This window comes from Pristiophorus japonicus, unplaced genomic scaffold (assembly GCF_044704955.1).
Source record: "Pristiophorus japonicus isolate sPriJap1 unplaced genomic scaffold, sPriJap1.hap1 HAP1_SCAFFOLD_438, whole genome shotgun sequence".
Lineage (NCBI taxonomy): Eukaryota > Metazoa > Chordata > Chondrichthyes > Pristiophoridae > Pristiophorus > Pristiophorus japonicus.
In genome coordinates, this window is record NW_027254290.1 from 171034 (window position 1) to 243122 (window position 72089).

At 47.5% G+C, this 72089-nt stretch overlaps 1 long non-coding RNA gene and 1 other non-coding gene across 3 annotated transcripts; one reads left to right on the forward strand and one right to left on the reverse strand.

Moving 5' to 3' along the window:
- Window positions 1-7642: 7642 nt before the first annotated feature.
- On the forward strand, window positions 7643-31191 carry LOC139251745 (uncharacterized). 2 transcript variants are annotated; one of them, XR_011591417.1, is made up of 6 exons: window positions 7643-7727; window positions 8504-8590; window positions 14742-14856; window positions 22120-22322; window positions 23172-23260; window positions 30124-31191. It is a non-coding gene; the product is annotated as an uncharacterized lncRNA (long non-coding RNA). The 2 variants fall into 2 exon arrangements; XR_011591416.1 differs by lacking the exon at window positions 22120-22322.
- Window positions 31192-47954: 16763 nt separating this feature from the next.
- Window positions 47955-48068, reverse strand: LOC139251751 (U5 spliceosomal RNA). Its single transcript, XR_011591425.1, has one exon. It is a non-coding gene; the product is annotated as a U5 spliceosomal RNA (small nuclear RNA).
- Between the last annotated feature and the right edge of the window lie 24021 nt (window positions 48069-72089).

Consider the following 72089-nt stretch of genomic DNA (forward strand, 5'->3'; position numbering starts at 1 on the left):
TTGAAGGCAGCAATTTGGATTTAAACCCGTTTCATTGCTGCACTGATCGCGCTCTCTCACCCGATCGCGGACATTTTTTCTGTTTTTTGATTGAAATTTGAAATCAAATCAAACTTGACGTTTAATTCCCACTTTAGACCTGAGCAGGGGAGCAGGGCGATCCTGTGACAGGGAAATCTTTGAATTTTACACAAGAGGGACTCTGGAATCCGGCGATGAGACGGACACACAAACACAGTGATATTAGTCTCACCGGGCCGCCCCTTTAACACACTCTCGCTCACACAATGTTCACATCTGCACATTCACAACACAAACTGTCCCAGATTTACAGCTCCCAGCACAGGGTTTCCTCTCCGCTCGGCCTGTGCTGCCGATTCTCGGGGTTAGTTGTAGTTTCCCAGCTCACTAAGTGTTAAACACTCCGAGGCCGGCGCTTCTCACAATATCTGTTCCCCAGATTCAGGAGCAGGAGCCAATCACAGCAGTGGCTGGCTTAACCCATATCTGCTGTTAAGTTGTTATATTGTTCGAATGCAGAAACATGTTTGATTAACATGAAAATATAAATTATATGTTCACCGTCCCTCCAGCATTTCTTTGTCTCTCTCACCTCCTAAGCTGAGGGACATTTAACAGTCACTAGTGTCCTATCCATCCCATGCTCATCACCCAGAGACGTGTCTCCATATTACGCTCAATATTAGTGTCAGACATTCATGTACCGCACTACGAAAGATAGAGAGAGACACACACACACTTTATCAGTCTTACACTTGGTATCAGTGTTCCCATATTACGCTCAATACTAGTGTCAGACATCCATGTACAGCACCAGAGAGAGAAACAGAAACAGTATCAGGATTGTACTTCCAATAGTGTTTCCACATCATGCTCAATAGCGTTATCCCGCCTTCACAGACAGTACAAGAGAAAGAGGATTGTAACAGAGTCAGAGATAGGGGGAAGAGTGCTGAGCGAGAGACAGCAAAGATCGAGGTCGGGCGGTGAGACACAGAAACATGCACAGTATCAGTTCCAGACTGACCTGTGAGGTCCGGTTTTATCCTGAAAGTCCCCATTGGGGAGATAGAGATGCAGTCCCCTCTCTCACTGATATTGTACCACAGAGGGAGACATTATTAATTCCACACTGTGGGACAGTGTCAGAGAGTGAGAGAAACAATGCCCCACATTTAACCCTCGCTTCCCTGTTGTAGTCTCTGTAATTTTGCAGCTCAGGGCTGTTCGGTATTATTCTCAGTGACCGAGTGTTTCACTCCAATTAAATTAACCTGGGACTTTTACTGTCAGATATTAACTCCTGCACAGTCCCAGCAAACACTCCTGCTCCCTCGCCCCTCCGATGTTTCTGCAGGATTGCTTTGTGAAGACGGGCTCACGAAGAGAAAAACACCCTGCATGGCATGATCCAAAATTGAGCATCTCAAAGGGACAAGGTCCCCAGCTTTAAACATTCTCTGTCCTCCAGGCCTCCATAACCAGTGCCTGCCAAGAGATACTTGGTCACTCAATCAGAAAACACCAGGACTGGTTTGATGAGAATGATCAGGAGATCCAAGAACTAATAGATCGCAAGCACAGAGCATTTCTGAGCCTCAAGCAAAAACACAACTCGGGAGCAGCAAAGCAACATTACAGGTGGCTCAAGTCTGAGGTCCAACAAAAAACCTGGGACCTAACAAACAGCTGGTGGATGGAGAAAGCACAGGAGTTACAACAACTAGCCAACAGCCATGATGTGCTAGGATTCTTCATCGCAGTCAAGGCCACCTATGGTCCAAACACCCAAGGCCCCACCCCACTGCTGGCCAAGAACGGGGAAACCGTCAAGGACACCAAGGCTGTCAGGGCCTGCTGGAAAAGGACTTCAAAGATCTCCTCAATCAAGACTCTGCCTTTGAGTCGAGTGTTCTCAATTCCATCCCGCAGCTTGCGACCCACCACCACCTCAGCGAAACCCCAATGGTGCATGAGGTTGGAAAAACCATAAGACAGCTCAAGAACAACAAGGCTATGGGAGCGGATGGAATCCCTGCTGAGACACTAAAGTATGGTGGAGAGGCACTGTTGACGCAGATACATGACCTCATCTTTCTCATCTGGAGTGAGGAGAGCATGCCGGGAGATCTCAGAGATGCAGTGATCATGACCAGCATTAAAAAAGGGGACAAGTCCACTGCGGCAATTACAGGGGAATCTCCCTGCTATCAACCACTGGGAAGGTTGCTGCTAGAGTCCTCCTCAACCATCTTCACCCTGTGGCCGAGGAGATCCTCCCAAAGTCACAGTGCGGATTTCGTCCCCTATGGTGCATAGAAACATCGGAACATAGAAAATAGGTGCAGGAGTAGGCCCTACGAGCCTGCACCACCATTCAGTAATATCATGCCTGATCATTCAACTCAGTACCCCTTTCCTGCTTTCTCTCCATAACTCTAGATCCCTTTAGCCGTAAGGTCCATATCTAACTCCCTCTTGAATATATCCAATCAACTGGCATCAACAACTCTCTGCAGTAGGGAATTCCACAGGTTAACAACTCTATGAGTGAAGAGGTTTTTTCTCATATCGGTCCTAAATGGCTTACCCCTTATCCTTAGACTGTGACCCCTGGTTCTGGACTTCCCCAACATCAGGAACATTCTTCCTGCATCTAACCTGTCCAGTCTCGTCAGAATTTAAAATGTTTCTATGAGATCCTCTCTCATCCTTCTAAACCCCAGTGAATAAAAGCCCAGTCAATCCAGTCTCTCCTCATATGTCAGTCCAGCCATCCCCGGAATCAGTCTGGTGAACCTTCGCTGCACTCCCTCAATAGCAAGAACGTCCTTCCTCAGATTAGGAGACCAAAACTGAACACAATATTCCAGGTGAGGCCTCACCAAGGCCCTGTCGAACTGTAGTAAGACTTCCCTGCTCCTATACTCAAATCCCCTAGCTATGAAGGCCAACATACTATTTGCCTTCTTCACCACCTGCTGTACCTGAATGCAAACTTTCAATGACTGATGTACCATGACACCCAGGTCTCATTGCACCCCCGCCCCCCCTCCCCATTACCTAATCTGCCGCCATTCAGATAATATTCTGCCTTTGTGTTTTTGCCCCCAAAGTGGATAACCTCACATTCATCCACATTATACTGCATCTGCCATGCATTTGCCCACTCACCTAACCTGTCCAGGTCACCCTGCAGCCTCTTAGCTTTCTCCTCACAGCTCACACCACCACCCAGTTTAGTGTCATCTGGAAACTTGGAGATATTACACTCAATTCCCTCATCCAAATCATTAATGTATATTGTAAATAGCTGGGGTCCCAGCACTGAGCCCTGTAGCACCCCACTAGTCACTGCCTGCCATTCTGAAAAGGACCCGTTAATCCCGACTCTCTGCTTCCTGTCTGCCAACCAGTTCTCTATCCACGTCAGTACATTACCCCCAATAACATGTGCTTTAATTTTGCACACCAATCTCTTGTGTAGGACCTTGTCAAAAGGCCAAATACACCAGCTCCACTGGTTCTCCCCTGTCCACTCTACTAGTTACATCCTGAAAAAATTCCAGAAGATTAGTCAAGCATGATTTCCCTTTCATGTTGACTTTGACCGATCCTGTCACTGCTTTCCAAATGCGCTGTTATTTCATTTTTAATAATTGATTCCAACATTTTCCCCACTACTGATGTTAGGCTAACTTGTCTATAATTATCCATTTTCTCTCTCCCTCATTTTTTAAAAAGTGGTGTTACATTAGCTACCCTCCAATTCATAGGAACTGATCCAGAGTCGATAGAATGTTGGAAAATGACCACCAATGCATCCACTATTTCTAGGGCCACTTCCTTACATACTCTGGGATGCAGACTATCATGCCCCGGAGATTTATCGGCCTTCAATCCCATCAAATTCCCTAACACAATTTCCGGCCTAATAAGGATATCCTTCAGTTCCTCCTTCTCACTAGACCCTCGGTCCACTAGTACTCCCAGAAGAGTATTTGTGTCTTCCTTCATGAATACAGAAGCAAAGTATTTGTTCAATTAGTCTGCCATTTCTTTGTTCCCCATTATAAATTCACCTGAATCTGACTGCAAGGGACCTATGTTTGTCTTTACTAATCTTTTTCTCTTCACATATCAATAAAAGCTTTTGCAGTCAGTTTTTATGTACTCGGAAAGCTTCCTCTCATACTCTATTTTCCCCCTCCTAATTAAACCCTTTGTCCTCCTCTGCTGAATTCTAAATTTCTCCCAGTCCTCAGTTTTCTGCTTTTTCTGGCCAATTTATATGACGCTTCCTTGGATTTAACACTATCCTTAATTTCCTTTGTTAGCCACGGTTGAGCCACCTTCCCCATTTTATTTTTACTCCAGACAGGTATGTACAATTGTTGAAGTTCATCCATGTGATCCTTAAATGCTTGCCATTGCCTATCCACCATCAACCCTTTAAGGATCAGTTGCCAGTCTATTCTAGCCAATTCACATCTCATACCATCGAAGTTACCTTTCCTCAAGTTCAGGATCCTAGTCTCTGAAGTAACTGTGGCACTATCCATCTTAATAAAGAATTTTACCATATTATGGTCACTCTTCCTCAAGGGGCCTCGATCAACAAGATTGCTAATTAGTCCTTTCTCATTACACATCACCCAATCTAGGATGCCCCCCCACCCCCTCTAGTTGGTTCATCGACATATTGGTCGACAAAACCATCCCTAACACACTCCAGGAAATCCTCCTCCACTGTATTGCTACTAGTTTGGTCAGCCCAATCTATATGTAGATTAAAGTCACCCATGATAACTGCTGTACCTTTATTGCACACATCCCTTATTTCTTGTTTGATGCTGTCCCCAACCTCACTACTACTGTTGAGTGGTCTGTACACAACTCCCACTAGCGTTTTCCACCCTTTGGCAACATACCACCCTGCAGTCTTGATTGTGGCCACAGAAACGTCTATCTATTCCCCTTACAATAGAATCCCCTACCACTATAGCTCTCCCACTCTTTTTCCTGCCCTCCTGTGCAGCAGAGCCACGGTGCCATGGACTTGGCTGCTGTTGTCCTGCCCTGATGAGTCATCCCCCCCAACAATACCCAAAGTGGTGTATCTGTTTTGGAGGGGGATGACCACAGGGAAATCTGCACCACCTTCCTTCCACTGCTCTTCCTGTTGGTCATCCATTCCCTATCTGTCGTGTAACCCTGACCTGTGGTAAGACCAACTCACTAAACGTGCTATTCATGGCATCCTCAGCATCGTGCATGCTCCAGAGAGAATCCACCCGCAGATCCTGTGCCACAATGCAGTCTGTCAGGAGCTGCAGCAGAGTACACTTCCTGCTAATGTAGCCATCAGGGACACTGGAAACATCCCTGCATTCCCACATAGCATAGGAGGAGCATGACACCTGTCCGAGCTCTCCTGCCAAGGCTTAACCCTTAGATCAACTTAATTTTGAAACAACAATGATAAAGGTTACCTACTGATAGGGAAAAGAAAAAGAAAAACTACTCACCAATCACCAGCCAATCACTTACCCCCTTGGCTGTGACGTCACCTTGCGATTTATTCTACTTCTTTGTTTACCTTCTGCAGCTGCACCTGCACCAGCTGGCCTCTCCGACTGTTGGGCCTTTTATAGGCCTCTCCGATGCTGCCCCAGACTCCCGCTGCTCGAACACCCGCCTCTCCGACTGTTGGGCCTTTTATAGGCCTCTCCGATGCTGCCCCAGACTCCCACTGCTCGAACGCCCGCCTCTCCGACTGTTGGGCCTTTTATAGGCCTCTCCGATGCTGCCCCAGACTCCCGCTGCTCGAACTCCCGCCTCTCCGACTGTTGGGCCTTTTATAGGCCTCTCCTATGCTGTTCCAGACTCCCACTGCTCGAACGCCCGCCTCTCCAATGCCGAGCCTTTTATAGGCCTCTCCGACACTGCTCCAAACTCCCGCTGCTCGAATTCCCACCTCTCCAATGCCAAGCCTTTTATAGGCCTCTCTGACGCTGCACCGGGGCACAATGGACATGATATTTTCAGCGCGACAGCTGCAGAAAAAATGCAGGGAGCAGCGCCAGCCCTTATACATGGCCTTTTTCAACCTTACAAAGGCCTTTGTCAATGTCAACCACGAGGGTCTATGGAACTTCCTCCTCCATTTCGGATGCTCCCAAAAGTTTGTCAACATCCTTCAGCTGCTCCAAAGGACATGCAGGCCATGATCCTTACCAATGGATCCATTACAGACCCAATCCACGTCCGGACCGGGGTCACATATGGCTGTGTCATTGCTCCAACCCTCTTCTCAATCGTCCTTGCTGCCATGCTCCACCTCACAGTCAACAAGCTCCCCATTGCAGTGGAACTAAATTACAGAACCAGTGGGAAGTTGTTTAAACTTTGCCGCCTCTAGGCCAGGTCCACGATCACCCCAACCTCTGTCGTTGAGCTACAGCACGCAGATGACACCTGCGTCTGCACACATTCTGAAGTTGAACTCCAGGATATAGTCGATGTAGTTACTGAGGCATTCAAGAGCATGGGCCTTACGCTAAACATCTGAAAGACAAAGGTCCTCCATCAGCCTGTCCTTGATCCACGGTGCAGCCCTCGACAACATGGATCATTTCCCATACCTCGGGAGACTTGTATCAACAAAAGCAGACATTGATGACGAGATTCAACACCCCCTGCAGTGTGTAAGTGCAGCCTTCGGCCACCTGAGGAAAAGAGTGTTCGAAGACCAGGCCCTCAGGTCTACCACCAAGCTCGTGTTCTACAGGACTGTGGTAATACCTGCCCTCCTGTATGGCTCAGAGGCATGGACCATGTACAGCAGACACCTCAAGTTTCTGGAGAAATATCACCAATGATATCTCCGCAAGATCGTACAAATCCCCTGGGAGGGCAGGTGCACCAATATCAGCGTCCTTGTCCAGGCTAACATTCCCAGCATTGAAGCACTGACCACACTCGATCAGCACCGCTGGGCAGGCCACATAGTTCACATGCCAGACACGAGACTCCCAAAGCAAGTGCTCTATGCGGAGCTCCTTCATGGCAAATGAGCCAAAGGTGGGCAAGGGAAACATTACAAGGACACCCTCAAAGCCTCCCTGATAAAGTGCGACATCCCCACTGACACCTGGAAGTCCCTGGCCAAAGACAGCCCTAAGTGGAGGAAGTGCATCCGAGAGGGCGCTGAGCACTTCAAGTCTCATCGCTGAGAGCATGCAGAAACCAAGCGCAGGCAGCGGAAAGAGCGTGTGGCAAACCAGTCCCACGCACCCCTTCCCTCAACGACTGTCTGTCCCACCTGCGACACAGTCTGTGGCTCTCGTATTGGACTGTTCAGCCAACAAAGAACTCACTTCAGGAGTGGAAGCAAGTCTTCCTCGATTCCGAGGGACTGCCTATGATGATGATAATGATAAACATTCTCTGTCCTTGCCCCCCAGGCCCAGTTCCTTTGCTCAGATTCTGCTAAAAGTAAATTGGGAAAAGTTCACTTTGATTTTTAAAGGCTGAATTATTGCAGAGAGCTGCGCATGCGTGGATAAGCCCCGCCCCCTGTGTCGATTTCCAGTGAGCAGAAGAGCGCGTGCGCCCTCCCCTCCCCCAGCCTGTGAGCGCCATTCACTCAGTGAGCGGAAGCAGATGGTTTAAACAGCCGGGAATGGAGACACCGAGGTCCCGCGGTAAGGCAGCGAGCAGCAGCCTCCTTACAGCAGCACATCGCTTTGGGAGCGTGTCCGCAGATGGGCTCAGAGATCGGCACTGAGTCCGGGGGAAGTTCAGGGGGAGTCGGGGTCTGTGTGTAACAGGCGAGTGGAGCAAGAACTGGTCTGAGTGAAGTGAGTGAGGGAAGGGAGAGGCCATTCTCGGGCTGTGTGTGGACAGCGTGTGTCCCGGGTAAGGGAGACAGAATGGGAAAGATCTGCTGTTTACAATCATTGCTGCTTTCTCCCTGCAAACCAGTAGTGAACGTTCCTGCTTTAGTTCCAATCTCACCGTGTTTGTTGTCATTGGACAGCGAGCAGTGGAAGCAGAGCCGGACACTGAGGATTTATACAAGGAGCATCTATTGCAGGCACCGGGTGAGAAATGTGAAGGACACGTTTTAAACAGCGGCTCTTTGTTTCTGGTTGAACGGTTAGTGCCCTGGGAGAGGGGAGCAGCAATCTGAGCTGTGTAAAAGTCCGTGCTCCATCGGGTAGTCCCATTCCTGAAGCAGGGCAGGGGTTGGGTTGTGTCTGGATGTCAGTAAATTGCTGTAAATCTGCCCAACAGACTTGGTATGCAGAAGCCGAGTGCTGCAGTACTGCAGTGGAGTCAGACACTGACACTGTTTGTATCGCTGGCTTCCCTTTGTGAATGTTCATAATGAATATTAAGTGAACGATTACATTCATCACTTTAGTCTTTTCTACCTCTCCTGTTCTTGAATGATCAGAGATACATTTTCTTCTTACAGGCAAGGAATTGAAGGAACCGGAAATGTGAAGTTTCTTCCACCTGAGACATTTGGAACAGTGTAACCAGCTGCTTGTAAACACAGTAGGTACGGTACCGATCACAGTGTCATCATCACAGCAGTCCCTTGAACGAGGGTAACTTGCTTCCACATGAGTTCACAGATGTTTCAATGAAGGACCCGATATTCCAGTCCTGAACTCCAATTGAAGGGTGGAAGATGCCTGTGCCTGGTTTGTTTTAACGTGTGGTGACCGTTGCAAATCAACCACCACACGGGCTTGACAGAGCTCGGCCTTTATCCAGTGGCAAGGGTTAACCAAGATGACTGGAGACCTGCTCTGCTGCACGGATCTAATGCGCGCACATATCACAGTGTGGGCTGGCCCATTCTGCCCTGGGCTTCTAGTGTGCAGGTACACAGACAGGTTATCCGAATTAAACATGTCTGTGGTGCTGAATGGCCTCCTCCTATTCCTGTGTAACAGGCCCGAGGGGGTTAATAGTCACCTCCTGTTCCTAATTTAACAGACTGGAGATACTGAGTGGTCTTCTCATGTTCCTAATGTAATAAACACGAGGGACATAATGGCTTCCTCCTGTTCATATGTAACAAGGTCTAGGGGCAGAATGGCCTCCCCCTGTACCTTTGTATCAGGCTAGAATGGGATGAATGGTCTCCTTTAGTTCTTATGTAACAGGTTCCAGGGGCTGAATAGCCACTTCTATTCCTGTGTCACAGACTCCAGGGGCTAAATAGTCTCCTCCAGTTCCTATGTAACAAGCTCGAGGGGCTGAATGCCCTCCTCCTGTTCCCCTGAAACAGTCCCACGGGGATGAATGCTCTTGTCCTATTCCTAATGTAACAGACCCGAGGGGCAGAATTGCTTCCTCCTACTGCTTTCTAACTCCAATTGCTGAATAGCCCTCTCCAGTTCCTAATGTAATCAGCTCGAGTTGCTGTATGGCCTCCTCCAGTCCCTATATGATATCCTCGAAGGGTTGAACGGCCTTCTCCTGTTCCCATGTCACAGGGTCAAAGGGCTGAATGGCCTGCTTGTGATCCTAATTTAACATGCTTGAGGGGCTGAATATCCTCCCCCAGTTCCTATATAACATGTGCGAGGGGCTGAAAGACCTCTTCCAATTCCTTTAACAGGCTGGAGGTGCTGAATGAGCACCTCCTGTTCCTGGTTAACAGTTCCGAGGGGTGGAATTGACCTACTCCTGTTCCGATGTAACAGACCCAAGGGACTGAGGGTCTTCTCCTGTTCCTAATGTAAGAAGCACGAGGGGATGAAAAACTTCCTGCTGTTCCCATGTCACAGAATCAAAGGCTGAGTGGTCTGCTTGTGTTTCTAATGTTAGAGAGGCTGAATTTCCTCTTCCCATATAACAGAATGGAAGGGCTGAATGGCATCCTCCTGATCCAATGTAACAGGCTCGAGGGGAAGAATAGCCTCATCCTGCTCCTGTCTAACAACATTCAGTGCTGAACAGCCACCTCCTGTTCCTGTGTAATAAGTTAAATGGGATGAGTGGCCTCCTCCAGTTGCAATATAACATGTACGACTGGCTTATTGGCCTCTTCTAGTTCCTATAACATTGTCGGTGGGCTGAATGGCCTACTCCAGTTCCTACATAACATGCTTGAGAGTCTGAATGGCCTACTCCAGTTCAGATGTGAAAGGCTCCAGAGGATGGATGGCCTCCTCTATTCCTGTGTAACAGTATCCAGTCGATGCATCGCCTCCACCAATTCCTTTATAGCAAGGCTGTGGTTCTGAATGCCCACCTCCTGTTTCTATGCAACAAACTTGAGGGTCTGAATGGCTGCCTATTCATTTGTAACAGGTTTGAGGGGCTGAATGGTGTCCATCTATTCCTGTAAAGCAAACTCCAGGGCTAAAAGGCCCACTCCAGTTCCTAATGTAACAGAGTCGAAGGGCAGAATGGCTTACTGTTCCTGTGTAACAGGATCCAAGGACTGAATGGGCCTCCTCCACTTCTAATGAATGGCCTCCCCCTGTTCCAAATGTAACAGACACGAGGGACTGAATGGGCCTCCTCCAGTTCCTTATGTAACAGACTCGAGGGACTGAATTGCCTCCTCCTGTTCCAATGTAACAGACTCGAGGGACTCAATGGCCTCCTCCTGTTCCAATGTAACAGACTCGAGAGACTGAATGGCCTCCCCCTATTCCTTATATAACAGGCTCATAAGAACATAAGAATTAGGAACAGGAGTAGGCCATCTAGACCCTTGAGCCTGCTCCGCCACTCAACAAGATCATGGCTGATCTGGCCGTGGACTCGGCTCCACTTACCCGCCCGCTCCCCGTAACCCTTAATTCCCTTATTGGTTAAAAATCTATCTATCTGTAATTTGAATACATTCAATGAGCTAGCCTCAACTGTTTCCCTGGGCAGAGAATTCCACAGATTCACAACCCTCTGGGAGAAGAAATTCCTTCTCAACTCGGTTTTAAATTAGCTCCCCTGTATTTTGAGGCTATGCCCCCAAGTTCTAGTCTCCCCGACCAGTGGAAACAACCTCTCTGCCTCTATTTTGTCTATCCCTTTCATTATTTTAAATCTTTCTATAAGATCACCACTCATCCTTCTGAACTCCGAGTAAAGACTCAGTCTACTCAATCTATCATCATAAGGTAACCCCCTCATCTCCGGAATCAGCCTAGTGAATCGTCTCTGTACCCCCTCCAAAGCTAGTATATCCTTCCTTAAGTAAGGTGACCAAAAGTGCATGCAGTACTCCAGGTGCGGCCTCACCAATACCCTATACAGTTGCAGCAAGACCTCCCTGCTTTTGTACTCCATCCCTCTCGCAATGAAGGCCAACATTCCATTCGCCTTCCTGATTACCTGCTGCATCTGCAAACTAACTTTTTGGGATTCATGCACAAGGACCCCCAGGTCCCTCTGCATCGCAGCATGTTGTAATTTCTCCCTATGCAAATAATATTCCCTTTTGCTGTTTTTTTTCCAAGGTGGATGACCTCACATTTTCCGACATTGTATTCCATCTGCCAAACCTTAGCCCATTCGCTTAACCTATCTAAATCTCTTTGCAGCCTCTCTGTGTCCTCTACACAACCCGCTTTCCCACTAATCTTTGTGTCATCTGCAAATTTTGTTACACTACACTCTGTCCCCTCTTCCAGGTCATCTATGTATATTGTAAACAGTTGTGGTCCCAGCACCGATCCCTGTGGCACACCACTAACCACCGATTTCCAACCCAAAAAGGACCCATTTATCCCGACTCTCTGCTTTCTGTTAGCCAGCCAATTCTCGATCCATGCTAATACATTTCCTCTGACTCCGCATACCTTTATCTTCTGCAGTAACCTTTTGTGTGGCACCTTATCGAATACCTTTTGGAAATCTAAATACACGACATCCATTGGTACACCTCTATCCACCATGCTCTTTATATCCTCAAAGAATTCCAGTAAATTAGTTAAACATGATTTCCCCTTCATGAATCCATGTTGCGTCTGCTTGATTGCACTATTTCTATCTAGATGTCCCACTATTTCTTCCTTAATGATAGCTTCAAGCATTTTCCTCAAGACAGATGTTAAACTAACCAGCCTATAGTTACCTGCCTTTTGTCTGCCCTCTTTTTTTTAAACAAAGGCGTTACATTAGCTGCTTTCCAATCTGCTGGTACCTCCCCAGAGTCCAGAGAATTTTGGTAGATTATAATGAATGAATCTGCTATAACTTCCATCTCTTTTAATACCCTGGGATGCATTTCATCAGGACCAGGGGACTTGTCTACCTTGAGATCCATTAGCCTGTCCAGCACTACCCCCCTAGTGATAGTGATTATCTCAAGGTCCTCCCTTCCCACATTCCTGTGACCAGCAATTTTTGGCATGGTTTTTGTGTCTTCCACTGTGAAGACCGAAGCAAAATAATTGTTTAAGGTCTCAGCCATTTCCACATTTCCCATTATTAAATCCCCTTTCTCATCTTCTAAGGGACCAACATTTACTTTAGTCACTCTTTTCCGGTTTATCTATCGGTAAAAGCTTTTACTATCTGTTTTTATGTTTTGCGCAAGTTTACTTTCGTAATCTATCTTTCCTTTCTTTATTGCTTTCTTAGTCATTCTTTGCTGTCGTTTAAAATTTTCTCAATCTTCTAGTTTCCCACTAACCTTGGCCACCTTATACGCATTGGTTTTTAACTTGATACTCTCCTTTATTTCCTTAGTTATCCACGGCTGGTTATCCCTTCTCTTACCGCCCTTCTTTTTCACTGGAATATATTTTTGTTGAGCACTGTGAAAGTACTCCTTAAAAGTCCTCCACTGTTCCTCAATTGTGCCACCGTTTAGTCTTTGTTTCCAGTCTACTTTAGCCAACTCTGCCCTCATCCCACTGTATTCCCCTTTTTTAAGCATAGTATGCTCGTTTGAGACACTACTTCCTCACCCTCAATCTGTATTACAAATTCAACCATACTGTGATCACTCAATCCGAGAGGATCTTTGACTAGGAGATCGTTTATTATTCCTATCTCATTACACAGGACCAGATCTAAGATAGCTTTCTCCCTTGTAGGTTCTGTAACATACTGTACGAAGAAACAATCCCGTATGCATTCTATGAATTCCTCCTCAAGGCTACCCTGTGCGATTTGATTTGACCAATCGATATGTAGGTTAAAATCGCTCATGATTACTGCTGTTCCTTTTTCACATGCCTCCATTATTCCCTTGATTATTGTCTGCCCCACCGTGAAGTTATTATTTGGGGTCCTATAAACTACGCCCACCAGTGACTTTTTCCCCTTACTATCTCTAATCTCCACCCACAATGATTCAACATTTTGTTCATTAGAGCCAATATCGTCTCTCACAACTGCCCTGATATCATCCTTGATTAACAGAGCTACCCCACCTCCTTTCCCTTCTTGTCTATCTTTCTGAATTGTCAGATACCCCTGTATGTTTAACTCCCAGTCTTGGCCACCCTGCAACCATGTTTCTGTGATGGCCACCAAATCATACCCATTTGTAATGATTTGTGCCATCAACTCATTTACTTTGTTTCGAATGCTGCGTGTGTTTAGGTAAAGTGTTTTAATACTCGTTTTTAAACCATGATTTTTAGTTCTGACCCCTCCTGCAGCCCCTTTATATTCATACATATTGTCCCTTCCTATCACCAGGTTCGAGGGACTGAATGGCCTCCTCCTGTTCCAATGTAACAGGCTCGAAGGACTGAATGGCCTCCCCCTGTTCCTAATGTAACAGGCTCGAAGGACTGAATGGCCTCCTCCTGTTCATTATGTATGAGGTTCGAGGGACTGAATGGCCTCCTCCTGTTCCTAATGTAACAGGCTCGAAGGACTGAATGGCCTCCTCCTGTTCATTATGTATGAGGTTCGAGGGACTGAATGGCCTCCTCCTGTTCCTTATGTAACAGGCTCGAGATACTGAATGGCCTCCTCCTGTTCCTTATGTAACAGACTCGAAGGACTGAATGGATTCCTCCTGTTCCAATATAACAGACTCGAGGGACTGAATGGCCTCCCCCTGTTCCTTATGTAACAGACTCAAGGGATTGAATGGCCTCCCCTGTTCCAGTGTAACAGACTCGAGGGACTGAATGGCCTCCTCCTGTTCCTTATGTAACAGGCTCGAGGGACTGAATGGCCTCCTCCTGTTCCTTATGTAACAGGCTCGAGATACTGAATGGCCTCCTCCTGTTCCTTATGTAACGGACTCGAAGGACTGAATGGCTTCCTCCTGTTCCAATATAACAGACTCGAGGAACTGACTGGCCTCCCCCTGTTCCAGTGTAACAGGCTCAAGGGACTGAATGGCCTCCTCCTGTTCCTTATGTAACAGACTCGAGGGACTGAATGGTCTCCTCCTGTTCCTTATGCAACAGGCTCGAGGGACTGAATGGTCTCCTCCTGTTCCTTATGTAACAGGCTCGAGGGACTGAATGGCCTCCTCCTGTTCCTTTATGTAAAGGCTCGAAGGGATGATTTTCCTCCAGGTTCCATGTGCTGAAAGGCCTCCTCAAGTTCCAAGATCCAGGGACTGTTCTTCCCCGTTGTTTTGGAAATAGCATCGGGCAGTAAACAGGAGCTCAATGCTTCTTGCCCGCCAGCTCTCTGATCGGGCTCCTCGCACTGATTATGTTTTATCATCTCGCTCAAACGTTCCCAAATGTTGCTTTCTTTTCCATCACCTCTAGGGTTATTAGCCAAGTTTGCATCGAGCAAATCGTGATCTCACCAGTAACAGCACTTTCCCGATGGTTATCCACGAGGCTGCTTCTGACATTTTCTTCTGTGTAAATGTTAACCACCGTAAGTAACTGAAAAGTTTCATTTCTACAGCAACAACAAACACTTGCATTTATGACAGATACCGAATAAATCCCACACTCACTCCCTGTACCCCTGACTGATAGATACAGAGCGAATCCCACACTCACTCCCTGTACCCCTGACTGATAGATACAGAATGAATCCCACACTCACTCCCTGTACCCCTGACTGACACATACAGAGTGAATCCCACACTCACTCACTGTACCACAGACTCAGATACAGAGTGAATCCCACACTCACTCACTGTACCACAGACTCAGATACAGAGTGAATCCCACACTCACTCACTGTACCACAGACTCAGATACAGAGTGAATCCCACACTCACTCCCTGTACCCCTGACTGTCAGATATAGAATGAATTGCACACTCACTCACGGTACCCCTGACAGCTATGGTTTATATCATGTACTAATAGCTCGTCTCTACTCCAAATATTTCTGAATCTCATTCATCCAATATAATGCGAAAAACTATTGTCTGTTGGGGTAGTCTCTGATCTGTAAATTTCACAGATGTAGGATAAAACAACTCGCATACCAGGAACTGACAGGTACAGAGGAAACACCCACTCACTTACCCCAGAATGAGAGATACAGAATAAAACCCACACTCACATACCAGAAACTGACAGATACAGAATAAAACCCACACTCACATACCAGAAACTGACAGATACAGAATAATACCCACACTCACATACCACAAACTGACAGATACAGAATAAAACCCACACTCATATACCGGAAACTAACAGGTACAGAGGAAACACACACTCGCTTACCCCAGATTGAGAGATACAGAATAAATCCACATTCACATTGCACAAACTGATATATAAAGGTAAAAATCCACACTCAGATACCAGAAACTGACACCCCGCACATCTACCACAAACTGACAGGTACAAAAAAAACACAATCACATCCCAGAAACTGACAGGTACATATTAATTCCTACACTCACACAGCAGAAACTGACAGGTACAGAATGCAATCCACACTTAGATATCAGAAAGTGACCAGTGCAGATTAAAACCAAAGTCACATATCAGAAACTGACAGGTACCAATTAAATCCGAAACTCCCATGCCAGAATCTGATAGGTACAGAATGCAATCCACACTCTGATCCAAAAAACTGACAGATACTGGTCAATATCCACATTCACATGCCAGAAGCTGACGATATAGGTTAACGTACACACTCATCTACCAGAAACTGACCAGTACATGATAAAACACACACTGACATAACAGAAACTGACAGATACAGATAAAGACCACACTCAGATACCAGAAACTGACAGATACAGAATAAAACCCACACACACATACCAGAAACTGACCGACTGACAGAAATGAAGGACAGTATCCAACTAAAAACAAGGGCGTACAAAGTGGCCAAAACTAGTGGGAGGACAGAAGACTGGGAAGCTTTTAAAAGCCAGCGAAGAATGACTAAAAAAATTATTAAGAAAGGGAAGATAGACTATGAAAGTAAACTAGCACAAAATATAAAAACAGACAGCAAGAGTTTCTATAGGTATATAAAAAGGAAAAGAGTGGTTAAGGTAAATGTTGGTCCCTTAGAGGACGAGACCGGGGAATTAGTAATGGGGCACATGGAGATGGCAGAAACTCTGAACAAATATTTTGTATCAGTCTTTATGGTAGAGGGCACTAACAATATTCCAACAGTGTATAGTCAAGTGGCTATAGTGGGGAGGAGATGGTACTCCGTAAGGTAATGGGATTAAAGGCAGATAAATCCCCTGGACCTGATGTCTTGCATCCGAGGGTCTGAAGAGAAGTAGCGGCAGGGATAATGGATGCATTGGTTGTAATTTACCATAATTCCCTGGATTCTGCGGAGGTCCCAGCAGATTGGAAAACTGAAAATGTAACGCCCCTATTTCAAAAAGGAAGCAGACAAAAAGCAAGAAACAATGAACCAGTTAGCCTAACATCTGTGGTTGGGGAAAATGTTGGAGTCCATTATTAAAGAAGCAGTAGCAGGACATTTGGATAAGTGAAATTCGGTCAGGCAGAGTCAGCATGGAATAATGAAGGGGAAGTCATAGAAACATAGAAAATAGGTGCAGGAGTAGGCCATTCGGCCCTTCGAGCCTGCACCACCATTCAATAAGATCATGGCTGATCATTCACCTCAGTACCGCTTTCCTGCTTTCTCTCTATACCCCTTGATCCCTTTAGCCGTAAGGGCCTTATCTAACTCTCCCTTGAATATATCCAATGAACTGGCATCAACAACTCTCTGCGGTAGGGAATTCCACACCTTAACAACTCTCTGAGTGAAGAAGTTTCTGCTCCTTTCAGTCCTAAATAGCTTAGCCCTTCTCCTTAGACTATGTCCCCTGGTTCTGGACTTCCCCAACATCGGGAACATTCTTCCTGTGTCCAACCTGTCCAGTCCCGTCAGAATTTAAAATGTTCGAGATCCCCTCTCATCCTTCTAAATTCCAGTGAATACAGTCCGAGTCGATCCAGTCCCTCGTCATATGTCAGTCCTGCCATCCCGGGAAGCAGTCTGGTGAATCGTCGCTGCACTTCCTCAATAGCAAAAACGTCCTTCCTCAGATTAGGAGACCAAAACTGAACACAATATTCCAGGTGAGGCCTCACTAAGGCTCTGTAGAACTGCAGTAAGACCTCCCTGCTCCTATACTCAAATCCCCTAGCTATGAAGGCCAACATACCATTTGCCTTCTTCACCACCTGCTGTACCTGCATGCCAAATTTCAATGACTGATGTACCATGACACCCAGGTCTCGCTGCACCTCCCTTTTTCCTAATCTGCTGCCATTCAGATAATATTCTGCCTTTGTGTTTTTGCCACCAAAGTGGATAACCTCACATTTATCCACATTATACTGCATCTGCCTCGCCTTTGCCCACTCACCTAACCTGTCCAAGTCAACCTGCAGCCTTTTAGCGTCCTCCTCACAGCTCACACTGCCACCCAGCTTAGTGTTATCTGCAAACTTGGCGATATTACACTCAATTCCCTCATCCAAATCATTAATGTATATTGTAAATAGCTGGGGTCCCAGCACTGAGCCCTGCGGTATCCCACTAGTCACTGCCTGCCATTCTGAAAAGGACCCGTTTATTCCGACTCTCTGCTTCCTGTCTGCCAACCAGTTCTCTATCCACGTCAGTACATTACCCCCAATACCATGTGCTTTAATTTTGCACACCAATCTCTTGTGTGGGACCTTGTCAAAAGCCTTTTGAAAGTCCAAATACACCACATCCACTGGTTCTCCCTTGTCCACTCTACCAGTTACATCCTAAAAAAATTCTAGAAGATTTGTCAAGCATGATTTCCCTTTCATAAATCCCTGCTGACTTGGGCTGATCCCAACACTGCTTTCCAAATGTGCTGTTATTTCATCTTTAATAATTTATTCCAACATTTTCCCCACTTCTGATGTCAGGCTAACCAATCTATAATTATCCATTTTCTCTCTCCCTCCTTTTTTAAAAAGTGGTGTTACATTAGCTACCCTCCAGTTCAAAGGAACTTATCCAGAGTCGATAGACTGTTGGAAAATGATCACCAATGCATCCACTATTTCTAGGGCTACTTCCTTAAGTACTCTGGGATGAAGACTATCAGGGCCCAGGGATTTATCGGCCTTCAATCCCATCAATTTCCCTAACACGATTTCCCGCCTAATAAGGATTTCCTTCAGTTCCTCCTTCTCACTAGACCCTCGGTCCCCTAGTATTTCCGGAAGGTTATTTGTGTCTTCCTTCGTGAAGACAGAACCAAAGTACTTGTTTAACTCGTCCGCCATTTCTTTGTTCTCCATTATAAATTGACCCGAATCTGACTACAAGGGACCTACGTTTGTTTTCACTAATCTTTTTCTTTTCACATATCTATAGAAGCTTTTGCGGTCAGTTTTCACGTTCCCAGCAAGCTTCCTCTCATACTCTTTTTCCCATCCTAATTAAACCCTTTGTCCTCCTCTGCTGTATTACAAAATTCTCCCAGTCCTCAGTTTGCTGCTTTTTCTGGCCAATTTATATGCCTCTTTCTTGGATTCAACACTATCCTTAATTTACCTTGTTAGCCAGTGTTGAGCCACCTTCCCTGTTTTATTTTTACTCCAGACAGGGATGTTGAAGTTCATCCATGTGATCTTTAAATGTTTGCCATTGCCTATCCACCGTCAACCCTTTAAGTATTACTCGCCAGTCTATTCTAGCCAATTCATGTCTCATACCATCAAAGTTACCTTTCCTTAAGTTCAGGACCCTAATCTCTGAATTAACTGTGTCACTCTCCATCTTAATGAAGAATTCTACCATATTATAGTCACTCTTCCCCAAAGGGCCTCGCACAACAAGATTGTTAATTAGCCCTTTCTCATTACACATCACCCAGTCTATGATGGCCAGCCCTCTAGTTGATTTCTCGACATTGGTCTAGAAAACCATCCCCAATACACTCCAGGACATACTCCTCCACCGCATTGCTACCAGTTTGGTTAGCCCAATCAATATGTAGATTAAAGTCGCCCATGATAACTGCTGTATCTTTATTGCACGCATCCATAATTTCTTGTTTGATGCTGTCCCCAATCTCACTACTACTGTTTGGTGGTCTGTACACAACTCACAACTAGTGTTTTCTGCCCATTGGTATTCCGCAACTCCACCCATACCGATGCCACATCATCCAGGCTAATGTCCTTCCTTACTATTGCATTAATTTCCTCTTTAACCAGCACTGCCACCCCACCTCCTTTTTCTTTCTGTCTATTCTTCCTAAATGTTGAATACCCTTGGATGTTGAGTTCCCAGCCTTGGTCACCCTGGAGCCATGTCTCCGTGATGCCAATTACATCATATCCGTTAATTGCTATCTGCGCAGTTAATTCGTCCACCTTATTCCGAATACTCCTCGCATTGAGGCACAGAGCCTTCAGGCTTGTCTTTTTAACACTCTTTGTCCCTTTAGAATTTTGCTGTAATTTGGCCCTTTTTGCTTTTTGCCTTGGGTTTCTCTGCCCTCCACTTTTACTTTTCTTCTTTCTATCTTTTGCTTCTGTCCCCATTCTACTTCCCTCCATCTCTCTGCATAGGTTCCCATCCTGCTGCCATATTAGTTTAACTCCTCCCCAACAGCACTAGCAAGCACGCCCCCTAGGACATTGGTTCAGATCCTGCCCAGGTGCAGACCATCCGGTTTGTACTGGTTCCACCTCCCCCAGAACCGGTTTCAAAGTCCCAGGAATTTGAATCCCTCCCTTCTGCACCACTCCTCAAGCCACATATTCATCTGAGCTATCCTGCGATTCCTACTTTGACTTGCACGTGGCACTGGTAGCAATCCTGAGATGAATACTTTTGAGGTCCTACTTTTAATTTAGCTCCGAGCTCCCTAAATTCGTCTTGTAGGACCTCATCCCGTTTTTTGACAAATTTGCTGGATTTCTTTGAGGATGTAACGAACAGGGTGGATAAAGGGGAAGCAGTGGATGTGGTGTATTTGGACTCTCAGAAGGCATTTGACAAGGTGCCACATAAAAGGTTACTGCACAAAATAAAAGTTCATGGGGTTGGGGGTAATATATTAGCATGGATAGAGGATTGGCTAACTAACAGAGAACAGAGAATCGGGATAAATGGTTCATTCTCTGGTTGGCAACCATTAACTAGTGGGATGCCACAGGGATCAGTGCTGGGACTCCAACTATTTACAATCTATACTAATGACTTGGAAGAAGGGACTGAGTGTAACATAGCCAAGTTTGCTGATGATACAAAGATGGGAGGAAAAGCAATGTGTGAGGAGGACACACAAAATCTGCAAAAAGACATAGACATGCTAAGTGAGTGGGAAAAAATTTGGCAGATGGAGTATAATGTTGGAAAGTGTGAGGTTATACACTTTGGCAGAAAAAAATCAAAGAGAAAGTTATTATTTAAATGGAGAAAGATTGCAAAGTGCCACAGTACAGCGGGACCTGGGGGTACTTGTGCATGAAACACAAAAGGATAGTATGCAGGTGCAGCAAGTGATCAGGAAGGCCAATGGTATCTTGGCCTTTATTACAAAGGGGATGGAGTATCAAAGCAGGGAAGTCTTGCTACAGCTATACAAGGTTTTGGTGAGGCCACACCTGGAATACTGCATGCAGTTTTGGTTTCCATATTTACAAAAGGATATACTTGCTTTAGAGGCAGTTCAGAGAAGGCTCGCTAAGTTGATTCCAGGGATAAGAGGGTTGACTTATGAGGAAAGGTTGAGTAGGTTGGGCCTCTACTCATTGGAGTTCAGAAGAATGAGAGGTGATCTTATCGAAACGTATAAGATTATGAGGGGGCTTGACAAGGTGGATGCAGAGAGGATGTTTCAACTGATGGGGGAGACTCGAGCTAGAGGGCATGATCTTACAATAAGGGCCACCCATTTAAAACTGAGATGAGGAGAATTTCTTCTCTCAGGGTTGTAAATCTGAGGAATTCGCTGCCTCAGAGAGCTGTGGAAGCTGGGACATTGAATAAGTTTAAGACAGAAATAGACAGTTTCTTCAATGATGAGGGGTTATGGGGAGCGGGCGGGATAGTGGAGCTGAGTCCATGATCAGATCAGCCATGATCTTATTGAATGGCGGAGCAGGCGCGAGGGGCCATATCGCCTACTCTTGTTTCTATTTCTTATGTTGTTATCATACAGAATAAAACCCATACTCACATGTCAAAACTTGACAGGTACACAATAAGTCCCAACTTACGTAGCAGAGATTGACAGGTGCAGAATAAATCTCACAATCACTTCACAAAAACTGACAGGTACAGAATAAAACACACACTCAAATACCAGAAACAGAGAGTTACAGAATAAATCCCACATTCACATAGCAGAAACTGACAGGTACAGTATGAAACCCACATCCATGTATCTGAACAATAATATGCAAGTAAAACCCATACCTGCCTATTAGAAACTGACAGCGAAACACTCACACACCAGAGACTGATGGAATGAGTAAAACAGTTTAGGCACTCTTACCCCAGTGTCAGGCTCACACAATCGTTTTTTCAGTAATTCGGATGATAACTAACATGTTCTCAATGTGGCCCATTTAATTAGTGATAAAAGCAACTTGTAAAACAATCCCATTTTTGCTAATTTAATTTGAGACAAAAAGATGGTCTGAGCATGTGCTAAATATATGCTGCTCCTCCCCTCCCCACACAGTGCTTAAACCGACGGGAAGGGCCTATGCGAGCTCCCCTCCCCCAGCTCTGTCAGCAGCTGCCGTTTCCTCTGTGCTCGGCTGATGATCGTTGAACACATCAGGGAGCGGAGATACCCCGGGCCCGAGTAAGGGAGCAAACAGCAGCCTCCTTACAGCAGCTCATCACATTGGGACTGTGTCCACAGATGGGCTTTGAGTCGGGGTAAGTTCAGCTTTAGTCGGGGGCTGTCTGTAAGAGGCAGAGTGGAGCAGGAACTAGTTCTGGAACATGGAGTGAATGGGGGAAGGGAGAGGCCTTTTTCGGGCTGTGTGTGGACAGTGTAAGGTAACAGTGAAAGTAAATCACCTCGCTCTTTCAAATCATTGCTACTTTCTTTCTCCAAATCAGTAATAAATGTTCCTGATTCAGTTCCAATCTCAGTGTCTGTTGTTCTTGGACAGTGAACAGTGAAAACACAGCCTGAGAGTGAGGATGTGAGGAGTTTCACAAGTGCATCTATTGCAGGCATCAGGAGAGGAGTGTGACAGGAGACACTTCAAAAATGGGTTATTTTGTTTTGGTGCATTGAATTCTCAGAACAGTGTTGCTGATGATCGAGAGATACATTGTCGCTCCCTCCGATACATCGGGTAACTGGGACATTCTGTTAATGACACAGGTCCGCAACTCGGTTCCAATAGACTGAGAACAATTGTTGTACAGCCCAGGTACCTGTGGTTATATTCCAGGAAGCAATTCAGAATTTTACAGGTAGTTCCATGGGAGTGGGAGATATAAACCTGGACAGTGCCAATCGGGTGTTCCCATTCATGGACCAGTGCTGGGTTTTGGTTGTGTCTGGATGCTGATAACTTACTATAGAACCATCCTACACACCTGGTGTGGTGAATCTGAGTGCCACTGTACTGCAGTGAGGTCAGATGACACAGATTCCTCTCTCCAGATACTTTACTTTATTATAAACAAACACATTAATTATAAATCTTTTTATATTCTCTCCATCACCTGTCCATATCATAACTAATAGTGTTCTCCTATTATTATTCTCAGAGCAAAATACTTCACCAAGCCGGAATAAATTTGATCTTTCCTCAACCCGGAACACAAGGATCAGTGCAGGCAGCTCCTTCTCACACACAGTAAGTACATTATCACTCACAGAGCGCAGAGACACAGAACTGACCTCAATCATATTGTCACAGGCAGCAGAAGCTGTCAGTCCCACAGTGATCCGAATTTGCAGAGTTACATTATGAACCCCACAGTCACTTGGAGCAGTACAATAATATGTTATTTCAAAGTCCAATCATATCGCATTGAAAGGCAGATCCAATTTCACTCCCTTACTCATGCACACAAACAGATAGACACTGACACAGTGTCAATCCACACTGGTGTCTGTACACTGACTCTCAAACCCAACAGCTAACATACAAAAGCAGAGAAATGGAGGTAATGGACTGAACCAAACCTTCTCCTGAGACAGTCATCGATAATCGCAAGCTATCATCCGCCTTCAGCAGGTGGAGAAGGAACCAAATCCAACAGTAACACAGAGCAAGAATAGCTCAGTACAAGAGACTGTCAATTATATAATGAATCTCACACTCGCACATCACCAGTCTAACAGATACATAATCAATCCCACACTCTCACACATCACCAGTCTAACAGATACATAATCAATCCCACACTCTCACACATCACCAGTCTAACAGATACATAATCAATCTCACACACGCACATCACCAGTCTAAAAGATAAATAATCAATCCCACACTCACACACATCACCAGTCTAACAGATACATAATCAATCCCACACTCACACATCACCAATCTAACAGATACATAATCAATCCCACACTCTCACACATCACCAGTCTAACAGATACATAATCAATCCCACACTCTCACACATCACCAGTCTAACAGATACATAATCAATCCCACACTCTCACATCACCAGTCTAACAGATACATAATCAATCCCACACTCTCACATCACCAGTCTAACAGATACATAATCAATCCCACACTCTCACATCACCAGTCTAACAGATACATAATCAATCTCACACACGCACATCACCAGTCTAACAGATAAATAATCAATCCCACACTCACACACATCACCAGTCTAACAGATACATAATCAATCCCACACTCACACATCACCAGTCTAACAGATAAATAATCAATCCCACACTCACACACATCACCAGTCTAACAGATACATAATCAATCCCACACTCACACATCACCAGTCTAACAGATACATAATCAATCCCACACTCACAAACAGTACCAGAGACTGAGAGAAACATAATGATTCATACACTCAGACACATTGAATGACAGATTGAGAGAGAATCATAATCACTTCCAGTACCTGAGATTGACTGACCGTGAAACTCACACTCCCAAACCAGGCCCTTACAGCTACAGCCAAATACTCACATTCGCATACCAGAGACAGATAGTTGGAGAGTGAACTCCAGTCACTCACCAGAAACTGACAAGTACGGAAAAAAAACACTTTTGCATTCCAGAGACCGATAGATACAGAGTAATACCCACACTTACATTCCAGAGACTGATAGATACAGAGTAATACCCACACTCGCATTCCAGAGACTGATAGTTACAGAGTAATACCCACACTCACATTCCAGAGACCGATAGATCCAGAGTAATACCCACACTCACGTTCCAGAGACTGATAGATACAGACTGAAAATAACACTCATAACAAAAAACTTACAGGTTCTGATTAAAACCCTTACTCAAATATCAGAAACACAGATACAGAATAAAACCCACACTCACTTCCCAGAGACGGACAGATACAGAATAAAACACATACCAGAGAGTGACAGATAGAGAGTAAAATCAGCACTCACCTGAAAGTGACTGTCTGATTCAATGTCAAACCCACAATACCACATCTGTACCAGACACTTAAAGGCACAGAATGAAATCAACATTCATATAATAGCAACTGATAGGTACAGAAAACATACACACATTCACATACCAGTGACAGACAGGTAGACTGCACACTCACATAACAGAAACTGTGATATAGAGAATATAACCCCACTCATAACAGAAACAGACAGGTACAGCTAAAAAGTGCCACACTCACACACAAGAGACTGACAGTGAAATCCACATTCATACTTGAATAAAACCCACATGCACATCCCAGAGACTGACATTCACAGATTAATACCCACACTCACATACCATAGACTGATTGATACAGAGTAAAACCCACACTCACATACCATAGATTGATGGATACAGAATAAAACCCACACTCTCATACCATAGACTAACAGATACAGAGTACAACCCACACTCTCATACCATAGACTGACAGATACAGAGTGAATCCCACACTCGCATACCATAGACTGACAGATACAGAGTGAATCCCACACTCGCATACCATAGACTAACAGATACAGAGTAAAACCCACACTCTCATACCATAGACTAACAGATACAGAGTACAACCCACACTCTCATACCATAGACTGACAGATACAGAGTAAAACCCACACTCACATACCATAGACTGATGGATACAGAATAAAACCCACGCTCTCATACCATAGACTGACAGATAAAGAGTAAAACCCACACTCACATACCATAGACTGACAGATACAGAGTGAATCCCACACTCGCATACCATAGACTAACAGATACAGAGTAAAACCCATACTCACATACCATAGACTGACAGATACAGAGTAAAACCTACACTCACACCAAAGACTAATAGATACAGAGTGAAGATCACACTCACATCCCAGAGAATGACAGCTGTAGAGTAAAATCCACACACACATAAAAGTGAGTGACAGATAAAGAATAAAACGCACACTAACATCCCAGAGAGTGAAAGATACAGACAAAAATACACATTCATGTTACCGAGATTGACACATACAGATAATACCCAAACCCATATACCAGAAACTGACAGATACACAGAAATACCCATACTCAAATCCCAGAGACTGACAGATAAAGAATAAAACTCACACATACATCCTCGAGAGTGATAGATACAGACTGAAATATGCACTCCCTTACCAGAAACTGGGAGGTATTGTATTGATTAAAACACTTACTCATATAACACAAGCTGACAGGTACAGAGTAAAATCCACACTCACACAAGAGATACTGAAAGGTGCAGAATGAAACAACAATATCAACTTATAGTTTCTAGCATATAAATATCAGGTACAGGACAAAACCCACACTCGCATACCAGAAACTGGGAAACACAGAATAAAACCCACACTCACATACCAGAAGCTGACAGGTACAGAGTAAAACCCACACTCGCATCAGGGAAACTGAAAGGTGCAGAATGAAGCTCCACTCAAATACCAGAAACAGAGAGGTACAGACAAAAGCCCATATTACCTGAAACTGACCAAGAGTAAAACCCACACTCACCTACCAGAGATTGAAATTTACAGATACAATCCACACATATACCAGAGACTGAAAGGTAGAGTGTGAAAATCTCACACACACACCAGTAACTGACAGATACAGATTAGAACCCACACTCACATATCAAACACTGAAAAACAAAGAGTAAAACCGCACTCACAAAGGAAATCAACACTCAAATACCAAAAGTTGACAGTGCTGGAGGAAAACCCACAATGACAGAGTAGAAACAGTCATGGACAGAGTAAAATGCACACTCACATTTCAGAAACTGATAGGTACAGAATACAGCTCGCATTCACATAACAGAAACTGACTGGGATAGAGACATCGCAAATTCATCATCATAGGCAGTCCCTCGAAATGAGGATGACTTGCTTCCACGCCAAAAAGGGATGAGTTCACAGTTTTTTCAGTGAAGGACCTAATATTCCAGATCCCAATCTACATCTTGAAGGGTGGAAGATGCCTGTGCGTGGATTTTTTTAACATGTGGTGACCGTTGCACACCAGCCACCACATGGACTTGACCGAGCTAGGTCTTGGTCCAGTGGCAAAGAGGAATCGCAAACTAACATACCAGAGACTGACAAGTATAGAGTAAAATCCACACTCACAACAAAAACTGATATATACAGAGTAAAATTCACACTCACATACCATAGACTGAGAGATAGAGTAATACCCACACACAAATATCAGAAACAGACAGGCACAGGTAAAACCCACACTCACATATCAGAAAATGACAGGGACTGTGTAAATCCAACACTCACATACCAGAGAATTTCAGATACAGAATGAAACCCACACTCACTTACCAGTAATTGACATGTACAGAGTGAAAACCTCTCTTCCATACCATAAACTTACAGGTATAAAGGAAAAGCCACACTTGCTAACCAAAGACTGACCGATACAAAATAAATACTACACTCACTGGTAGGCATAGTCTATAGGCCCCCTAACAGTAACTACACTGTTGGATGGAGTATAAATCAAGAAATAATGGAGGCTTGTAAAAAATAAATGGGAATAATCATGGGCAATTTTAATCCTCATATTAATTGAACAAACCAAATAGGCCATGGTAGCCTTGAGCATAGCGTGTATCTGGGATAGTTTCCATAAACGGTACATTGTGGAACCGACCAGGGAGCAGGCTATCTTAGATCTGGTACAGTGTAATGAGAACATAAGAACATAAGAAATAGGAGCAGGAGCATGCCATTTGGCCCCTCAAGCCTGCTCCGTTATTTAATAAGAACATGGCTGGTCTGATCATGGACTCATCTCCACTTCCTTGCCCGCCCTTCATAACCCTTTATTCCCTTATCACTCAAAATACTGTCTATCTCTGCCTTAAATATATTTAATGACCCAGCCACCACAACTCTCTGGACAGAGAATTCCACAGATTTACAACCCCTCACCTCAGTTTTAGATGGGCAACCCCTTATTCTGAAACTATGTCACCTAGTTCTAGATTCACCCTATGAGTGGAAATATCCTCATTGCATCCACCTTGTCAAGCCCCCTCATTATCTTATGTTTCAATAAGATCAGCTCTCATTCTTCTGAACTCCAATGAGTATAGGCCCTTCATAATCATAATCAACCCCCTCATCTCCGGAATCAACCTAGTGAACCTTCTCTGAACAGCCTCCAATGCAAGTATATCCTTTCTTAAATAAGGAGACTAAAACTGTATGCAGTACTCTAGGTTTGGCATCACCAATACCCTGTCCAGTTGTAGCAGGACTTCTCTGCTTTTATACTCTATCCCCCTTGCAATAAAGGCCAACATTCCATTTGCCTTCCTGATTACTTGCTGTACCTGCGTACTAACTTTTTGTGTTTCATGCACAAGGATGTCCAGGTCCCTCGGTACTGCAGTACTTTGCAATTTTTCTCCATTTAAATAAAAATTTGCTTTTTTATTTTTTCTGCCAAATTGGACAACCTCACATTTTCCCACATTATACTCCATCTGCCAAATTCCTGCCCACTTACTTAGCCTTTCTATATCCTTTTTCAGATTTTGTGTGTCCTCACAACTTGCTTTCCCACCCATCTTTTAATCATCAGCAAACTTGGTTACATTACACTCCGTCCCTTCATCCAAATCATTAGTATAGATTGTAAATAGTTGAGGCCCCAGCACCAATCCCTGTGGCACTAGTTAATGTTTGTCAACTGGAAATTGATCTATTTATCCCGACTCTCTGTTTTCTATTAGTTAACCAATCCTCTATCCATGGTAATATAATATCCTCAACCCGTGAACTTTCAACTTGTGCAGTAACCTTTTATGCGGCACCTTATCGAATGCCATCCAGAAATCCAAATACACCACATTCACTGGTTCCCCCCTTTCCCACCCTGCCCATCACATCCTCAAAGAACTCCAGCAAATTAGTCAAACATGATTTCCCTTTCATAAAACCATGCTGACTCTGCTTGACTGAATTATGCTTTTCCAAATGTCCTGCAACAGATGTTGGGCTAATTCGTCTTGTAACACTGTTGTGAAGCACCTTGGGACATTGTACTAAATTAAAGGTGCTATATAAATAAAATATATTATTAATAAAGGAAAGCTACAGGTTTGTGCGCTGCCATCGAGATTCATGGAGCTTTAGCACCCATGTGTGGCCATCTTTGCAAAAGAGCAATGTGTGGGCAGGGCTTCAGGGTCCCAGTGAACCCAGCCAGAGTCAGCACCTTCAGGGGAGGAGAGCGAGGGGCACCAATGAGTGTAGAACTGAACCCAGCCAGAGTCAGCACCTTCAGGGGAGGAGAGGGAGGGGCACCAATGAGTGTAGAACTGAACCCAGCCAGAGTCAGCACCTTCAGCGGAGGAGAGGGAGGGGAACCAGTGAGTGTAGAACTGAACCCAGACAGAATCAGCACTTTCGGGGGAGGGAGAGGGAGAGGGAGAGGGAGAGGGAGAGGGAGAGGGAGAGGGAGAGGGAGAGGGAGAGGGAGAGGGAGAGGGAGAGGGAGAGGGAGAGGGAGAGGGAGAGGGAGAGGGAGAGGGAGAGGCACCAGTGAGTGTAGAACTGAACCCAGCCAGAGTCAGCACCTTCAGGGGAGGAGAAGGAGGGGCACCAGTGAGTGTGGAACTGAACCCAGCCAGAGTCAGCACCTTCAGGGGAGGAGAAGGAGGGGCACCAGTGAGTGTGGAACTGAACCCAGCCAAAGTCAGCACCTTCAGGGAAGGAGAGAGAGGGGCACCAGTGAGTGTAGAACTGAACCCAGCCAGAGTCAGCACCTTCAGGGGAGGGGAGGGGAGGAGAGAGAGGGGAACCAGTGAGTGTAGAACTGAACCCAGCCAGAGTTGGTGGTGAAAACTGGGTGCGGAGGATAAGCTGTCTTCAGACATTCGATGTGTTTGAATTTCAGGACAGGGAGGATGGAGAGTGTATGGGATGGGGATTTAGAGCTTTGGAGGAACACGGGAGGCAAGAATGTTCCATGAAATCTAGAATTGTTTGTTCTTAATTTCTGTCCTGTACTTACAGTAATGATTTTTGTAAACTCCTTTTCCGGGGTATCAGAAGGGCAGGATTTGCAAACGGGAAACTCAAACCAAACATCAGATCAAGATCTGACAGAGTCACTCGATTCCTCAGGACCTGAATATCATCGGCCTTTGAATGTGGAAGGAGAAATGTTTGTGGGAACAGATTTCAAACATCAGTGTGAGTGGAAAAGCACGGAGACACACTCACCCGAGGGGGAGTGTTCCAGTGCACTGCCTGTGGAAAGAGCTTTAACCAGTTACACAGCCTGAAAAAACATCTCACCTTTCACAGTGGGGAGAAACCATATACGTGTTCTGTGTGTGGACGAGGCTTCAACTGATCAACCTGGAGCGACACAAGGACAACCACACCATGAAGAAACCGGGGAATGTGGGGACTGTGGGAAGAGATTCAGATCCCCATCTGAACTGGGAAAAAAGTCACACTGCGAAGAGGCTGTTCATCTGCTCCATGTGTGGGGATCGATTCACTTGGTCAAGCGACATGTTGACACACCAGCGAATTCACACCGGGTTGAGACCGTACACTTGCCCCGTGTGTGGGGAGGGATTCACTTGTTATTCCAACCTTCTAACTCACCAGCGAATTCACTCTGGGAAGAGCCCGATCACCTGCTCCGTGTGTGGGGAGGGATTCGCTCGGTCATCCCATCTAATGGTACACCAGTGAGTTCACACTAGGGAGAAGCTGTTCACCTGCTCCGTGTGTGGGAAAGAATACGTTCGGTCATCCTACCTGCTAAGACACCAGCGAGTTCACAAGTGATTGCAGGGTTTGGATTCTGCTGTTATCCCAAACTGAATCATGTCCATTCTGACAGTTGTGGTTTCTTTCTGCTGATATTGATGACCCCGAACTGGGCTGGAGTTTAATATTCTGGATATTTGACCATTTAATAAACGGGAAAAGGGTCAGATAAAAATAATGCTGATTGTGTTTGCATCCATACTTAACTCTTTTTAAAGAGATTCCTTCAAATACTGGAAGTTGCAACAAATGGAGCTAAACTTTGTTAACAATTGATAATAAAATGAATTGAATCTGCGGGTTGGTTTTGGTTTTCTCTGGGATGGAGCCAGACATGATGTTCCTTGAAATACCGCCGGTGTCCAGTAGATGATGCTGTTTCTCCAACTAACTCCGACTGTGCGGAGAGTGACTGCCCCCTAGAGCATGAGGAATGTGGGCAACTCAGGGTCAGACACTGAACTCACTCATCCCACAGGGACCTGACACACTGCCCCCTCCCTGGGGCAGCCGCAGGTCAGACACTGAACATACTGCATCCCACAAGGACATCACTCACTACTTCCTCGCTGGGGCAGCCCAGGGTCAGACACTGAACATACTGCACCCCACAGGGACATCACACGCTGCCCCCTCCCTGGGGCAGCCGCAGGTCAGACACTGAACATACTGCATCCCACAAGGACATCACACACTGCCCCCTCCCTGGGGCAGCTCAGGGTCAGACACTGAACATACTGCACCCCACAGGGACATCACACACTGCCCCCTCCCTGGGGCAGCTCAGGGTCAGACACTGAACATATTGCATCCCACAAGGACATCACTCACTACTTCCTCGCTGGGGCAGCTCAGGGTCAGACACTGAACATACTGCACCCCACAGGGACATCACACACTGCCCCCTCCCTGGGGCAGCTCAGGGTCAGATACTGAACATACTGCCCCCCACAGGGACATCACACACTGCCCCCCTCCCTGGGGCAGCTCAGGTCAGACACTGAACATACTGCCCCCCACAGGGACAGCACACTCTGTCCCCTCCCTGGGACAGATCGGGGTCAGAACTTGGAATGGGAAGGGGAGGATCCAGTTGTTGTCGACCATGTAGGAACCAACGACGTAGGTAGGACTAGGAATGAGTTTCTGCTGAAAGAGATGGAGGAGTTGGGGTCCAAATGAAAAAGCTGAACCTCAAAGGTAATAATCTCTGGATTGTTACCTGAGCCCCACACCAATTGTTACAGGGATAAGCAGATTAGAATGTTAAATGTGTGGCTCAAATGGTTATGTGGGAGGCAGGTGTTTTGCTTTACGCACACTGGAACCAGCACTGGGCAAAGAGGGAGCTCTTTCCTTGTGATGGGCTCCACTTGAACTGGGCAGGAACCAGTGTCCTGGCGAATCGAATAACTAGGGCAGTAAACAGGGCTTTAAAATAATTAAGGCAGGGTGGGGAGATCCAGGAAAGTACAGCACGGTTTCGATACAGAGAAAAAGCAACAAGAGAAGAGACATGTCAAGGCTCTAGAGCAGAGCAGAATTTTGGGTAAAAATAAGCAGAATGGGTCAGGAAGGGACAGAGAGAGTAACAAAGGTAATAGGGCATTACTGACTGAGGAGACATCAAGGAAAAATAGAAGAAAGTCGAAGCTAAAGGCACTATATCTGAATGCATGAAATATTCACAATAAAATAGATGAATTAATAGCACAGATAGAAATTAATAGGTTTGATCTAATAGCCATTATGGAGACATGGTTGCAACGTGACCATGTTTGGGAACTAAATATTCCAGAATACCGAACTTTTAGTAGAAATGGCAAAATGAAAAAGGAGAGGGCGCAACCCTGATAATAAAGGATGGGCTAAAGACAGCAGAGGGAAAGGATCTGAGCTCGGAAAATCAAGAAGTAGGATCAGTTTGGGTGGAGCTAAGAAACAGCAAGGGGCAGAAAACATTGGGAGGGGGGGGATGTTTATAGTGGTAATGTAGGGCACAGTATAAATCAGGAAATTAATGGTGCTTGTAACAAAGGTAATACAGTAATCATGGGGACTTTCATCTGCATATAGACTGGGAAAACCAAACTTGCAGTAATAGTGTGGAGGATGAATTCATGGAAGGTATACAAGATGGTTTTCTAGATCAATATTTTGAGGAACCAACTAGGGAACAGGCTATTTTAGATCTAGTATTATTCAATAAGAAAGGGTTAATTAATAATCTTGTAGGAAAGTGGCCCTTGGGGAAGAGTGGCCATAACATGATAGAATTTTGCATTAAGTTTGAAAGTGATTTACTTAAATCCAAACTATGATCTTAAATCTAAACAAAGGAAACTATGTAGGTATGAGGGGAGAGTTGGCTAAGGTAGATTGAGAAACTACATTAAAAGGTATAATGGTAGAAAAGGAATGGCTAGCATTTAAAAAATTAATTCATAATTTACAACAAACATACATTCATTTAAGGCACAAAAAACCCCACAGGTATAGTGGTCCAATCGTGGCCAACAAGAGAAGCTAAAGATAGTATTAGATGAAAGGAAGATGCTTATAATGTTGCCAAAAAGAGCAGTAAGCATAGGAAGATTTTAGAATTCAGCAAAGGAGGACCAGGAAATTGAGGAAAAAAAAGGCAACTAGAATAAGAGAGTAAACTATTGAGGGACAACATAAGAGACTGCAAAAGCTTCTATAGGTATGTAAAAAGGAAAAGATTAGCAAAAATAAATGTGGGTCCTCTACAGGCTGAGACAGGAGAAATTATAATGGGGAACAAGGAAATGGCAGAGAAATTAACCGCATACTTTGTGTCTGTCTTCATGGAAGAAGGAGCAAAAAAATTGGAGAACCCAGGTCTAGTGAGAATGAGGAACTAATAGAAATTAGTATTAGTAAAAAAATGGTATTGGCGAAAATAATCGGACTGAAAACCGATAAATCATTTGGATCTGATGCCCTACATCCTAGAGTATTGAAAAGGGTAGCTATAGAAATAGTGGATGCATTGGTTGTCATGTTCCAAAATTCCATAGATTCTAGAACGGTTCACATGGTTTGGAAGGTGGCAAATGTAACTGGGCTATTTAAGAAAGGAGGGAGAGAGAAAATGGGGAACTGCAGACCAGTTAGCCTGACATCAGTAGTAGGGAAAATGCTGAATTCTATTATTAAGGATGTGGTAACAGGCACTTAGCGAATATTATTAGGCAGAATCAACACGGCTTTATGAAAAGGAAATTATGTTTGAGAAATCTGTTAAGAGTTTTTTGAGGTTGTAACTAGCAGAACAGATACGGAGGAACCAGTGGATGCGCGTATTTAGATTTTCAGAAGGCATACGATAAGGTGCCATATGAGGTTATTGAACAAAATTAGGGCTCAAGGGATTGAGGGCAATATACTAGCATAGATTGAGGATTGGTTAATGGACAGAAAACAGAGAGTAGAAATAAAGGGTTCATTTTCAGATTAGCAGGCTGCAACTGGTGGTGTACCACAAGGATTGGTGCTTGGGTCTCAGCTATTCACAATATATATCAATGGATGAGAGGACCAAATGTTAAACAGTTGGACGTCTCTGGCCCAGCATCCTTGGGACCTGACTAGTGCCGGACCATAGCATTTTCCGGACCACGGGAGGTCAGCTGCTGACAGCAACCCGGACGTGTTCTGTCATGCATGGGGAGAGAAGGGACGGGATGGGAGAGAAGCGGCGGGGCGAGAAGCAGCAGAAGCGTTTGGGCGGGGGGAGAGAGAGCTAAGCCGCCGACCCTCGCGCTGAGCCACGACAGCGGCAGGGGGAGAGCGGGCGGCGGCAGGGTGTTGTAATGGTTCACATTAAGGACACACATAATATAATAACAAGGCATTGTTGTGTGTAATGTACCACATTATAATGCCAGAGACCCGGAGAATTTGAAGGGAACTTGATGAATGGTCTGAGAATAATTGTGTTATGGGCAGGAGGGTAAGACTGACCACTGGCTGTGCTCCTAGAAGTGCAAATACACCCCGCTCTTACAGCTGTGCGGGACAGAGGAAACAGACAGAAGGGCGGATATCGAATGACAGACTTTCCAACCTGCTGTCCATTCCATTATAACCAAGTACCGCGACCTCTGCCGCAGACCCGGGGATCACAGGATGGGGTAAATAACAACCATTGCAATGAAATGAAGAGACACCTGATCAGTGAACTCCTGGTAAACTAGGGAAGTGAGTCGGAGCTGGAAATCCAAATAGAGAAATACTAATGATTAAAAAGGGTTAGATTCCAGAACTTCCTGTTCATAGAGTTAAACCCGTGGGGCTAAGGACGCGGGAGTAAAACTGTGAGTGAGGCCTTGATGGCTGTGACGGCTCCCGTGAGACTCCGCATTAGATCCCAGCAGAGAATCCGGCTGTAGATCCCCACAGACCATATAGGGAGTGCAAGGTACTGAAGGATGCTATCACGGCTCTTTAAAGAGAGGAAACATTCCCGATAAACCATTACACACAAAGAGATAGTCCCAGAGATTAGGAACACATGGGAACAGCTCTTGGAGTTTGTCCACAGCTGAATGGGATCTTGAGATCCGGTGTCGATTGTGGAAATTCAGCGCCAGGATCAATTGCTCTGAGACTCTCTTCGCCGAATTCGCTGATCTCCGGCCACTCTGAGCAAAGCCGAGCCTCTCCGCGGCATGGCCAATGATTCCGGCAGGGGATGGTTTGTAAAGTTAGCTCATACTTCACCTGGGAGTGCGTGATCCTTAATGTACAGAGATTTCTGTCCTGTATTCATACCATGCTGTACATTGTGTGATTCATTGGATGGTGTCAGAGGAGCGGCAGGTTGCTTCGGCCTCATGCTGTATCTGAGTTCGATGAACGACTATACAGTGAGATTTACTCTGTATCTAACCCTGTCTAGCTGCCCTGGAAGTTTTTGATGTAACTGGGTCGAGCGAACTTTACCCTGTATCTGAAACGTATCTAACACGTACTGTACCTGACTTGGGAGTGTTTGCTGGGTAGTTTACATATGGTTTACTCTGTATGTAAGCCAAGCTGTACGTGACTTGGGAGTGTTTGATGGGACAGTGTAGGGCAGTGGTGGGCAAAATACAGCCCGTGGACCATATCCGGCCCGCCATGTCATTCTATCCGGCCCGCTGGATGGGTCAGAAATAGAACGTGAGCCGGAGCTCGAGCTGCACATTCGTCTATCCACTTTCACTTCGCATGGGTCAGAGACAGTCCCGAACTGCAGCCAAGGAAAAACCATAGTATTACTTCATTCAAATTAATAATTCGCAAAATCGATTCTCCCTGGACCGATTAAAAGGATCTGTTCCGTGAGTCTGGGCACCAATGGCGGACGTACGTACCCAGAATGCACTGCGTACTAGAATATGCCCCATCCATTTTAGAGTCATGGCTGCTCATCTCCACAGATGTTTTACCGAAGAAAGTGACTGGCGCTGCATCTTTCCTCTCCCTGTATCCAGAGTATGACGGCAGGGGAGTTCTCATCTGTCACCAATTGGGCCGGCATTAGTAATCTTTGCAGAGGGACATAAGGATGAGTGAAGTGGGGAATTGAAGCTGATATAGGCTCTAAAGAGGCTACAGTTCTATTTCACAGCACTGATTTACAGAGACCAGAAGATACCACAACATTTTCAACTTTTATCTTTGATTCATTTCTAGGCCGTATCGAATTCATGTTGTGTATGTACGATAGCATCTGACTACTATCTGATTTATGTTTATGCAATGTTCATGTTGATCAAATGTTCCCTCTAATTTTTTTCCGCACACTGTCCCTTTAAATTTGCTGCTCGAATACTAGGCTGCCGCACATGCGCAGTGTCTCTTCCAGCGACAGGTGGGGAGTGGCCTGCGCGGGACCGCGCGATTGTTGCTGACCGTGCGGCCACGCGCCTCAGGACCAACATTGGTGGGCAACCCTTAACAGCTCAACAAAACTTGTTAATTGGCTCTTCAGCCCATATAATTGCCCAGCCCAGGTCTAGGTGATGGAAGCCATGGCAAGTTACTGCATCTTGTAGATGGTACACACTGCAGCCACGGTGTACCAGTGCAATGTTAACAAATATAAACAGCAATCCCAGCCGCCCAGATCAGGTATAACTGCCGTCTATTCTGGGTTGTAACGGTCCACATTAAGGACACACATGAGATAATAACAAGGCATTGTTGTGTGTATTGTACCACATTGTAATGCCAGAGTCCCGGAGAGTTTGGAGAGAACTTGATGAATGGTCTGAGAATAATTGTGTTATGGGCAGGAGGGTAACACTGACCAACGGCTGTGCCCCTGGAAGTGCAAATACGCCCCGCTCTTACAGCTGTGTGAGGCAGAGGAAACAGACAGAAAGGCGGATATAGAATGACAGACTTTCTAATCTTGTGTCTGTTCCTTAATAACCATGTAGCGTGACTCTGCTGCAGACCCGGGATCGCAGGATGGGAAAATAACAACCTTTGCAAAGAAATGAAGGGACACCTGAGTAGTGAACTCCTGATAAACTAGGGGAGTGAGTCGGAGCTGAAACTCCAAATGGAGAAATACCACTGATGAAAAAGGATTAGATTCCAGAACTTACTGATCATAGAGTTAAAGCTGTGGGGCTGAGGACACAGGAGTAAAACTGTGAGTGATGCCATGCTGGTGTGACTGCTCCCGTGAGACAACAAACTGGATCCCAGCAGAGGATCCATCTGCAGATCCCCACAGACCATGTAGGGAGTGCAAGGCACTGAAGGATTCTATCACGGCTCTTTAAAGAGAGGAAACATTCCCGACAGACCATTATACACAAAGGGATAGTCCCAGAGAGTCAGAGCACATGAGAACAGCTCTTGGAGTCTGTCCACAGTTGAATGGGACCTTGAGGTCCGGTGTCGCTTGGTGGAAATTCAGCACCAGGATCAATTACTCTGAGACTCTCTTCGCCGAATTCACTGATCTCCGGCCACTCTGAGCAAAGCCGAGCCTCTCCCCACCATGGCCGGTGATTCCAGCAGGGAATGTTCATTTTTACAGCAAAGGGCTTTCACCCACTGGTGGGCTTTCTGAGTTTACTGGCTCTAGTTATATTCTGCAACAATCTGAATCTACCCAGCATCTCCCGGGGTGTAATTTTCAAACTCTAACACTGTGCTGGGATGGCATTGTAGTATCGGCCAAAGGCAGTACAATGGCCTCAGACACAGACTCAGAGAGCCTCCCAATACACCATGGTTTCACTCCCCACACCAGCCCCATTGTAGTATCGGCCAAAGGTAGCACATGGGCCTTAGACACAGACTCAGAGAGCCTTCCAGTACAACATGGTTTCATGCCCCACACCAGCCCCATTGTGGTCTCTCTCAGGAGGATTTAGTGCCCCATTTGCAGGGTCAGGAGTATTTTCCGTGGTGTGAGCCGATAATATAAAGAACTGACGCTGAATTTATGAGATAATAAAGCAAGAGGGATGGAGCTTACCAATCCCAGCACAACATGTCCCCTCTGTACAGTGCGGGGAGACACGGGGCAGTCCCTCGGACTTCCTTCATGTGGACCGTGGCCACAACTGATGTAACCGGTGAGACAATGGGTTCTGTTTGATTCTAAAATATGGGACGGTGGCAGCTCCGGAGTGTCTGAGGATAGAGCAGGCCACTCCTTCACAGAATGGGAAACACAACCTGTCAGCTCAAATTTAATTCACATCTTTGGCGTTTGCTTAATGGAAGGATGTTTGTGTGAAAGATTATAACATTCCTTATTCCCGACTCTCAATGATGTATTACTGGAGAAGATGAAATTGGAATTAGGATTAAAATGTTCCTTGATAAAGATTTCAGATCTTTGTCGCTGGCAGTTCTGCACTAATGGAGAGGGAAGATGATTCGAGCCAGGCCTGGTCCAGATTTAATTTCACAGCAGGACTTCAGACTGGTTACAGGAACACTTCCTGCTCCCAGTCTCTGAGACACTGGCTCCTCACACTGGGACACTGTGTGTCCACAGTCTCACCCAGTCTCTGAGACACTGGCTCCTCACACTGGGACAGAGCGTGTCCACAGTCTCATTCAGTCTCTAAGACACTGGCTCCTCACACTGGGACAGAGCGTGTCCATAGTCTCATTCAGTCTCTGAGACACTGGCTCCTCACACTGGGACACTGTGTGTCCACAGTATCACCCAGTCTCTGAGACACTGGCTCCTCACACTGGGACAGAGTTAGTTCACAGTCTCTGAGTCACTGGCTCCTCACAGTGGGAGCACAATTGTTATTCGCTGTCCCTATTTATACTCCTCTATCCCTCGCTCCTGGGGTTCTCTCACCACTCGGAAGGTTGCTGCTTGCGAGGAGATTTGCCTCCGGAGGTTTAGAGGGATGTCTGCTCGGTCCTGGCCATTTTCTGGACAGCTCGTTATCTGCAAAACACTGGGGAGACCTCCAGGCACTGGAGGCAGTGCGGGGAAGTGGCAAAGGCTGATGCTGGTATCAAAGGACTGAGGTTTGAGATAGACTGGGGAAACATGGGCTTCACAAACTGAAAAGGAGAAGCTGGAAGGAGCTGGGAAAAAAATTGTTATGCGGGTGGAAAAGCGGGACTTCGAAACATCACTTTAAGTTAAATTGTGAGAGAAGGACTCTGGGACACGGGGTAACACTGGGAGATAATAAACTTAGGACCAATCTCAGGAATTCTTCTCCACCCAGAGAGTGAGCAACATTTGGAGCGGACTTCGTGTGGAGCTGGAGGTGACACTCACTGCCAAGGACAACCACCTCCCACTGGGGCCTGGGCTGTTCTTTCCACGGGCCTCCTGTCATCAGGACAGTCGAATATTCAGCACAACACTGCGAGCTGGAGCTGGCACCATCCAAAGCGGAAATATTCTCCACCTCTGCATCCTTCCCATCGATACCCTTACCCAACAAATATTTGTCAATCTCAGTCTCAAAGGCTCCAACTGACCCACAGCCTGAAGAAGAGTATTCCATATTTGCACTACCGTTGTGTGAAGAAGTGTTTTTCAACACAGCACCGAACTTTAAGGTTATGCACCCTTCTTCTGGACCAGAGGAAATGGTTTCTCTCCATCTACTCTATCAACTTATCCTAACATTAAAAAAACTCAATCAGTTCACCATTAACCTTCTATACTCAAGGTAATATAGGCCAGGTTTGTGAAATCTGTCCTCTTAAATTAACCCTCTGAGCCCCGGGTATTAGTCTGGTGAATCTGCCCTGCACCCCCTCTTTCCTGAGATGTGCTGTCCAGAACTCAGTACTCTAGATGGAGTCTAACTAGGGCTCCATACACCACAAGCAAAACATCCTGCCCATTGTATTCCAAATGCCTCGAGATAAAGGACAACATTCCTTTATCCTGTTTGATTCTTTTTTCCTTATCTACCGGCATTCAGTGATTTTTGTGCCTGGGCACTTAAAACCCCTTCCTCCTCCACACTTCCTAGCTTCCCACCATTTAGAAAATACTCTGATCTATCTTTGTGGGTGGAAAAGCGGGACTTCGAAACATCGCTTTAAGTTAAATTGTGAGAGAAGGACTCTGGGACACGGGGTAACACTGGGAGATGATAAACGTAGGACTAATCTCAGGAAGTTAATCTTCACCCAGAGAGTGAGCAACACTTGGAGCAGACTCCGGGTGGAGCTGGAGGTGACACTCACTGCCAAGGCCAACCTCCTCCCACTGGGCCTGGGCTGTGCTCTCCGTGGGCCTCCTGTCCTCAGGACCATCAGGCCGGATGGTCCTGTGTTGTATTTCACACAGTAAGAACAATCCGAAGAGTGTGTGAATGTGAGGCATCAGTGTGTGAGGAACCGACTTCCTCAGATACTTGCTGTTGTCAGAAAGTTTCACAAATGAAATGCAGATTGCCCATGTCATTGCTGCAGTGATTTCACCGCCAGATTCCCCGCCCTGCCCCCACCCAAGGCAGGATCCCAATATTGGGCGGTAACTGGACCGTGTGCTTCCGCCACATATTGGATTCGGGAAACCCGGAGAAAACTCTGCCGGGATCATGGTGGGGTCACTCTGGATGTCTATGAGCCAAGGGATGAAATCCAGCCTCCAGGACAGATGTTTGTCTTTCCGCATTCGGGAGTAAAGTAGCGCCTACACAGAGCACACAGAGCAAAACAGGTTGAGCAGAATCCGAATGGAGCAACGGAACTCGCCCAATGTTCCCTCCATTCATTGTTCTCTCTCCGCACCGCCCAGGCCCTATAAGGGTTGATCCGCATTCAGGGCCTTTCACTGCCTCTGGGTCACTGCACTTGTGGCAGGCGAGGCTCCCTGGCGCCATCTGCTGATAAGGACTCAACACACCCTCGGGCTCTTTCCCCGCCGCTGGGTCACTGCACCTGCCTCGGGCCAGCGCGGTTCTCTGGCGCCCTCCACTGGCCCGCTGTGTATTGTAAGATTGGTCTTTCCCCACCGGTGAGTCTTTGTACATTTCTTTACTTTACATTTCAAGGTACGATTCTTAATATCCAGGATACATTGTGGTACGTTCATCAAGTTACATTACATGTGTCACCATACGGTACACAGTAAGGGTACAGTTACATTTGTTTCCAACATGTATTATGCAACAGAACTTGCATTATACATGGCACTACATAGGTTTTTGCAGATCATGGTGCTCTATCTATACAAAAGGTTTACCATTGCAGCCCGAGGGGAGTTTTATACTGATTCCAGCCCCTGGGTTTTCCGTGGCAGAAGAGCTTTAAACTGTGGCCCTTCCCCACCGTGCCTTTGCGGCGACTGCACCAATTTTTAGTGCGTCCCTATGCACGTAATCCTGGATCTTGGATTGCGCCAGTCTGCAACACGCAGACATGGACATCTCCTTGATCTGGAAGGCCAGCAAGTTTCGGCAAGACCAAAGTGCGTCTTTCACCGAATTGATGGCCCTCCAGCAGCAGGTGATGTCTGTCTCGGTGCGTGTCCCTGGGAACAGCCTGTAGAGCACAGAGTCCTGTGTTATGGAGCTGCTTGGGATGAACCTCGACAGCAACCACTGCATCTCTTTCCAGACCTGCCTTGCAAAGGCGCAACCTTGAAGGAGATGGGTGACAGTCTTGTCCGCCCCGCAGCCGACTCGGGGGCACCATGCCGTGTTGCTGAGACGTTGGCTGTGCATGAATGCTCTGATGGGTAGGCCCCTCCTCACCGCCAAACAAGCTATGTCTTGGTGCTTGTGTGAAAGCTCTGGCGATGAGACGTTCTGCCAAACGAGTTCGACAGTCTGCTCAGGGAACCACCCGACAGGGTCCACCATCTCCTTCTTTTGTAGGGCGTCCAGGACCTTACGTGCTGACTACTGTTTTATGGCTTTGTGGTCAAATGGGTTTTTTGTGAAAAACTTTTCCATGAAGGACAGGTGGACAGGCATGGTCCAACTGGTGGGGGCGTTTCACAGCAGCGTGGACAGGCCCATCCTTCGCAACAAAGGGGACAGGTAGAACCTCAGCACGTAGTGACACTTGGTGTTTACGTACTGGGGGGCTGTGCACAGCTTGATGCAACCGCACACAAAGGTGGCCATCAGGAAGAGGGCCACGTTCGGAACATCCTTTCCACCACTGTCCAGAGATTTGTACATTGTGTCTCTGCGGACACAGTCCATTTTGGAACTCCAGACAAAGTGGAAGACAGCCCGGGTGACTGCCGCGGCACAGGACCGAGGGATGGGCCAGACCTGTGCCACGTGTAGCAACCCCGAGAGTACCTCACTCCTGATGACCAGATTCTTTCCTGCCATGGAGAGGAAGCACAGCTTCCACCATCCCAGTTTTTGCTTCACTTTGGCGATACGCTATTCCCAGTTTTTGGCGCACGCCCAATCCGCTCCGAACCATATTCCCAACACCTTCAGGTAATCTGGCTTAATGGTGAAGGGAATAAAGGATCGGTCGGCCCAGTTGCCAAAGAACATGGCCTCGCTTTTGCTGCAATTGACCTTCGCTCCTGAGGCCAGTTCAAACTGGTCGCAGATTGTGAGCAATTTTCGGACCGACTGCGGATCCGAGCAAAAGATGGCTACATCATCCATGTACAGGGAGGTCTTGACCTGAGCGCCTCTGCTGCCTGGGATTGTCACCCCTCTAATGCCTGCATCCTTCCTGATGGACCCAGCAAAGGGCTCGATACAACACACAAACAAGAGAGACGAGAGAGAACAGCCTTGCCTGACTCCAGATCTGATCGGAAAGCTTTCAGTTTCCCACCCGCTGATTAGAACTGCGCTACTGATGTCTCTGTAGAGCAGTTGGATCCAATTGCGGAATGCCGCCCCAAACCACATTTTGGAGAGCACGTCCATCAGGTACGTGTGCGATATCCTGTCAAATGCCTTCTCCTGGTCTAAGCTGATTAAGCAGGTGTCCACCCCACTGTCCTGCACGTAGGCGATCGTATCCCTGAGTAGCGCCAGGCTATCAGAGATCTTCCTGCCAGGGACAGCGCAGGTCTGGTCCGGGTGAATCACCAGCTCAAGAGCAGACTTGCGCCTGTTGGCGATGACCTTTGCCAGGATCTTGTAGTCCACATTGAGCTGTAAAATGGGCCACCAGTTTTTGATTTCCTCCCTTTCCCCCTTCTGCTTGTAGATGAGGGTGATGATGCCTTTCCTCATTGATTCTGACATACTGCCAGCCAGAAGCATACCCTCATACACTTCCAGCAGGTCTGGGCCCATCCAGTCCCACAGAGCCGAATACAACTCGACCGGTAAGCCATCGCTTCTGGGAGTTTTACTCGTCGCAAGGGACCGGACGGCCTTTGTCATCTCGTCCAGAGTTAACGGGTGGTCCAGACTCTCCCGCTCACTGTCATTTAGGACCTCCGTGATAGACGACAGGAACGACTGGGAGGCAGTGCGGTCTGTGGGCTTGACGTCGTACAGCCTGGCATAGAAGGATTTGCTGATCCTCAGCATGTCAGGCTGCGAAAACGTCACAGAACCGTCTTCTCCCTTTAGGCTGGTGATCACAGAGCTCCCCCTGTGTACCTTTTGTAAGACGAAGCGCGAACATGTCTCATTCTGCTCGATGGAGCAGACTCTGGAGCGGAAATGATTTTGGAGGACTCTGAGGCAAAGAGGAAGACTTGCTGGCCCTTCACCTCTTCGAGTTCCTCTGCGACATTGACTCCCATCGACTGCAACAGGAGCAGGTTTTGCATGCTCTTCTGGAGTTGGGACAATTCCCTCTGTCTCCCTCTCGCCTCCTGAACACCTTTGAGGATGAAGAACCTCTTGATATTTGTCTTGATTGTTTCCCACCAGTGCATCGGGGAATCGCAGAGGGGTTTTACGGTTCTCCAACCTTTGTAATCCCTCTTGAGTTCCTCCACGTTTTCCGGAGTCAACAGTTTCACGTTCAGCTTCCATATCCCTCTGCCAACTTTCTGGTTTTCCTGTGGGCAACAGTCAGCCAGTAGGAGGCAGTGGTCAGAGAAGAACACCGGTGTGACATCGATGGATCTGACCTTGAGTGTGTGGGACACAAACAGGCAGTCTATTCTGGAACGGACGGACCCGTCTGGTCTCGGCCAGGTGTATCTGTGCGGTGCTCCGTCTGCAGAGTTACTGAAGATGTCGCACAGCTTGGCGTCTTTTACAGCATCCATCAGGAGTTTGGACGTGGCGTCCAGTTTTCTGTCGGCTCTGCTGGATCGTCCAGCCGTATTGATGATGCAGTTGAAGTCACCACCCAGAATGACCGGCTTGGACGTCACCAGCAGCAGTGGGAGCTGTTGGAAGAGGGCCAGCCACTCGCTTCTGAGAGGCGAGGCATACACGTTAATTAGCCTTAAAGGGGAATTTTTGTTCATTACATCTGCTACGAGGAGGCGGACGCCCACCACCTCCTTAACTTCAGTGATGGTGAAGTGGCCTCCCCGCAGCAGAATGCCTAGGCCGGAAGACCAGCAGTCGTTGCCTCCTGACCATATGGATGGTCCATGGGCCCACCATCGTGACCACTGCCGGTAACTGCTGAAGTGCAGCAGCCCCCACTCCTGCAAGAACAGCAGGTCTGCTTTGACCTAGGCGAGGTACCCCAAGGTGGAAACACATTGTGCAGTGGATTTTACGCTACGCACGTTAATAGATGCAATTTTTAAATCTATGTTTAAGTTACAGGTTACAGTTCAAAACATTTACATTTCAAATAAACTGTCCTTTACGTTGGAGACCTGTCCAGTGGCCGGTTCCTGCAAACATAGATTTTCAAAGTAAAAGTCTACTTCACCTGGGCTGGCATACTGGTCTTTTTTTTAAATTTCAAAATATACTTTATTCATATAAAAATTTGTACAGTACATTCAAAAGCAGTTCAGTACATTTAGCTGCGGTCAGCAATCCCATACACTATATTTGGGTGCTGACAGCAGTTCCATTCGATACATTTCCTTGCTTTTCATTTCAAGTACAATTCGGTACAATACGGGATACATTGTAGTACATTCGACAAATTACATTACATGTGTCACTATACCGTACACGGAATGGGTGACGGTACATTTACATTTTTTCTTTTCAACGTGCATTATGAAACAGACCTTGCATTGTACATGGCACTACATAGGTGTTTATAGATGATGGTGCTCCATGTACACAAAAAAGAAGTTACAAGTACGGCCCGAGGGAAGTTTTGAACTGATTCCTGCCCCCGGGTTTATCGTGGCAGAAGGGCTTTAAACTGTGGCCCTTCCCCACCGTGCCCTTGGGGCGGCTGCACCAATTTTAAGTGCGTCCCTCAGCATGTAATCCTGGATCTTGGATTGCACCAGTCTGCAACACGCAGACATGGACATCTCCTTGCTCTGGAAGACCAGCAAGTTTCGGCAAGACCAAAGAGCGTCTTTGACTGAGTTGATGACCCTCCAGCAGCAGGGATGTCTGTCTCAGTGTGTGTCCCTGGGAACAGCCCATAGAGCACAGAGACTTGTGTTCTGGAGCTGCTTGGGATGAACCTCGACAGCAACCACTGCATCTCTTTCCAAACCTGCCTTGCGAAGGCGCAATCCTGAAGGAGATGGGTGACAGTCTCGTCTGCCCCGCAGTCGACTCGGGGGCACTGTGCCGTGCTGCTGAGACGTCGGCTGTGCATGAAAGCTCTGACGGGTAAGGCCCTCCTCACCGCCAACCAAGCTATGTCTTGGTGCTTGTGTGAAAGCTCTGGCGATGAGACGTTCTGCCAAACGTGTTCGACAGTCCGCTCAGTGAACCACCCGACAGGGTCCACCCTCTGCTTCTTTCGTAGGGCGTCCAGGATGTTACATGCTGACCACTGTTTTATGGCCTTGTGGTCAAAGGGGTTTTTTGTGAAAAACTTTTCCATGAAGGACAGGTGGGCAGGCAACACCGGGGACAGGTAGAACCTCAGCATGTAGTGACACTTGGTGTTTGCGTACTGGGGGTCTGTGCACAGCTTGATGCAGTTGCACACAAAGCTGGCCATCAGGATGAGGGCCACGTTCGGAACATCCTTTCCTCCACTGTCCAGAGATTTGTACATCGTGTCTCTGCGGACACGTTCCATTTTGGACATCCAGACAAAGTGGAAGATGGCCCGGGTGACTGCTGCGGCACAGGAGCGAGAGATGGGCCAGACCTGTGCCACGTGCAGCAAACCCGAGAGCACCTCACTCCTGATGACCAGGTTCTTTCCTGCCATGGAGAGGAAGCGCAGCTTCCACCATCCCAGTTTTTGCTTCACTTTGGCGATACGCTCTTCCCAGTTTTTGGCGCATGCCCCGTCCGCTCCGAACCATATTCCCAACACCTTCAGGTAATCTGGCTTAACGGTGAAGGGGATAAAGGATCGCTCGGTTGCCAAAGAACATGGCCTCGCTTTTGCTGCGATTGACCTTTGCTCCCGAGGCCAGTTCAAACTGGTCGCAGATTGTGAGCAATCTGCGGACCGACTGCGGATCCGAGCAAAAGATGGCCACATCATCCACATACAGAGAGGTCTTGACCTGAGCGCCTCCGCTGCCTGGGATCGTCACCCGTCTAATGCCCGCATCCTTCCTGATGGACCCGGCAAAGGGCTCGATACAACACACAAACAAGACAGACGAGAGAGGACAGCCTTGCCTGACTCCAGATCTGATCAGAAAGCTTTCAGTTTCCCACCCGTTGATTAGAACTGTGCTACAGTTATACAGGGTATTGGTGAGACCACACCTGGAATACTGCGTGCAGTTTTGGTTTCCATATTTCCGAAAGGATATACTTGCTTTGGAGGCAGTTCAGAGAAGGTTCACTAGGCTGATTCCAGAGATCAGGGGGTTGACTTATGAGGAATTCAAATGAATGAGAGGTAATAGTATCGAAACGTATAAAATTATGAGGGGGCTTGACAAGGTGGATGCAGAGAGGATGTTTCCACTGATGGGGGAGACTAGAACTAGAGGGCATAATCTCAGAAGGGATTATCTCAGAAGGGGCCGCCCATTTAAACAGAGATGAGAAGGAATTTCTTCTATCAGAGGCTTATAAATCTGGAATTTGCTGCCTCGGAGAGCTGTTGATTTTTGGACATTGAATAAATTTAAGACAGAAATAGACAGTTTCTTGAGTGATAAGGGGTTATGGGGAGCGGGCGGGGAAGTGGAGCTGAGTCCATGATCAGATCAGTCATGATCTTATTGAATGGCGGAGCAGGCTGAAGAGTCATACTCCTATTTCTTATGTTTAGCTCTGTCAAGCCCGTGTGGTGGCTGGTGTGCAAAGACCACCACACGTGAAAACAATCCACGCACAGGCATCCTCCCACGCTCCAAGATTTAGTTCGGGATCTGGAGTTTTAAGATTCTTCTGAAAGCTGGCGACCCCCAGGTGGGCAAGTTAACTCCCACAAACAAATGCTTTAGTACGACATTCACAACTACAACAAGTACAACCAATACCCAAATCACCAGTAGTTACTACAACCTGTATAAAACCACACCTACTACATAACGCAAAGATCAGTCTGTTTTTGAACAATAAGACAGCCCCACTAAAGCAGGGCCTCGAAAAATTAATTAAAACTCTGAATGTTACTCCCCACGGAAATCTTTAGTAAAAGGCGAAAGATTTATACGATCTGAAGAGAAACCAGAGTATACTAATTATTCACGCGCAGCTCCTCGCCCCCAAGCGACGGCTTGCCTCTTTAACGTTGTGCTGAGCCGCTAGAACTAACTTCTAGAAAAGATATATTACCACAAATCAATACAGCGCGAGGGAAAGTAACTGAAAACTTCAGTGTCCGTGAAAATCAGTTAAACCTGAAGTTTATTTTAGTCTCTTGCTAAGTATTATGAAGAACATTGTGGGTATGTAAATGAGCTTGAGCTTTGTGTGGGCTGGGTTTACAGTGACGTGTCCAATTCTTCGGTACAACTTTACTTCGGGTTTTTATTCTCTCTCGGTGTGTTTGAAGCTTAAGGTAAACATTTTGGATCAGTGCGGTTTCTGCTAGTGAGCAAACGTGTTTTAGTTCATACAGGAAGCCATTAACACAATGAGAGCAGACACAGCTCAGAGCCGTGCACTGTCCACGTCTAGTATCTATTCCACTGATTTCAATGATATAAACCAGACTTGTTGATGTATTAGTCTGAATTTTTTAAAATTTCAAATTATACTTTATTCATATAAAAATTTGTACAGTACATTCAAAAGCAGTTCAGTACATTTAGCTGCGGTCAGCAATCCCACACACTACATTTGGCTGCTGACGGCAGTTCCGTTGGATACATTTTCTTGCTTTTCATTTCAAGTTCAATTCGGTACAATACGGGATACATTGTAGTACATTCGCCAAATTACATTACATGTGCCACGGAATGGGTGACAGTACATTTACATTTTTTTTTCTTTTCAACGTGCATTACGAAACAGACCTTGCATTGTACATAGCACGACATAGGTGTTTACAGATCATGGTGCTCCATGTACACAAAAAAGAATTACAAGTACGGCCCGAGGGGAGTTTTATACTGATTCCTGCCCCTCGGTTTACCGTGGCAGAAGGGCTTTAAACTGTGGCCCTTCCCAACCGTGCCTTTGCGGCGGCTGCACCAATTTTAAGTGCGTCCCTTAGCACGTAATCCTGTATCTTGGATTGCGCCAGTCTGCAACACGCAGACGTGGACATCTCCTTGCTCTGGAAGACCAGCAAGTTTCGGCTAGACCAAAGAGTGTCTTTGACCGAGTTGATGGCCCTCCAACAGCAGGTAATGTCTGTCTCAGTGTGTGTCCCTGGGAACAGCAAGTAGAGCACAGAGTCTAGTGTTACGGAGCTGCTCGGGATGAACCTCGACAGCAACCATTGCATCTCTTTCCAAACCTGCCTTGCGAAGGCGCAATCCTGAAGGAGATGCGTGACAGTCTCGTCCGCCCCGCAGCCAACTCGGGGGCACCGTGCCATGTTGCTGAGACGTCGGCTGTGCATGAACGCTCTGATGTGTAAGGCCCTCCTCACCGCCAACCAAGCTACATCTTGGCGCTTGTGTGAAAGCTCTAGCGATGAGACGTTCTGCCAAACGAGTTTAACAGTCAAAAAATTCCAGAAGATTCGTCAAGCATGATTTCTCTTTTATAAATCCATGCTGACTTGGACCGATCCTGTCACTGCTTTCCAAATGCGCTGCTATTTCATCCTTAATGATTGATTCCAACATTTTCCCCACTGCTGATGTCAGGCTAACCAGTCTATAATTACTCGTTTTCTCTCTCTCTCCTTTTTAAAAAAGTGGTGTTATATTAGCTACCCTCCAGGTCCATAGGAACTGATCCAGAGTTGATAGACTGTTGGAAAATGTTCAACTATCAGGCACCGGGATTTATCGGCCTTCAATCCCATCAATTTCCCTAACACAATTTCCCGCCTAATAAGGATATCATTACGTTTCTCCTTCTCGCTAGACCCACTGTCCCCTAGTACATTCGGAAGGTTATTTGTGTCTTCCCTCGTGAAGACAGAACCGAAGTATTTGTTAAATTGGTCTGCCATTTCTTTGTTCCCAATTATAAATTCACCTGAATCTGACTGCAAGGGACCTACGTTTGTCTTCACTAATCTTTTTCTCTTCACATATTTACGAAAGCTTTTAAAGTCAGTTTTTATGTTCCCTGAAAGCTTCCTCTGGTACTCTATTTTCCCCCTCTTAATTAAACCCTTAGTCCTCCTCTGATGAATTCTAAATTTCTCCCAGTCCTCAGGTTTGTTGCTTTTTCTAGCCAATTTATATGCCTCTTCCTTGGTTTTAGCACTATCCTTAATTTCCCTTGTTAGCCACAGTTGAGCCACCTTCCCCATTTTATTTTTTACTTCAGACAGGGATGTACAAGAGCTGAAGTTCATCCATGTGATCTTTAAATGTTTGCCATTGCTTATTCACCATCAACCCTTTAAATATCCTTTGCCAATCTATTCTAGCCAATTCACGCCTCATACCGTCTAAGTTACCTTTCCTTCTGCTGTGTATCTGTAAAGCATGCACTCCCATGTTCCACCGGCAGGGAGCTCATCCCCTGAAGTCCCAAGGGATCCAGCATCCCTTGGGAGCACTGTAAATAAGCTGGCCCCTCAGACCTGTTCCTCACTCTGGAGTGTCTTATTAAAGACTGAGGTCACTGTTACTTTAACCTCCCTCTGTGCAGTCTCATCTGTGTTAGGAACACAATAACTGGTGGCGAGAATACGAATCCAACGCAAAGATGCAGCAAACAGTGGGCATCCTGGAGAAGGTCTCGGAGGGTGAGGACTGGGAAGCCTTTGTCGAATGGCTAGACCAGTACTTTGTAGCCATGGAGCTGGACGGAGAAGGAAGCGTTGAAAAAAGGAGAGCGATTCTCCTCACACTCTGCAGGGCACCGACCTACAGCCTCTTGAAGAATCTTCTGGCTCCCGTGAAACCCACAGATAAGTCATATGAGCTGTGTACACTGGTTCGGGAGCATCTTAACCCGAGGGAGAGCGTGCAGATGGCAAGGTATCAGTTCTACACGTGCCAGCGATCTGAAGGTCAGGAAGTGGCGAGCTATGTTGCCGAGCTAAGGCGACTTGCAGGACAATATGAGCAAATGCTCAGAGACTTATTTGTACTGGGCATTGGCCACGAGACTATCCTATGAAAACTTTTGACTGTAGAGACACCGACCCTCAGTAAGGCCATTGCGATAGCACAGGCATTTATGTCCACCAGTGATAACAGCAAACAAATCTCTCAGCACACAAGTGCGAGCAATGTTCATAAATTAACTGGAACTGTGTTTGCGAGCAGAAATGTGCAGGGCAGAACCCACGAGCCCGCAACTGCCAGCAGGCTTCAGGTGGCCCAGATGACTCAGAGTCCCCAACAAAGGATGAATGCAAGGCAATTCACACCTTGTTGGCGTTGTGGAGGCTTGCATTCAGCCTATTCATGAAGCTTCAAAGGGTATGTTTGCAAGAGCTGTGGAACAATGGGGCACCTCCAACGAGCTTGCAAACGAGCTGCAAACTCTGCAAAACCTGCTAACCACCTCGTGGCAGAGGAAGATCAGTCCATGGCGTATCAAAGCAATTTCGAGCCTCAGAGAGAGGAGGCAGATGCTGAAGTACACGGGGTGCACATATTTTCGACAAAATGTCTACCTATAATGCTAAACGTAAAATTGAATGGCTTACCTGTAGCCATGGAATTGGACACTGGTGCAAGCCAATCAATCATGAGTAAAAAGATGTTTGAGAGACTGTGGTGCAACGAGGCATTCAGACCATCCCTGAGCCCCATCCACACAAAACTGAGAACGTACAGCAAAGAGCTTATCACCTGTCCTGGGCAGCGCCATGGTCAAGGTCACCTACGAGGGCACAGTGCATGAACTGCCACTCTGGATTGTCCCGGGCGATGGCCACACACTGCTTGGAAGGAGCTGGCGGGGCAAAATCCGCTGGAACTGGGATGACATCCGAATGCTATCACATGTTGATGAGACGTAATGTACTCAGGTTCTTAACAAATTTCCTTCCCTTTTTGAGCCAGGCATTGGAAACGTTTCTGGGGCGAAGGTGCGGATCCACTTGGTCCCAGTGGAATGACCCATTCACCACAAGGCGCGATGAGGGAGAGAGTGGAAATTGAGCTGGAGAGGCTGCAATGCGAGGGCATCATCTCCCCTGTGGAATTCAGTGAGTGGGCCAGCCTGGTTGTTCCAGTACTCAAAAGTGATGGCACAGTCAGGATTTGTGACGATTATAAAGTAACTATTAATCGTTTCTCGCTACAGAACCAATACCCACTACCTAAGGCAGATGACCTATTTGTGACGCTGGCAGGAGGCAAGACATTCACCAAGCTCGACCTGACTTCAGCCTACATGATGCAGGAGCTGGAGGAGTCTTCGAAGAGCCTCACCTGCATCAACACGCACAAGGGACTATTCATCTACAACAGATGCCCGTTTGGAATTCGGTCAGCTGCAGCGATCTTCCCGAGAAACATGGAAAGCCTACTCAAGTTGGTACCACACATGGTGGTCTTTCAGGAAGACGTATTGGTCACAGGTCGGGACACCGCTAAGCACCTACAAAACCTGGAGGAGTTCCTCCAGCGACTGGATCATATAGGGCTGCGGCTGAAGAGGTTGAAATGCATCTTCATGGCAACAGAAGTGGAGTTTTTGGGGAGAAAGATCACGGCGGATGGCATTCGGCCCACAGATGCCAAGACACAGGCTATCAGGAATGCACCCAGGCCACAGAACATCACGGAGCTGCGGTCGTTCCTGGGACTCCTCAACTATTTTGGTAACTTCCTACCGGGGTTAAGCACCCTTGTAGAGCCCCTACATGTGTTATTGCGCAAAGGTGAGAACTGGGTATGGGGGAAAAAACCAAGTAATTGCTTTTGAGAAAGCCAGAAACATTTTATGCTCCAACAAGATGCTTGTATTGTATAACCCGTGTAAAAGACTTGTGCTAGCCATGAACTCATTGAATGGCGGTGCAGGCTAGAAGGGCTGAATGGTCTGCTCCTGCACCTATTTTCTATATTTCTATGTTTCTATGTGACGCATCGTCGTATGGAGTCGGGTGTGTATTACAACAAGCTTACATTGCGGGGAAGTTGTAAGCTGTCGCCTATGCTTCCAGGAGCTTGTCTATGGCTGAGAGGGCCTACAGCATGATTGAGAAAGAGGCATTAGTGTGTGTGTTCAGGGTAAAGAAAATGCATCAGTACCTGTTTTGCCTCAAATTTGAGCTGGAAACCGATCACAAGCCCCTCACATCCCTGTTCTCTGAAAACTGGGGGATAAATACTCATGCCTCAGCCCACATACAAAGGTGGGCACTCGCACTATCAGCGTATAACTATACCATCCGCCACAGGCCAAGCACCGAGAACTGCGCGGATGCTATCAGTTGGCTACCATTGCCCACCACGGGGGTAGAAATGGCGCAGCCTGCAAACTTGTTGATGGTGGCGCAGCCCACAGACTTGTTGATGGTCATGGAAGTGTTTGAAAATGATAAATCACCTGTCACGGCCGCCAGATTAGGACTTGGACCAGCCAAGATCCTCTGCTGTCCCGAGTAAAAAACTGTTTACTGCATGGGAGCTGGGCCAGCATCCTCGGTGAAATGCAAGAGGCAATCAAGCCATTCCAGCGGTGAAAGGATGAGCTGTCCATTCAGGCAGACTGCCTGTTGTAGGGTAACTGAATAGTGCTGCCAAAAAAGGGCAGGGAGATGTTAATCTCGGATCTTCACAGCACACACCCGGGTATAGTAATGATGAAAGCGATAGCCAGGTCCCACGTGTGGTGGCCTGGTATCGACTCTGACTTAGAGTCCTGTGTATGACAATGCAGCATATGTGCTCAGTTGAGCAACGTGCCCAGAGAGGCACCACTAAGTTTGTGGTCCTGGCCCTCCAGACCATGGTCGAGGATCCATGTCGACTATGCAGGCCCGTTTCTCGGTAAAATGTTCCTGGTGGTGGTGGATGCTTTTTCAAAATAGATTGAATGTGAAATAATGTTGGGAAGCAACACCACCACCATCATTGAAAGACTGAGGGTCATGTTTGCCACCCACGGCCTGCCTGACATACTGGTCAGTGACAACGGGCCATGTTTTACCAGTGCTGAATTTAAAGAATTCATGACCCGCAATGGGATCAAACATGTCACCTCGGCTCCGTTTAAACCAGCCTCCAATGGGCAGGCAGAGCGGGCAGTACAAACAATCAAATGGAGCCTTAAACGAGTAACAGAAGGCTCACTCCAAACCCGCCTGTACCGAGTACTACTCAGCTACCGCACGAGACCGCACTCACTCACAGGGGTGCCTCCGGCTGAGCTACTCATGAAAAGGACACTTAAAATCAGACTCTCGCTGGTTTACCTCAACCTGCAGGCGGCAGCAACAAAATGTAAACGATGGTCGCGCCACTGTGTCACGGGAAATTGATCTGAATGACCCTGTGTATGTGCTAAACTATGGACATGGTCCCAAGTGGATTGCGGGCATGGTGATAGCTAATGAAGGGAGTAGGGTGTTTGTGGTCAAACTAGACAATGGACAAATTTGCAGAAAGCACCTGGACCAAACGTGGCTGCAGTTCACAGACTGCCCTGAACAACCCACAGCAGACATCACCTTTTTCGAGCCCACAACACACACTCAACAGATCAATGACACCACGCCGGACCAGGAAAGTGAACCCATCACGCCCAACAGCCCAGCAAGGCCAGGCTCACCTCGCAGCCCTGCAGTGCAAACAACATGCCAGCCCAGCGAGGGCACAGCCAACACACCAGAACAGACATTTATACTGAGGCGGTCCACTAGGGAAAGAAAGGCTAAGCATGGGCAAGGAAACCTCCGATTGATTACCACCTACCGCTCTCCCTCAGCTGGTGAATCAGTACTCCACTATATTGAACACCACTTGAAAGAAGCACTGAGAGTAGCAAGGATTGATTGAGTCCTGAAGGACATAGCTGCCAGATTGGGCCTGCGACACAATCATCACAGCCCCAGGAGATAGCTGCAGGGGTTTCTCAGGGCAGTGCCCTAGGCCCAATCATCTTGAGCTGCTTCATCAATGACCTTCCCTATGACCATCATAAGATCAGAAGTGGGAATGCTTGCTGATGACTGCACAGTGTTCAATGCCATTCGCAACTATTCCGATAATGAAGCAGTCCATACCCACATGCAGCAAGATCTGGATGAGATTCAGGCTTGGGCTGATAAGTGGCAAGTAACATTCACGCCACACAAGTGCTATCTCCAACAAGCCAGAATCTAACCATCATCCCAAGACATTCGATGGCATTACCATCGCCAAATCCCCCACCATTAGCATCCTAGGAGTCCATTGACCAGAAATTTAAATGGACCAGCCAAAAAAATAATGTGGGCAACAAGAGCCGGTCAGAGGCTGGGCATTCTGCGGCAAGTGTCTCACCTCCTGACTTCCCAAAGCCTTTACACCATCTACAAGGCACAAGTCAGGAGTGTGATGGAATGCTCTCCACTTGCCTGGATGAGTGCAACTGCAACAACACTCAAGAAGCTCGACACTATCCAGGGCAAAGCAGCCTGCTTGATTGGCATCCCATCCACCACCTTAAACATTCACTCCCTCCATCACCGACATACTGTGGCTGTCATGTGTACCATCTACAAGATGCACTGAAGCAATTCACCAAGGCTTCTTTGGCAGCACCTCCCAAACCCACAACCTCTACCACCTAGAAGGACAAGGTCAGTAGGCGATTGGGAACACCATTACCTCCAAGTACCCCTCCAAGTAACACACCATCCTTATTGGAAATATATCGCCGTTCCTTCATCGGCGCTGGGTCAAAATCATGTAACTCCCTCCCTAACAGTACTATGGGAGTTCCTTCACTACCTGCAATGGCACCAGCGACCTGAAAGACTTGCACGGGATTTGGACCAGCAAGCGCCAAATCCAGGTCACCATGAAAGTGGATGCCTGCAAAACCATCCTGCACCCACCCCCTCCAGCTTTGCCATCGGAGGAAGTCGGGGCTACATGGTGTACGCTGGCCAACCCAACGTGTGCTGGACCTGCGGGAAGGCAGGCCATGTGGCGGAAAGCTGCAAAACTGTCATCTGCCGAAACTGCAAGAACGAAGGCCACCAGACAAAGGACTGTAAGGAGACCAAGTGCTGCAACCTCTGTGGTCTGGCTGGGCACCTTTACAAAAACTGCCCCAAACACAACTTCAGCTATGCACAGGCAGCAAAGAACATTGCACGAGAGGAGGAGGAAGCTGAGGAACACAACGCTCCAGAGGAGACCTACACCCTCCCCCGACCAGTGCCCTGGGCAAAGAAGCAATCACCCTCGTGGACTCGGAACAAGTCAGGGAGGAAGAGAAGCCTGCTACGGCGAGCTGCAAAACACCAGCACCCAGCAGTGAAGCTCTCCCCCAGCGCACCGAGTCCAGGAACGAGGAGACAGCAGATGATGAAGCGGGATGGGAGACCATCAAGAAAAAGGCCCGCTAGCGTAAGGAGAACAGGCAAGCAAGGGCCCCTGTGGAAACGAAAGGGAAGAGGCGGCTAACGTCCACAACAGACAGCAGTGACGGCAGCTCGTCTGATGATGAAAGGCGAGACAAAGCCCCTCACTACCGCCACCAGAACAAGAGGCAATACGCCAACCCACAGCCACAGGCGACCGGGAGCAGTGAAGTGACCAGCACAGCCCCGCTCCGGAAACCCGGGCGCAGCGAAGCACCCAGCTCACATGAGCTCCGGAACACCGGGAGCAAAGAAGCGACCAATGCAGACCAGCTCCGGGACAACGGGAGCAGTGAAGTGCCCAGCACACCCCACCTCCGGAATACCGGGAGCGACACAGCAATCGAAGCACACCAGCTCGAGAGCGCTGCGACTGATGAAAAGAGGGAACCACCAACACCAGGCGAGGACAGTGCAGAGGACATATCGGACTTTCTGACAACACTGCACCAGTTCCCCGGTCGAAACACTCCCACGGCAGAGGACGACAGGGGACTGGTGCAGAGGACTAGCAGAGTGAACAAGGGAGACCCAGTGGATGTGGTGTATTTGGACTTTCAAAAGGCTTTTGACAAGGTCCCGCACAAGAGATTGGTGTGAAAAATCAAAGCGCATGGTATTGGGGTTAATGACTGACGTGGATAGAGAACTGGTTGACAGAAGGAAGCAGAGAGTTGGGATAAACGGGTCCTTTTCAGAATGGCAGGCAGTGACTAGTGGAGTGCCGCAGGGCTCAGTGCTGGGATCCCAGCTCTTTACAATATACATCAATGATTTAGATGAAGGAATTGAGTGTAATATCTCCAAGTTTGCAGATGACACTAAACTGGGTGGCGGTGTGAGCTGTGAGGAGGACACTAAGAGGCTTCAGGGTGACTTAGACAGGTTAGGTGAGTGGGCAAATGCATGGCAGATGCAGTATAATGTGGATAAATGTGAGGTTATCCATTTTGGGGGCAAAATCATGAAGGCAGAATATTATCTGAATGGCAGCAGATTAGGAAAAGGGGAGGTGCAACGAGACGTGGGTGTCATGGTACATCAGTCATTGAAAGTTGGCATGCAGGTACAGCAGGCGTTGAAGGCGGCAAATTGTACGTTTGCCTTCATAGCTAGGGGATTTGAGTAGAGTAGCAGGGAGATCTTATTGCAGTTGTACAGGGCCTTAGTGAGGCCTCACCTGGAATATTGTGTTCAGTTTTGGTCTCCTAATCTGAGGAAGGACGTTCTTGCTATTGAGGGAGTGCAGCGAAGGGTCACCAGACTGATTCCAGGGATGGCTGGACTGTCATATGAGGAGAGACTGGATCAACTGGGCCTTTATTCACTGGAGTTTAGAAGGATGAGAGGGGATCTCATAGAAACATATAAAATTCTGACTGGATTGGACAGGTTAGATGTGAGAAGAATGTTCCCGAAGTTGGGAAGTCCAGAACCAGGAGACATAGTCTTAGGATAAGGGGTAGGCCATTTAGGACTGAGATGAGGAGAAACTTCTTCACTCAGAGAGTTGTTAACCTGTGGAATTCCCTGCCACAGAGAGTTGTTGTTGCCAGTTCATTGGATATATTCAAGAGTGAGTTAAATATGGCCCTTACAGCTAAGGGGATCAAGGGGTATGGAGAGAAAGCAGGAAAGTGGTACTGAGGGAGTGATCAGCCATGATCTTATTCAATAGCACTTCAGGCTCGAAGGGTCAAATGGCCTACTCCTGCATCTATTTTCTATATTTCTATGCTTCTATGTTTCCAAGGGATCCAATTAGAAAACTGGTGTTGGAAATAGATGTGACCTAATTTGATCCCATGTCAGGCATTTTCAGGCAGACTCCAGAGCTCACAGTGCTAACACTAATTGCTTAAGAAGGGAAAAAGGGATATGCCGAGTAATTACAGGCATGTCAGCCTAGCCTCAGTGGTGGGAAGATTATTGGAAAACTTCTGAAAGACAGGACAAATCTACATTTGGAAAGACAAGGATTAATTAGGGACAGCCAGCACGGATTTGTTAAGGGAAGATCGTGTTTGACTAATCTGATTGAATTTTTTGAGGAGGTAACCGGGAGGGTCGATGAGGGTAGTGTAGTATATCTGGACTTTAGCAAAGCTTTTGATAAGGTCCAACATGGTAGACTGGTCAAGAAAATTAAATCCCATGGGATCTCGGGCAAAGTGGCAAGTTGAATCCCAAATTGGCTCAGAGGTAGGAAGCAAAGGATAATGGTTGATGGATGTTTTTGTGACTGGAAGGATGTTTCCAGTGAGGTTCCGCAGGGCTCCGTACTGGGTCCCTTGCTTTTTGTGGTATACATCAATGATCTAGATTTGAATATAGTGAGTATGACTAAGAAGTTTGCAGACAACACTAAAATTGGCTGTGTGATTGATAATGAAGAGGAAAGTCATCGACTGTAGGAGGATATCAATCTACTGGTCAGGTGGGCAGAGCAGTGACAAATGGAATTAATTCAGAGAAGTATAAGATAATGCACTTTGGAAGGGTTAATAATAAAAGGGTATACACATTAAGTGGCAGGCCACTTAAAAGTGTAGATGAACAAAGGGACCTTGGACTGCATATCTATACATCCCTGAAAGTAGCCGGCCAGGTGGATAAGGTGGTTAAGAAGGCATACAGAATGGTTGCCTTTATTGGCCGAGGCTTAGAAAACAAGAGCAGGGAGGTCATGCATAAATTGTATAATATGCTGGTTTGGCTACAGCTGGAGTACTGCGTGCAGTTCTGATCGCCATATTATAGGAAGGACGTGATTGCACTAGAGAGGGCACAGAGGAAATTTACTAGGATGCTGCCTGGAATGGAGAATACATGGAGGGATTGGATAGGCTGGGTGGCCAAACTGGCGGCACAAAAGATTGAAGGCTTTGGCCAAAACGCAAGTGTTATATATGTATACTTGCATTTACTCTGTACAGCCACAAGACAGCTCAACCCCTGGAGTTCCAAGGGATCCCATAATCCCTTAGGAGCACAGATATTTAAAGAGGCTTCACTGGTTCGAGAGGCACTCTGGAGACCTGCAATAAAAGACTACGGTCATACGTTGCTTTGAGCTCACAGTGTTCAGTCTGACTCTTTCTCCATACACAACAACTGGCGACAAAGTACAGATAGCGAAGCCAAAGATGCATGAACAGTCGGCATCCTGGAGAAATTTTTAAAGGGAGATGATTGGGAAACCTTTGTGGTGTGACTCGACCAATACTTCGTGGCCAACGAGCTAGATGCGGAAGAGAGTGCTGCCAAACGTAGAGCGATCCTCCTCACCGTCTGTGGGGCACCAACATATGGCTTCATGAAGAATCTGCTCACTCCAGTGAAACCCACGGAGAAATTGTATGACGATTTGTGCACAGTGGTCCGAGAGCATTTGAACCCGAAGGAAAGTGTTCTGATGGCGAGGTACCAGTTCTACACCTACAAAAGGTTGAAGGCCAGGAAGTGGCGAGTTACGTCACCGAGCTAAGACGCCTTGCAGGACATTGCAAATTTGAAGGACGCTTGGAGCACATGCTCAGAGACTTTTTCCTACTTGACATTGGCCACGAAACCATACTTCACAAACTTTTGACTGTAGAGACCCCAACCTTGAGTAAGCCCATAGCGATAGCCGAAAGTGATGTTTTCGAATCGTAACGTACATGGTAGATCGCACATACCTTCAGCTACACGTCTGCAGATGTCTCAGAGTGCACGATCAAGGGTGATGAATGCAAGTCTATTAACACCTTGTTGGTGTTGCGGGGGTGATCATCATTTCCATTCATGCCGATTCAAAGGATACGTTTGCAAGGGCTGTGGAACAATGGGACACCTCCAACGAGTGTACAGGCGAGCTGCTAAGCCTGTTAAACCTGCAAATCACCACGTTGCAGAGAAGGACAGATCCACGGAGGATCACGACAACCCAGAGCCTCAGATAGAGGAGGCAGAGGTACATGGGGTGCACACATTCACCACGTGTTGTTCCCCGATAAAGCTGAATGTTGAACTAAATGGACTCCCGGTATCAATGGAGCTGAACACGGGAGCAAGCCAATCCATCATGGGCAAAAAGACTTTCGAAACATTGTGGTGCAACAAGGCCTCAAGGCCAGTCTTAACTCCAGTTCGCACGAGACTAAGAACTTACACTAAATAACTAATCCCTGTAATCGCCAGTGCTACCGTAAAGGTCTCCTGCGATGGAGCGGTGCACAAACTACCACTCTGGATGTTACCGGGCGATGGTCCCACGCTGCTCGGCAGGAGCTGACTGGGAAAGATACGCTGGAACTGGGATGACGTCCGAGCGCTATCGCCCGTTGATGATACTTCGTGTGCCCAGGTCTTAAACAAATTTCCTTCACTGTTCGAACCAGGCATCGGGAAATTCCAAGGGGCAAAATTGCAGATCCACCTAATTCCGAGGGTGTAACCTATCCATCACAAAGCGAGAGCAGTACCGTACATGATGAGAGAAAGGGTAGAGATTGAGCTAGACCGGCTTCAACGAGAGAGCATTATTTCAGTGATTGAGTTCAGCGAGTGGGCCAGTCCTATCGTCCCAGTCCTCAAGAGAGATGGCGCCATCAGAATCTGTGGCGATTACAAAGTAACTATCAATCATTTCTTCCTGCAGGACCAATACCCACTACCAAAAGCCGACGACCTCCTTGCAAAGCTGTCAGGAGGAAACACGTTCATGAAGCTGGATCTGACTTCAGCCTACATGACACAGGAACTGGAGGAATCATTGAAGGCCCTCACCTGCAACAACACACACAAAGGTATTTTTGTTCATAACAGGTGCCCGTTTGGAATCCGATCAGTGGCGGTGATATTCCAGAGAAACATGGAAAGTTTACTGGTCAGTCCCGCACACCGTGGTTTTCCAGGTCGACATCTTGGTCACAGGTCAGAACACAGTCGAGCATCTGCAGAACGTGGAGGAGGTTCTTAGTCGACTCAACCACGTGGGGCTCAGGTTAAAATGTTCGAAGTGCGTTTGCCTAGCGCCTGAAGTGGAGTTCTTGGGAAGGAGGGTTGCGGGTGATGGCATCAGGCCCACCAACGCGAAGACGGAGGCAATCGAGAATGCACCGAGGCCACAGAATGTAACGGAGCTGCGGTCGTTTCTGGGACTCTTGTACTACTTTGGTAACTTCTTACCAGATCTCAGCACACCCCTAGAACCACTGTATGTCTTACTACAAAAAGGGGGCGAATGGGTTCGGGGCAAAAGCCAAGAAAATGCCTTTGTAAAAGCGAGAAAATTGTTATGCTCAAACAAATTGCTTGTGTTGTATGATCCATGTAAGCATGTGATGTGTCATCATATGGCGTCGGGAGTGTATTGCAACAAGCTAATGATTTGCTTTTGCATCCAGGAGTCTGTCTAAGGCTGAGAGAGCCTACAGCATGATTGAAAAAGAAGCATTAGCATGTGTCTATGGGTAAAGAAAATGCATCAATACCTGTTTGGGCTAAAATTCGAATTGGAAACTGACCATAAGCCACTTATATCCCTGTTTTCCGAGAGTAAAGGGATAAATACCACGCATCGGCCCACATCCAGAGATGGGCACTCACATTGTCTGCATACAATTATGCCATCCGCCACAGGCCAAGCACAGAAAACTGCGCCGATGCTCTCAGTCGGCTGCCATTGCCCACCACGTCGGTGGAAATGGCGCAGCCTGCAGATCTAGCCCTGGTTATGGAAGCATTTGAGAGTGAGCAATCATCTGTCACCGCCCAGCAGATCAAAACCTGGACAAGCCAGGACCCCTTATTATCCCACGGAGCTGGTCCAGTGTCCCAGTGAAAATGCAGGAAGAGATAAAGCCGTTCCGTGGTGCAAAGATGAAATGTCTATACAGGCAGACTGCCTTCTGTGGGGCAATCGAGTAATGGTCCCCAAGAAGGGCAGAGACACCTTTCAGGAACTTCCAATGACCTCCATAGTACCCACTCAGGTATCATGATGATGAAAGCGACAGCCAGATACCACGTGTGGTGGCCCGGTATCGATGCGGACTTAGAGTCCTGCCTTCACAGATGTAATACATGCTCGCAGTTAAGCAATGTACCCCGGGAGCCGCCACTAAGTTTATGATCTTGGCCCTCCAAACCATGGTCTAGGGTACACGTTGACTATGCAGGCCCGTTCTTCGGTAAAATGTTCCTTGTGGTTGTAGACGCGTACTCCAAGTGGATTGAATGTGAGATAATGTTGGCTAGCACGTCCGCTGCCACTACTGAAAGCCTGCGGGCCATGTTTGCCACACACGGCTTACCCAATGTCCTGGTGAGTGACAACGGACCATGTTTTACCAGTACTGAGTTCAAAGAATTCATGACCCGTAACGGGATCAAACATGTCCCATCTGCCCCGTTTAAACCAGCATCCAATGGTCAGGCAGAGAGAGCAGTGCAAACCATCAAGCAAGGCTTGAAGAGGGTAACTGAAGGCTCACTGCAGACTCGCCTATCCCGAGTCCTGCTCAGCTACCGCACAAGACCCCACTCACTCACTGGGATCCCACCTGCTGAACTGCTCATGAAAATAGCACTTACGACAAGGCTCTCGTTAGTTCACCCTGATCTACATGAACAGGTAGAGAGCAGGAGGCTTCAACAAAGCACATACTATGATAGCGCAAATGTGTCACGCGAGATTGAAATCAATGATCCTGTATTTGTTTTAAATTATGGTCAAGGTCCCAAGTGGCTTCCCGGCACTGTCGTGGCCAAAGAGAGGAGTAGGCTGTTTCTGGTCAAACTTTCAAATAGACTCATTCACCGGAAACACTTGGACCAAATCAAACTCAGATTCACGGACTATCCTGAGCAACCCACCTTGGACCCTACCTTCTTTGATCCCCCAACCTACACACCAGTGGCAACCGGCACCACAGTTGACCATGAAGCAGAACCCATCATTCACAGCAACCCTGCAGGGCCCAACAAATGATTCAACAACACCAGCTTTCACACCGAGACGATGAACCAGGGCAAGAAGGGCCCCAGATCGATTCACATTATAAACAGTTACACTATTGACTTTTGGGAGGGGGGGGGCTGTTGTTATAAAAGTATACTTGCATTTACTCTGTACAGCCACAAGACAGCTCAGCTCCTGGAGTCCCAAGGGATCCCATAATCTCTTGGGAGCACAGGCATTTAAAGAGGCTTCACAGGTTGGAGAGGCACTCTGGAGACCTGCAATAAAAGACTACGGTCACACGTTACTTTGAGCTGACAGTGTTCAGTCTGACTCTTTCTCCTTACACAACAGCAAGCCGAAAGGACGATGATACACACCGAATGGCGGCCAACCGAGCGGCGAACCAGGGGGTTCGAAATACCATTCAAGTGACTGCTAAGAAAGCGGGAAGAATAACGACAATCGACTGGTCCTTCTTTATCTAGAACATCCTGCTTGAAGCGTGCAGCATGAAGATTGCAGAGATCTTCGCCTTGCATAAATTTCCGAAGAGAGGCTACTTTGATGTAACCTTCAGAAACGTCACCCAATGCCTAAAATTCCTGAAGGCATTGAAGGAGATGGCTGAACCACTGTGGTCAATGGTGACTGCAGAACCACTGTTCCCTTCCATCGCAGAGGAAGCACACAATCACAGTGCATATGTACAACCCTCACATCCCAGTCATTGATGTGCTGACATTCCTCGCCAGATAGGCAAAGCGTGGACGTGAATGACTGGTATGGGATTTGGACCAGCAAGCGCCACATCCAGGTCACTTTAAAAACAGACACCAGCGGAACCATCCTGCATCCGCCCCCCCACCCCAAGTTTCGCCATCGGGGGAAGTCGGGGCTACATGGTGTATGCCGGACAACCCAATGTGTGTCGGACCTGCGGGAAAGCAGGCAACGTGCCTGCAAGATGCAAAGCAGTCATCTGCCGCAAGTGCAAGAAGGAAGGACACCAGACAAAGGACTGCAAAGAAAGCAAGTGCTGTAACCTTTGTGGTCAGGCTGGACATCTGTACAAGGCCTGCCCCAAGCATAATTTCAGCTTTGTGCAGGCGGCAAAGAACATGGTGACACGTGAGGAGAAGCTGAGGAGCGCAACGCCCCAGAGGAGACCTACGCCCCCCACCCCCCACCCTCCACCAAGACACCGTGCGAACAAACGACCACCCTAGTCGACACTGACCGATAGGAGGAAGGGAAGTCTGCTATGGCAAGCCGCCAGACACTAACACCCAGCAGTGAACTCCCCTCCCCGGGACACCGAGTCCATGGACGAGGAGGGAGCAGAAGGGGAACAGGATTGGCAGCTCATCACCAAGAAAAAGAAGAAGGCCCACAAGCCTAAGGAAAAGCGGCCTCCTGCAGAAATGAAAGGCAAAAGACGACTACTGTCCATGACGGACAGCAGTGGCTGCAACTCTTCCAATGACGAAGGGTAGTGAGGCAAAAGCCCCCACTACCACCATCAGAAGAAGAGGCAAAACGCAAATGTGACCAGCGCAGCCCAGCTCCGGGACACCGGGAGCAGTGAATTGCCCAGTACACCACAGCTCCGGGAAACCGGGAGCAGTGAAGTGCCCAGCACACCCCAGCTCCGGGACACCGGGAGCAGTGAAGTGCCAAGCACACCCCAGCTCTGGGACCCCGGGAGCAGTGAAGTTCCCAGCACACCCCAGCTCTGGGACCCCGGGAGCAGCGAAGTGACTGATGCACCCCAGCTCCGGATTTCTGGGAGCAGCAAAGTGACCGATGCACCCCAGCTCCGGAATACCGGCAGCGACGATGCAACCAATGCACCCTAGCTCTCGAACATTGTGAGCGACGACACCACAGGGGATGAACAGAAGGAACAACCAACACCAGGTGAGGGCAGCCCAGTTGACATGGAGGACCTCCCGTCGGCGGTGCTGGTGTCTCCTTGTCGAAGAACCCCGAAGCAGAGGACAACCCATATCTCAACCCATGTGCAGTAGAAGATTTTACAGCTAACCTATGTATGTGGGACCAGGCCACAGGGCCAAAGAACTGCGCGTTATAATGTAATGTTTGGACTGTAATCACCAATTTTAAAATGGGTTTAAAGATTGCATCCATTAATGGGCGTAGTGTTAAGTCGGCTACACGATGTGTTTCCACCTTGGGGTACCTCGCCAAGATCAAAGCAGACCTGCTGTTCTTGCAGGAGTGCGGACTGCTGCACTTCAGCAGTTACCAGCAGTGGTCGCACAGACCATCCATCTGGTCAGGAGGCAACGATTGCCGTTCCTCTGGCCTGGGCATTTTGCTGCGGGGAGACCACTTCACCATCACTGAAGTTAAGGAGGTGGTGGGTGGCCGCTTCCTCGTAGCAGATCTACTGTATAAATATGTTCCTCTAAGGATAATTAACGTGTATGCCTCGCCTCTCAGAAGCGAGCGGCTGGCCCTCATCCAGCAGCTCCCACTGCTGCTGGCGACATCTAGACTGGTCATTCTGGGCGGTGATTTCAATTGCATCATCGATGTGGCTGGACGATCCAGCAGAGCCGACAGCAAACTGGACGCCACGTCCAGACTTCTGATGGACACGGTAAAAGATGCCAAGCTGTGCGACGTCTTCAGCAACCCTGCAGATATACCTGGTCGAGACCAGACAGATCCGTCCATTCCAGAATAGACTTCCTGTTTGTGTCCCGCACGCTCAAGGTCAGATCCACCGATGTCAAGCCGGTGTTCTTCTCCGACCACTGCCTCCTACTGGCCAAGTTCCACCCACAGCAACACCAGAAAGTTGGCAGGGGGATATGGAAGCTGAACGTGAAACTGCTGACCCTGGAAAACGTTGAGGAACTCAAGAGGGATTACAAAGGTTGGAGAACCATAAAACCCCTCTGTGATTCCCTGATGCACTGGCGGGAAACAATCAAGATGAACATCAAGAGATTCTTCATCATCAAAGGTGTTCAGGAGGCGAGGGGGAGACAGAGAGAATTTTCCCAACTCCAGAAGAGTATGCAAAACCTGCTCCTACTGCAGTCGATGGGGGTCGATGTCGCGGAGGAACTGCAAGAGGTGAAGGGCCAGCAAGCCTTGCTCTTTGCCTCAGATTCCTCCAAAATCATCTTCCGCTCCAGAGTCTGCTCTGTCGAGCAGGATGAGACGTGTTCGCATTTCTTCTTCCAAAAGGTACACAGAGGGAGCTCTGTGATCAACAACCTAAAGGCAGAAGACGGTTCTGTGACGTCTTCACAGCCTGACATGCTGAGGATCAGCAAATCCTTCTATGCCGGGCTGTACGATGTCAAGCCCACAGACCGCACGGCCTCCCAGTCTTTCCTGTCGTCTATCTTGGAGGTCTTAGATGACAGCAAGCGGGAGAGTCTGGACCACCTGTTAGCTCTGGATGAGCTGACAAAGGCCGTCCGGTCCTTCGAGATGAGTAAAACTTCCGGAAGCGATGGCTTACTGGTCGAGTTGTATTCGGCTCTGTGGGATTGGATGGGCCCAGACCTGCTGGAAGTATGCTTCTGGCCAGCAGTATGTCAGGCTCGATGAGGAAGGAACATAAGAGGATAAGAACATAACAATTAGGAGCAGGAGTAGGCCATCTAGCCCCTCGAGCCTACTCCGCCATTCAACAAGATCATGGCTGATCTGGCCGTGGACTCAGCTCCACTTAGCCGCCCGCTCCCCATAACCCTTAATTCTCTTATTGGTTAAAAATCTATCTATCTGTGATTTGAAAACATTCAATGAGCTCGCCTCAACTGCCTCCTTGGGCAGAGAATTCCACAGATTCACAACCCTCTGGGAGAAAAAATTCCTTCTCAACTCGGTTTTAAATTGGCTCCCCCGTATTTTGAGGCTGTGCCCCCTAGTGCTAGTCTCTCTGACCAGTGGAAACAACCTCTCTGCCTCTATCTTGTCTATCCCTTTCATTATTTTAAATGTTTCTATAAGATCACCCCTCATCCTTCTGAACTCCAACGAGTAAAGACCCAGTCTACTCAAGGCTTCATCACCCTCATCTACAAGCAGAAGGGGCAGAGGGAGGAAATTAAATTGATGAAGTTGGACCCTACTGGGATCGAGTAAGGAGATTTGTGATGGAATTATGCAAACAATTACAATTACATGATCTGAATGCACACGCCAGGGATCAGCAAGTGATCAAGGACTTGGAAACTGGCACCAAGGAACAAAAGGCTCAGATACCACAGGTTGGGAGCAAGGTAATGGTAAAAATAAACCACAAAAATCCAGGATTCTCACCAAAATGGATAGGCCCTCACCAGGTAATAATGGTAAGGGACACGTGCGCGTGTGTGGTGATAGGTGGAACCGGACGGTGGAAACATTGGACACAGTTAAAAATGTTCTGCATAACATGAGACCCTAACTGACCAGTAATGACCGGGAAAACATGTCGTGTTTTACAGAACCTTAGTCCTAGTAGGAGGATAATGGGGAACCCCATCTTACTCCACGACCCAGCGGTAAGTTGCCTAGATGGTTATCAAGGAAATATTTCCACTACAAACTCAATCATTTGCAGAAGACACCAAAGGGGACTACTTGAAGTGGAATGGACAAGCCCGGATAAGGGACACTCATGGCAGAACTAATCATTGACATGCATGAATAGCTCGGACCAAGGAAATCCACACAAGTGTGTGTGGGTAAGATGTAACCTCACCAGGGAGGCAGAGGGGACTACCCCCATACCCATCAGGGAATCACAATGCGATAATGTTTCCTTCTGGGGAATGTTTGTGTGTAAGGTAGAGATCCCAACCACCACAATAGCCCCAACCACAGCGATCCCAGAACCCCCAGAATGCCCAAACATGACACAGGGGGCAAGCAGGGGATTTGTAGTGAAAATAACTAAAGACAAAATCCACTTAGAGGTACGCCAAAGGGTAATTACGGTATTGTTAAACCTAATGGATATACTGATCCCACTGTTTTGCAGTAACAAAACTATAAACTTATATAAAAACCTAACCCTAAGAGCCCTTGAGGGGCACGAATCCAAGACTATGAAGTTCAATGTAAAAAAGCCGAACAAAAACGGGAAAAGCGGGAGGAGAAAGAGGGGAATATTAGAAATGGTGGGCACGGGATACATGGTGGGTGTTGCGATGGTTAATACAACAGATCTTCAAACAATAACAGAGCAGGTCATCACTCTCACACAGATCTTAAAAGGACTGCTGGAAAAGGGTGATGATAACGAGAAAATGCAGACCGAGCAAGGGGATGGGGTGGAATGGGAACGGCTACAGGTTGCCACCTCATTGACCTCGGGCTCAAGGGAGCAGTAAAGAAAATCCAAAGAGGAACTAATATAACCAGATAACCATATAAGACGAGTGGCACCTGGAAGAAGGGAAGAACTGGGTCCTTGATCATGCGTTGGTACAACCAATCACGTCACTGTTAAGCTCCGTCCACAAGCACACCTGTATAATTAAGGTGTAATCTGAACAGCTCGATGGAGATCCTCACTCAGGTGGCAAGGACGTGAGATTCACCCCCTGCACGTGCTGGAATAAAAGATCGTTGAAACTTATTCAAGGTATCCGTCTATTAAATCCGGGCTTGTTAAGAGAGGAGAAGGGTGAGTCTCCCTTTCCTTTTCCTTTTCCTGGTACAGCACGGGTCAGATATAGAGTAAAGCTGCCTCTACAATGTCCCATCAAACACTCCCATGGCTGGTACAGCACGGGATTAGATACAGTGTGAAGTTCCCTCTACACTATCCCATCAAACAGTCCCAGGGGCAGGTACAACATGGCTCAGATACAGAGTAAAGCTCCCTCTACACTGTCCAATCAAACATTCCCAGGGGCAGGTACAACATGGCTCAGATACAGAGTAAAGCTCCCTCTACACTGTTCCATCAAACACTCCCATGGTAGGTACAGCACGGGTTAGATACAGAGTAAAGCTCCCTCTACACTGTCCCATTAAACACTCCCAGGGCAGGTGCTGCACGTGTTAGATACAGAGCAAAGCTCCCTCTACACTGCCCCATGAAACACTCCCTGGGCAGGTACAGCACGGGTCAGATACAGGGTAAAGATCCCACTACACTATCCCATCAAACATTCCCAGAGCAGGTACATCACGGGGTTAGATACAGAGTAAGTCTCCCTCTACATGCTCCGTCCCTTCTGCCGCTAAAACCCTCCAGGCTTTTGTCACTTCCAGGCAGGACCGATCCAATGCTGGCATGTCCCAACTCCCATCTTGCTCCCTCCATAAACTTAAACTCACCCAAACTCTGCTGCACATAACCTAACTCGCAACAAGTCCCTTTCACACATCACCCCTTGCTTGTTAAACTGCATTGGCTCTCTGTCCAGCAACGTCTCGATTTTAAAATTTTCATTTTCGTGTTCAAATCCCTCCATGTGGTCGTCCATGCCCTGTCCATGAAAAGCCCGTGATCCACCCAGAACTAGGTCCCTTGCTTTTTGTGGTATATATCAATGATTTAGACTTGAATGTCGGGGGTATGATTAAGATTTCAGGTGATACAAAAATTAGTCGTGCAGTTAAAAAGAAGAAGACATTTGCAGACTGCGGGAAGATAGCAAGGGATTGATCTGGTGGGCAGAACAATGGCAAATGGAATTCAATCCAGAGGGAGGGCTAACAAGGCAAAGGAATACACATGGAATGGTAGGATACTGAGAGAGGAACAAAGGGACCTTGGAATGCATGTCCACAGAACTCTTTTTGGGAGGAAACTAAAACATTAACTCATTAAATCGTGTCCCCCCGATCTGGGGGACACACCAAACATTTTCAAGGCCCTTTTTTTTGCTTTTTGTTTTTTTTGTGGTTTTTTTTTTAGTTTTTTTTTGGGGCACTAAAATCATATTTTTTTTCCTCCAAGTGTCCCCTATAAAAGGGGAAGGGGACACTAAAAACACCGGCAATTAAAACAAATTAAACTTTAAAATATAAAATCAAATTAAAATTTGGTTGCCGGGCGTGATGATGCACTCCAGTCCCTCCGGTGCCCACCTCTCGCGGAAGGCCACGAGTGTACCGGTGGACACCGCGTGCTCCATCTCCAAGGACACCCTGGCAAGGATGTACACGTGGAAGAGAGGCAGGCAGTCAGGCTGAACGACCCCCTCGACTGCCCGCTGCCTGGACCGGCTGATGGCACCCTTGGCCGTGCCCAGGAGCAGTCCTACGAGGAGGCCCTCGGACCTATCCGCTCTCCTCCGCACAGGGTGCCCAAAGATCAGGAGTGTGGGACTGAAGTGCAGCCAGAATTTCAGGAGCAGCCCCTTTAAATAATGAAACAGGGGCTGCAACCTCGTGCATTCGGAAAAAACATGGAACACGGACTCTTCCAGACCCCAGAAATTGCAGACGGCCTGGGAGCCCGTGAACCGGCTTAACAATTTATTGCACGGCATTGCTCCGTGCACCATCCTCCAGGCCAAGTCCCCGATAAGTAGTGGGAGGACTCCCGCATAGAGTGCCCTCCATCGGGGACCCCTGCCTCCTCCGGACAGCAAGATGATACGCCATGGTGTGTCCGGACGGCAGGTGAGGATGGCAAATTTGAGAGTGTGCAGGAGCAGCCAGTACAGGAAACCCCTCCGCGCAGAACTGAAATGCACGTGGGGGGATTTCCTCGAGGAGGCTCAAGTTGTGAGGCGCCGGCTCCCGAGGGAGGTTCCGGGGTTTGGCGCCGATGAGGAATTCCTTCCGGACGGGGGTCAGTTCGGACGGGATTTCCCACGTGCTCGAGCCTCCTCGACACACCAAACGGAGTCGGGGCCCAGAGCTGTTTTTAGCGACTCGATGGCATCGGCTGCACCGCGGACATTGGCAGAATTTAGACGCTGTGCCAGCGTGTCTGGCGCCATCCAGCCCACTCCTCCACCATCGAGCAGGTCCCTGACCCTGGTCACCTCACCAGCCACAGCCCTCTCGTCCGATCGGCACCTAAAACCTCGGTCGTGGAGGTACGGATTCCCGAGCAGCAGCTCCTGCAGGACAGCCGCCACTCCAGCCGGTGGAGAGCTGCGCTTGGTGGAGACTTTGTTCCAGACCCTGATGAGTTCCTTGTAAAAGACAGGTACTCCTGGAAGGCGGTCCTGACGCCCCCCAAGCTCACAAACAGGAGCTGCATGTCGTAGTTGAGGCCGTGCTGCTGGCAGAAGAAATACGTCGCCAGAGCACGCCACCTGGGAGGGGGCTCGATGTAAAGGTATCTCTGCATGGTTTGAAGACGGAAAGTCGCAAGCTGGGTGCTGACGCACACCAACGACTGACCGCCCTCCCCAAGCGGGAGACTCAAGACCGCGGCAGAGACCCAGTGCTTCCTGTTGTTCCAGAAGAAGTCCACCAGTTTCTTCTGTATCTTGGTGACAAACGCAGGGGGAGGGGTCAAAGTGACCAGCCGGTACCACAACATGGCGGCCAGCAGCTGGTTTATGACTAGCGCTCGACCCCTGTAGGACAGCACTCGGAGCAGTCCTGTCCAGCGCCCTAGGCGAGCGGCGACCTTTGCCTCCAGCTCTTGCCAGTTCGCCGGTCAGGCTTCCTCTTCGGGGCTAAGGTAGACTCCCAGATA